General features: G+C 45.9%; 1 protein-coding gene across 1 annotated transcript; it reads right to left on the minus strand.

Annotated features, from left to right (window-relative positions):
• Positions 1-18259: 18259 nt before the first annotated feature.
• On the minus strand, positions 18260-50688 carry ATP1A1 (ATPase Na+/K+ transporting subunit alpha 1). The gene is made up of 23 exons (XM_005901993.3): positions 50392-50688; positions 39062-39166; positions 38382-38441; positions 36096-36299; positions 35315-35428; positions 34800-34934; positions 34573-34690; positions 33853-34121; positions 33127-33325; positions 32766-32875; positions 30708-30842; positions 29856-30048; positions 27469-27644; positions 26341-26477; positions 24944-25094; positions 24180-24348; positions 23911-24065; positions 23416-23539; positions 22123-22268; positions 21867-21997; positions 21276-21377; positions 19109-19200; positions 18260-18618 (listed from the first exon to the last, which is right to left on the minus strand). Exons 1-23 carry the CDS (start codon positions 50401-50403, stop codon positions 18590-18592), a joined length of 3066 nt encoding a protein of 1021 aa, XP_005902055.1. The 5' UTR covers positions 50404-50688; the 3' UTR covers positions 18260-18589.
• Positions 50689-71892: the final 21204 nt, after the last annotated feature.

The raw sequence follows: 71892 nt of genomic DNA on the forward strand, positions 1-71892 counted from the left end.
TTTGCTGCACCCATCAGTTCCCACACCTGTTCTCTGAGGCAGTGAGCACAAGGACAGCTTGTCCTGGTTGAGCACAGTGAGTACAGCACACATCAATGGCAGTAGCCCTCAAAGTCAGCAGGTGAAGGTCCCATAACCTCCAGGTCAGTGAGACCCTCCGGGTTAGCTTCTCGGAGGGAAGGGAAGGCCTGCCGTGATCAGTCGCTCCTCCTGTCTGCAGTAAATCAGAATTTATAGAGTACTAGAGAAGAGAAAGGGCTACTCAGGAGGCTTAGTGGTAAAGAATTCGTCTGCCAGTATAGGAGACACAAGAGACCCGGGTTCCATCCCTGGGCTAGGAAGATCCCATGGAAAAGGAAATGGCAACCCACTCCAGTATTCTTGCTAGGATAATCCCATGGACAGTGGAGCCTGGTGGGCTCCACTCCAGGAAGTCGCAAAGAGTCGGACATGACTGAGCCACTGAGCATGCGTGCAGAGAAGAGAAAATTGACATCTTCATTCCATTGTCCAAAGGAAAGGCATTTCAAGTGCTCTGTAATCTCATTTAATTCTTATAATCACTCTCACAATATTCTGTCCCTTTTACATATTGGAAAACTGAGACTCAGATTAAGATACTTGTCAAGGGTCACAGCTAGAAAGCAGCAGAGCCAGAATATGAAATAGGCTGATCTATAAACAGTGTGCTCTTCACAACTACTCTAAATATACGCCCATATCCTCTGCTTTAAATACAATGCTTTGTGTCCGCATTTTCTGGGGCTCTAATAAAGCCTTTTGCAGAACATGTTTTCTAGGTTCTCCTCCACCCCATGAAACCAATCTTCCTTCACTAACCTTTTATTCATTGTAAGCACATAATGCATTCATGCTGAATTGGTAAGCTCAGCACCACGCTTAGCAGACTTTGGTTAGGGAATTCAGTTGCAAACTTCCTGCCGCCCACCCAGGTCCTCAGAGCGAAATTCAGGGGCACGAGACCCCCTGGCTCTGGAGTTGCAATGACACCATGATACAGCCTCCCTGGATCCTGCCTCAGAGGCCTCGCCACCCTCTCGTTCTAGTGAATTCACTTCTCCCTTCTCACTCCAGTTATTGGGACAAAATGTCCTATGCATTCACCTTTACATGGCTCCAGATGTTAGATTTAATTTTTAAAAAATTCTGCAGCAGAAATGTGGTTGTGAGTCAGGGATGCGTACGTGTATGCTCGTTTGTGTGTGAAGCCAGTCTCTCGGCAGCAGCTAAAAATGTGAAGCAGCCAGTCTGTGCCGGGAATTGAGGACACCATACGCTTGCATTTCTAGGTCTTCTCAAGAGTTACATAACTGCCCCCGAAGCCAGGGGGCAGGAGCAGGGCCAGCCGTGGGAGATGTTTCCCAAGCGGAATGCAGAGGAAGGACTGGCCTTGAGAAGATGGGGAGCTGGCCAGGCCGTGGAATGCTCCCAGCCTCGGGGCTTAAACAAAAACTGTATTCAAAGGGTGAGGGCTCTGTTGAGAACAAACCCTGTCTGTCTCCCTGCTTTGTCTTGGGGGCTTATCAAGGTGAACCTTTACCCTGTGGGGCACTGGTTATTGAATTTAGAGCCGGGCACGACTGCCAGAACCAGGCCCTGGTAATCCTCCCAGCCATCTCTAATTAGCAGACTTTGGGGCATCCTGAGGGCCAGGCAGAGGTGAGATAAGAGCTCCAGCCTCATCTGCTCACAGTATCTTTGGGGGAGGAGAGTTGTGGGAGGGGCCACAGCTAATCAGTGAAAGCTTGCTAAGGGCTCACTCTGTGGTCATCCTTGGGGGAGGGAGGTATCTGATTGGTTCCTTCCCCTTGGGCACCTTGTAGCAGCTCTGTTTGCCACTCTCCCTGCCCACTATCTTACTTGTGTGCATGCTAAGTCGCTCAGTCGTGTCTGACTCTGATCCCATGGACTATAGCCTGCCCGGCTCCTCTGTCCAAGGGATTCTTCAAGCAAGAATACTGGAGTGGGTTGCCAAGCCCCTCTTCAGGGGATCTTTCCAACCTAGGGATGGAACCTGCTTCTCTCAAGTCTCTTGCATTCGCAAGCAGGTTCTTTACTACTAGCACCACTTGGGAAGCCCCCTGTCTTACTTGACTAATGCTTTCTTTGCCTTCACACCTTAACTTAGAGTACTGAGCCCTAGAGCAGCATTTTTCAAGCTGTAGGTCATGACCCATTAGTCGCTTGTCATGACACCATTAAATTTAGTAGGTCACACCCAGCATTAAAAGAAAGAAACCATCCAAATATATCTGATGTAATAAAGATACCTGTTGTTTCAGTTACCTGTATGAAATGAATTTATATTGGTGATTGTAGTGAAAGAGAAAGAAAGAAAATGGAAAGACTCTGGCTTAGAGGCTATATCTGGCTCAATCTAGTGTAGGCAAGAGGAATGTTTCTTATTTCACTTAAGAAATCCAGAAGTGGGGCAAGGCCTCAGGACACAGACTTCACTTGGATTCAGGCTCCTCTTTGCCACCAAGGACACCAAGCCTTCATGAGGGCTTTATCCTCAGGCTGGTAGCAAGATGAGTACAGAAGCTCCATGTCATAGCCAGAGAACATTGCAGAAAGGAGAGACTGGCTTTCATGACAGAATGGGCAAAGGTGCTTGTAATGTCGAAAACTGACATTGACTAATTTTTAGACTGTACAAGAAATTCCTACAAACCAGGAAAAAAGAGAGCAACCCTAAGAGAAAAATGGGCAGAAGATATGAACATGCAATTTATAGAAGAGGTAACACTAAAAGCTAAGAAACATATGACAAAATATTCAAAATCATTAAAGAATATAATGATTAATTATATTCTAAGTATATCATTAAAGAAATGAATTCAAGTGAGATTTGTGTGCTCGCATGCCCGGTTGCTTCTGTCGTGTCCGACTCTTTGCGACCCTATGGACTGAAACCTGCTAGGCTCCTCTGTCCTTGGAATTTTCTAGGTAAGAATGCTGGAGTGGGTTGCCATGCCCTCCTCCAGGGGATCTTCCCAACCCAGGGGTTGAACCGGTGTCTCCTGCATCTCCTGCATTGCAGGTGGATTCCTTATCCACTGAGCCACCTGGGAAGCCTGAGATTTTTTATATCCATTAGGTTAACAGAAAACTGGGGAATTCCAGTTGCTGACAGGATGTGGGGACATGGGAGCCCACACATGCTGCCTGTAGGCGTGAGGACTACTGTAGCTTTCCTGGAGGGCAGTTCTTGGTCAAATTATGTAAAGACAACATTACACCACGTGACCACCAATTCTCCCAAGCAAGTTCTCACAAAGGCCACAAGAGATGGGTGAGGATGTCCCCTGCAGCTTTACCTCTTCTGGAGGGGAGTTGTCCACAACCCCATGTCCATCACCGAGAGAAGGAAGAGGCCAAATGTGGGTGCACCAAAGGCCCTGACGGCAGTTAGAAGTGAAGAATCATAGGTACCCATGGTGACATGTGTGTATCTTAAAAACACTGTTTTTTGGAAGAAAAAAATCTACTTGGTGGTTGTGAGTTTTTTTAAAAGATCACTTTCTGCTGGAGATACATAGTGAAGTATTAATATTTCTGGGTGAAATGATAGGATGTCCAGAATTTACCTTAAAATACTCCTGAAGGAAAAAGTGAGCATGGAAGGTGGAAGGTAGAGGAAACAAAATTGGCAAAATATTGGTAGTTGTTGAAATGGGCCATGGCTATGTGGAGCTTTGTTGTATTATCTCTACTTTTGTGTACCTTAGAGATTTTTCATAATTGAAGTTTAAAGGAACACTCAAAAAACAATACCAGCATTATGGGAACATGCTGAAATAAAATTACACAGAAGTTGGAGAATAAAAGGAAAAAGAAAATAGAGGAAATATTTTCTGTTCCATCACGAAGGCCCTGAAAACTCGGGATGTCCCAGTGGAGCCTGGGATGCGTAAGAATAAGGCAGGGAGGGGACACGGAATGAATGTTTGCAGGCAAACAGTAGGATCTGTATGGTGCCCACATTGATTTCCTTCAGGAGCCTCCTTCCAACCCACCCCCGCCAAGGCTTGGTTAGGCTCCTTCTGTGAGTTTCTGCAGCATAGGAGTTGGGTGACAGGGGCATAGGAGCAGGCACAGGAGTGGGGAGAGTCCTATTCTGGCACCTACTTCAGAACATGTTAAGATCTGACTGCACAGTCTTTCTCCCGGACTGGGAGTTACAGGGTGGGGGACTGTGTGTTGTGGTTTGCACAACAGTGCATCCCCAGCACATGGTATAGAGTCTACCACACCAGGTGCAGTCTGTAAGCTCTGTTTATTAAACAATAGCCAAGGCTTGCTGAGTATTGTCTCATTTTATTCTCACAAAGAACCCTATGAAGTAGGAAATAGTACTTTCCCCATTTGCTGCTGTCTATGGGGTTGCACAGAGTTGGACATGACTGAAGCAACTTAGCAGCAGCAGCAGCAGCATTTGGTCAAGGAAATGGAGGCTCAGCGAGGTTAAGAAATGTGTCAAAAGTTACACAGCTAAAGCTCAGCAGGGCAGGGTCCAGTTGGACCGTCTGCCATTGGGACCAATATCCTCAATCACTGTATCATACTGTCTTGAGGGAGAGGGCAAGGCCACTGGTGTTATGAGGAGAACTGAACACGCCTGCAGCACTTTGAGAGCACCAGCTTGCTGTTGTTTAGCTGCTCACCATGTCTGAGTCTTGCTCGATCCCATGGACTGTAACCTGCCAGGCTCCTCTATCCATGTGATTTCCCAGGCAAGAATACTGGAGTGGGTTGTCATTTCCTTCTCCAGGGCATCTTCCCAACCAAGGGATGGAACCTGCAGAGACACTCCAAAACAGAGAGCTAAAGGTTGTGGTAAGACTCCGGGAGTACAGGTATCATTGAGAAAGAAAGGGCCTGATCAAGGAGATGGGAAACCAAGGGAGAGAGCTTGTTGAGGACAGTGGCAGGAGGCCAGCATGTGATTGCAACTGACTCCAACAGCATCTTCTCAAAATTGCTCTGGGGCTGAGATGGTATGCTGAGCACAGCACTCCTTGGCATGTCTCTTCCCTTCTAGGTCTCTTCTCTTCTAGGTAGTTCTTAATCAGTGCTTCTGAACTAGGAGTGGCTTTGCCCTCCAGAAGACACTTGGCAGTACCTGACTAATGGCATCTAGTGGGCAGAGGCCAGGGATATTGCCAAAGAAGCTAGAGTGCACAGGATAGCCCCCCAAACAAGAATGTGCTGACCCCAAATGTCAACAGTGCCAAGGTCGGGAAACTCTGCTCTGAATCTATCAATCACTCAATCTGTAAGAAAGTGTTGACCATTCATCCCCTCTGCTTCCTACAGCCCCCTATCTCTCAAGCCTCCAGAAGCTCTAAATACAAGGACTTGGCCAAGACAGAGTTTGTCCAGAGAAGTCTGAGGGCTGGCTGGGTCTAGGGAGCCTCACACATTGGTGGCGTTTCTTTTGATGCTTCATTACTGCTCAGGAAGGGTGCACCATGCTGCTGTCTTACCCTGGTACTTGGTCCTAACAATGTGCTGGTTAGTGTTTAACAGCTGGCTCTCTGGGAAAACAGGCCATGGTTTGCAGCATTTGACATTTTCCAAGGTGTAAATATTCTAGTCTCCTCCAGTGTCAAGCTACTGATGTGAAGTCGCCTGGCTTGAAAAATTTCCAAAAAATGGATCAATGAAGTGAGCTGATAGGAGCCAGCTCTCACACACCACTGCTTAGTCCCACCTTCAGCTCTTCCCTGTTGTCTTTTAAGCTCTGCAAACATTGACCTACCGGACCAGTGGCTTAACAAAATAAAAGTTTATTTCTCACTCATGCTCCAACATGGATATTCCTGATACAGCAGCTTGGGACCCAGGTTCCTGCTGTCTCGTGGCTTCCTTCCTCGAGGACAGTGGCTCTCAAACTTCAGCAGAACCAGATGCAGAGCTGAAAACATGATTCCCCAGAGTTCTGACTCAGCAGGTCTAGGGTGAGGCTGGAGGATGTGCATTTTCTTACACATTCCCAGGTGATGCTGATGCTGTTGGACATGCATACGCTGAGAACCACCACTCTAGGGCAACAGTTCTTCACCTTGGCTGCAAGGAGGAATCAGCAGGAGAACATTGACAACTCCCACTGGCTGGGTTCCACTTCCTGCGCTCCTGATTTAACTGGCCTAGGAAGCAGCCTGGCCTTGGAGATCATTAAAGCTCTCCAGCTGATTTCGTTTTGTGACGAAGGATGAGAACCACTGCTTTAGGGCCTTACTATCTCTTCCTATGGCTTCCCAGGTGGCTCAGTGGTAAAGAAATCTGCCTGCCAATACAAGAGACACAGGTTAGATCTCTGGGTTGGGAAGATCCCCTGGAGGAGGAAATGGCAATCCACTCCAGTATTCTGGCCTGGAGAAACTCATGAACCCTGGTGGGCTCCAGTCTCGGGGTTCACAAAGAGTTGAACATGACTGCAAATGAGCATGCACACATCTTTTCCTGTGGCTTCCCAGGTGGTCTAGCAGTAAAGAATCTGCCTGCCAGTGTAGGAGATGCGAATTTGATCCTTGGTCAGCAAGATCCATGACCAACTCACTCCAGTATTCTTGCCTGGGAAATCCCATGGACAGAGGAGCCTGGAAGGCTACAACATCAGTCTCTTCCTGCATTCCACAGGTGGATGTGGAAAGAGGGTGAGGACTCTCTCCGTTGAAGGGTGTATGGGCCAGGCCTGGAGGTGACCTGTAGGAGTGTAGCTGCAGCTTACAGGGTAGACTGGGAAGTGTGGTCTCACTGGGAGCTCAGGTGGAAAGGGAGCATCGTTCGCTGAAAAACTAGTGAGTTGCTACCATAACTCCATGCTGCTTTGGAACAAGCATACCTGGAGAGATAGATGCCCACAAGTGTGGATTCAGGAGTCTCTGTGAGCCAGTGTGAGGGTGCAGGAGTTCAAGGCTTTAGGGTGAGTAAGTCCGGGTAAAAGCTACCAGTGGTAAGCTGGGGTGCTTTTATGTCCCTGGAGGAAGGCATCTTGATATAGTTGAAAGATTCAAGGCTTATCGACCTGTGCTCCTTCCTCAACTACCTTTTATGAGCTACTAATCTCTCCAGCCCTCAGTTTTCCTTCTCTGTAAAGTGGGAACAATATCTACCTATTTGCTTCATAGGTAGCCCACCAGGCTCCTCTTTCCATGGGATTTCCCAGGCAAGAATACTAGAGTGGGTTGCCCTTTCCTTCTCCAGGGAAACTTCTCAACCCAGGGATCAAACCTGTGATTCCTGTAACTGGCAAGCACTGCCAGGCAGATTCTTTACCACTGAGCCACCTGGGAAGCCCCTAATATCTCCAAACCTCAGTTTCCCTCCTCTGTAAAGTGGGAACAATATCTACCTATCTCTATCTGCTTCGGAGGATTAAGTGAAATAAACCTAAAGCCCAAAGAGTGCTGAAGGCACATGGTACATGTTCAGGGAATGTTAGTTCCCTTTCCTTTAGAAAACACTGCCCAACTGGCACCAGAGACCCTTCCTTAGTTGCTCAGTCGTGTCCAACTCTTTGCGACCCCATGGACTGTAGCCCACCCAGGTCCTCTGTCCTGGGATTCTCCAGGCACCAGAGATAAAGGAACTGAAACAGGTGACCTGCCAAGACTCTGGGCTTCTACCCCTAGCTCATGCATATGCGATGAAACTCTGGCTGGGAGTGATTTGCTGTCTATTCTTTGGGAGAAAATACCCCACAGAACTCAAGGCTGAAACTCGATTTCTGGGATAATTTCTTTGGCAAGATGTCCTTGTGTGTCTGTCATTTTGGGAAGAAATTAAAAGCTTGCAACCAGTTTTGTGTGTGTTAGGCACCCAGCCATGTCCAGCTCTTTTCAACCCCATGGACTGTAGCCCACCAGGCTCCTCTGTCCATGGAATTCTCCAGGCAGGAGTACTAGAGTGGATTGCCATTCCCTTCTCCAGGGGATCTTCCCGATCCAAGGATTGAACCCGGGTCTCCCAAGTTGCAGGCAGATTCTTTACCATCTGAGCCATCAGGGAAGCCCCTTGCAACTAGTTTTAAAAGGAGCAGTTATTTATACTACAAAATATTCTTTGAGTTAATGAACAACCTCTTTAAGCAACTTTGCTTTCCTGTGCACAAATTAACTACACCGGGGCAGCCTGGAATGCTAGAAGGGAAGGGATCACTGCTTTCTACAGGAGGCAGAGCTGGGAAGGGCAATGTGAGCTCCTGACCACTGAGAAGCAATCATTAACACAGAACCTGAGAATGTAAGGGAACTTCTATCCTTCCACCCACAGTTCTGCAACATTGTGGGAAGCAGATCCACCACCAGCCTAATAGGAGAGGCAGCACAGAGCTGGCCTGAGGTTACAACCACCCGCCTTCATGCTCACTGCCCAGTTACGCAAACTGCAGGTTTAGTCACCCAGCAGCTCCTGAGGGCAAATCCATTTGAGTAACTGTGGAACACCATGTGCTTAACTTCCAAGAAACTTTCCATGATCTTATGTTTTAACACCAACTCTAACCTTTGTTTTTCATAAAAACTGCCCTTCTGCAGTTCTTGGCCCCAGCACTAGCTTTCTGCCACAATGTTGACACGTTCTTGCTGCTGCTGCTGCTAAGTCGCTTCAGTCGTGTCCGACTCTGTGTGACCCCGTAGACGGCAGCCCACCAGGCTCCTCCGTCCCTGGGATTCTCCAGGCAAGAACACTGGAGTGGGTTGCCATTTCCTTCTCCAACGCATGAAAGTGAAAAGTGAAAGTGAAGTCGCTCAGTCGTGTCCGACCCTCAGCCACCCCATGGACTGCAGACATGTTCTTAGTGCTTGCTAAATATGGGCCAGGTACAAAGTCTTAGGAGTCTGGGCTTCAAGACAGACTCGCCCATCTCTGTCACTCCTTAGCTGTGTGACTTCAGGCAAGTTACTCCACTTCTCTGAGCCTGTTTCCTCATTTATAAAATAGTTGTAGTATAGGCCATTGCCTGGCCCAAGTAGCTATTTCTCTTCTGGGAACACCACGTCTGCTCCCCTAGGTTTGTCTTCAGGGGGTACTTGAAGCCCAGTTACTGTGCAGATGTGCTGGTGGGCGAGTGTGGGAAGTGTTTCCCTTTAATGAAACCTGATGAAGACTCAGGTACTCCTCATGTAGTCTTCAGTTGCCTCCATTTTGCAGACAGAAAGAGGGTTATTTATTTGTTTTTAATTATTTATTTATTGTTTTGGGCTGTGCTGAGCCGTCGTTGCTACGGGGGCTTTTCTCTAGTTATGGTGAGGTGGGACTACTGTCTCGTTGTGGTGCCCAGGCTTCTCATTGCAGTCGCCTCTCCTGTCGCAGAGCACAGGCTCTAGGGCACTCAAGCTTTAGTAGTTGTGGCCCACGGGCTCGGTAGTTGCACTTCCTGGGTTCTAGAGCACAAGCTCAGTAGCTGTGGCACATGGGCTTAGTTGCTCCGTGGCACGTGGGATCTTCCGGTCCTGGGGGTTGAATGCGTGTCTCCTGCATTGGCAGGCGGATTCTTTACTGCTAAGCCACCAGGGAAGCCCAGAAGGAGATTTAGAGAAAGTCCGGGTCTTCGTCCAGATCTCCCACTTCACAAACTGAGGAAACAGACCTCCCGCACCACTGCTGAGACCGCTTCTCTCTAGGCACACAGGCTGAGAGGGACAAGGAACAAAAAGGAAACCCAGCACCTGAAACCATCTGAGCCCAGCCAGGAGGCTCTCTGGAGCTCTGCATGCCTGGGTCTGCCTCCAGGAGGACAGAGAGCAGGAGACCCACCAGCTAGGCCTTGCCTTTGCTTTCAGCTTCAGGATGCTATGGACAAGTCTCTGCCTCTTTTAATTATAATGTGTCTTGGTATGAGTCACTTTGGTTCCATCTTGTTTGAAACTCTCCGGGCTTCTAGCCTCAAGAAGATGTGTTTTTTGTTTCTGGTCTGATTGGGTAGGGTCCCCTGTCCGGTCTTTGCGTTCATAGATCCTTTTTTTCCTCCATCTAGTCTACTGTTGAGCTCTGCTAGTGCTTTGCTGTTGCTGTTAGTTCAGTTACCGTATTCTTCAGCTCTGTGACTTCTATTTGGTGCTTTCATATATCTCTTATATCTTCTTATTGACGTTCTCAGTGTGCTCATCCATTTTTCTCCCAATTAGGGTGTTACGATCGTTATTTTTAGTTCTTCAGATAAATCATTTATCTTTATTTCCTTAAGGGCCTTTTCTGGGATTTTGTCTTGTTCTTTCATTTGGAACATAATCCCCTATTTCATTTCCCTCAACTCTCTTTTGATTTGTATGCATTAGATGAAACAGCCGCCTCTCCAAGTCATGAAACGGGGACATTATGTAAGAGATGAACTTTATTGTTCACCTTGCCCTAGCTCTTGGTTGCCTCTCAAACCTTTGTGATTGTCTTAGCAGCCTATTTTTAGTGGTTAGGTCAATGCCAAAGAACATTCAAATTACTGTATGGTTGTGCTCATTTCACATGCTAGCAAAGTCATGCTCAAAATCCTTCAAGCTAGGTTTCAGCAGTACATGAACCAAGAACTTCCAGATGTACAAGCTGGAGTTAGAAAAGGCAGGGGAACCAGAAATCAAATACCAACATCTGTTGGATCATAGAGAAAGCAAGGGAATTCCAGAAAAACATCTCCTTCTGCTTCATTGACTACACCAAAGCCTTTTAGTGTGTGGATCACAACAAACCGTGGAAAGTTCTTAAAGAGATGGGAATACCAGACCACCTTACCTGTCTCCTGAGAAAACCTGTATGCAGGTCAAGAAGTAACCGTTAGAACTGGACATGGAACAACAGACTGGTTCCAAATTGGGAAAGGAGTACACTGAAGCTGTATATTGTCACCCTGCTTATTTAACTTATATGCAGAGTACATCATCCAAAATGCTGGCCTGGATGAATCACATGCTGGAATAAAGGTTGCCAGGAGCAATATCAATAACCTCAGATATGCAGACGATACCATTCTAATGGCAGAAAGTTAAGACGAACTAAAGAGCTACTTGATAAGGGTGAAAGAAGAGAGTGAAAAATCTGGTTAAAACTCAGCATTCAACAAAGATCATGGCATCTTGTCCCATCACTTCATGGCAAATAGATGGGTAAAAAGTGGAAACAGTGACAGGCTTTATTTTCTTGCGCTCCAAGATCACTAAAGATGGTGACTGTAGCCATGAAATTAAAAGACACTTGCTCCTTGGAAGAAAAGCTATGACAAACGTAGACAGTGTATTAAAAAGCAGAGACATCACTTTGTTGACATAAGTCCATATAGTTAAAGCAATGGTTTTTCCAGTAGTCATGTACAGATGTAAGAGTTGGACCATAAAGATGGCTGCGTGCTGAAGAATTGTTTTTGAACTGTGGTGCCAGAGGAGACCCTTGAGTCCCTTGAACGCAAGGAGATCAAACCAGTCAATCTTAAAGGAAATTAACCCTGAATATTCATTGAAAGGACTGATGCTGAAGCTGAAGCTCCAATCCTTTGGCCACTTGATGCAAAGAGCCGACTCATTTGAAAAAATCCTGATGCTGGGTAAGATCAAAGGTAGAAGAAAAGGGATGACATAGGATGGCATCACCGACTCAATGGATGTGAATTTGAGTAAACTCTGGGAGATGGTGAAGGACAGGGAAGCCTGGCATGCTGCAGTCCACGGGATGGCAAAGAATCAGACACAACTGAGCAACTGAACAACCACCACCACCACCCCATAGTTAAGGGTGTGCCAAGACTGTTCAGTGTCTCAGAAGAAAAGACCTTAGCACCTAGATTCAGACTGACTAGGACCCAGACCCTCAGGCAATAGATTTTAAAGTATGCAAATAGTATACAGTCCAGTGGGACTGTAAACATAAGTCCTACAGGCCATTAGAGCCAGATCATGGCATCCGGTCCCATCACTTCATGGGAAATAGATGGGGAAACAGTGGAAACAGTGGCAGACTATTTTTTTGGGCTCCCAAATCACTGCAGATGGTGATTGCAGCCATGAAATTAAAAGACACTTACTCCTTGGAAGGAAAGTTATGACCAACCTAGATAGCATATTCAAAAGCAGAGACATTACTTTGCCAACAAGGGTCTGTCTAGTCAAGGCTATGGTTTTTCCAGTGCTCATGTATGGATGTGAGAGTTGGACTGTGAAGAAAGCTGAGCACTGAAGAATTGATGCTTTTGAACTGTGGTGTTGGAGAAGACTCTTGAGAGTCCCTTGGAGTACAAGGAGATCCAACCAGTCCCTCCTAAAGGAAATCAGTCGTGGGTATTCATTGGAAGGACTGATGTTGAAGCTGAAGCTCCAATACTTTGGCCACCTGATGCGAAGGGCTGACTCATTTGAAAAGACCCTGATGCTAGGAAAGATTGAGGGCAGGAGGAGAAGGGGACGACAGAGGATGAGATGGCTGGATGGCATCACCGACTCCATGGACATGAGTTTGAGTAGACCCCAGGAGTTGGTGTTGAACAGGGAGGTCTGGTGTGCTGTGATTCATGGGCTCGCAAAGAGTCGGACATGACTGAGCGACTGAACTGAACTGAACTGAATGTGAATATGTCCTCTGGGTAGCTGTTGTAAAAAAAATGGGGTTGCTAGATGATGAAAGTTCCTTTTTGGAAACTTCAAGTTCTGGTTGCAGTTACCTGGAATGAGGCAGAAGGAGCGCACAGAGATGGCTTCTGTAATCCCTCAAGTGCACCTCAGTAGGGGCCTAGATGTGTACCAGACCAGAAGGCTACCCCTCAGCCTAGAACTTCAGGACAAGAAAGTAGGCCTCTTGCTCAGGAAGACTAGGGGTGTATTTCAATCTGCTGTTTGTGCTTTGCCCTGGGGTGGGATGGTCTATCTGTCACAGGCCTGTGGGACTCAGGGATGCAAGCCCCCCTGCCCACGAAAGCCAGGCAATCAGTGTCTCCTGGGTGCCAGACCAAAAACCTAGGGCACCAGGCATGTGCAAAAACTCCTCTCCAGGAAATGCTGATGCTCTCGAGTGAAGGGGGAGAGTACAAAGATAGAGCCCGCATTCCGAGGTCTCTGGAAAGGTTTCTGTAGAACCTTAGATGTGTGTCTGATTGGAACCCTCAGGTCTCACCTATGAAGATAGCTTATAGGCCTCTTTCATAGAAAGACTGGTCTCCTTGGAAACCATTGCCTCATGATGTATGCCTTGCAGGGGTGGGAGTTGGCTGTTTAAAACCTCTTTCTCCTTTGGTTACAGTTTTGTGGGATGCTTGAGCATAAAAGCCTCACTGGGCACCAGAGCTGGGTGATCTCAAGGTGTCCCTTGAGTGGCAGCCACAAAAATCAGGGTGTCAGAAGGGGGTTCAAGCTCCTTCCTGGGAGGTCCTAACAAGCTGGGGGCAAGGCGGAGTTGGGGTGCTTGATGGTGTCTGACAGTAGGCTTCATCCCTGGAAAGAACCCTGCAGGCCCTAGATGTGTGTTGAATTAGGTGTCTGCCCCTGGACTGATGCTATAAGATATGCAAGTAAGCCTATTTCATGTAAGGTCTGGGCACCTTTCAATTGGCTCCCTTTATATTGGTCTCTGGGATGAACCCAAACACGGGAGCCCTTTAAGAGCTGTTCCTCCATTCACTACAGCCTATGAGCCTTGTGGCTGTGAGGCCCATTGGTTTTCAACGCTAGAAGTCTGCAGGGGGCGGGGAGGGGGAGGTGGGGTGGGGGTGGTGGCCGCATGTCTCTTAAGTGCAGGTCTTAAAGTAGGGGTGCCTTTGTCCCCAGGAAGAAACTCTGGTTTTAGACTCCCCCCTGACTGTGGGTCATCGCACAGTGGGTAAAGTCTTCCAAGGGCTTTGCCTGATGTGGAGGAGTCGCTCAGCTAGTTTTTCAGAGGTTTTCGTTTTCAGAGGAAAATGTTCCATGTGTAGCTGTGGGTTCGGCACGTCCGTGGGAGGAGGTGAACTCAGGATCTTCCTACATTGTCATCTTGTGCCGGAACCCGCCCTTCTCTTTAAATAGAGTGTTGGCCACTCTGCTAAGTGCCAAAGTCTCTTTTTAAGGCGCTGAACTGAGCACCAGGGATAAAACAGAAAAGAACAGACCAGCTCCCAGACCTCATGGGGCTTATAGGTTCCCAAGCAAAAATAGATGTTAGATTCATTATTACATAATTGAGTAATACATAGTGAGAACAGAGAGTTCTATGAAGAAGCAGAGTACTGATCAACTACCTAAAAGGAGATTCTAACCTAATCAGGGAGTGGGAAGGGTTTCTCGTGAGATTATTTGAGGCCCAGGGATTTGAAAGCTCTGGAACTGAGGCAGGCCTGTCTTGGTGTCTCTGTGTACATCTCCTCTTCTCTATCTTCTTGTGTCACTTGCCATGGTCTGCCAGTCCATTTCTTGCCATCCTAGTTCCATCCATGACTCATTTTTAATAATCCCTAATTTCCAGTTTCAGAGTCTTGAGAAATGGGGAGAGGCCCTAACTCATAGATTTCTGGCAAGCCTGGGCATGGATTTCCTTTGGGGACCATCAGTTCTGATCCAAAAACAGACCCAAGATGAAGGTGAAATGTTAAAAATATGGCTGTTTTGGGTAGCAGGAAAAACGTCTGGTAACAAGCACGTGTTCATTCATTCAACAAGCACTGATCCTGTCTGATGTTAAGGAGGGTGTGGCCTGGTTCACTGCTCTAGGGAACTCTAGTTCCCTGGTGAGGGAATAAACCAATAAACAAAGGTCTGGGGGGTACAGCAAGGTGTGCATGAGGGAGGGGCCACTGAACCTTTCCCAGGGAGCAAAGGCCTGAAAGGCACCTGGAAAGGTCAGTCGATTAGCCAGGAGGACTGGCTAGGTTAGCAGGTTGATCCAGGGTGGATGATTGGAAGGAGGATGCCAAGGGGAGAGCCCATTAGGACCGCCCAGGAATTTGGATGGCTGAGCAGAGATGGGTTTATGTGCTGAGGTCAGGGTGAAGACAGGCCTGGTGAGAGGCAGCCAAGTAGAGCTTGGAGGATGGTGTAGAGCAATAGTTCTCAGATTTTGACACGCATCAGAATCACCTGTAAGGCTTATAAAAGAGACTGCGGTTCTCGTCCCTCTCTCTCCCAACCAGTTTCTGATTCAATAGTTTGAATTAGAATGCACTTTTCTAACAAGCTCCTAGGTGATACTGGTCTAGAGATGACCCTTTTTGAGAGCCACTGAACTAGAGGAAGGCAGAAAGTGGAGACCAGCCAGGACATCCAGATGTGAAGGGCGGTGACAACAGAGAAAAGGCTTTACCAGCCACTGTGCTAATCTCTTTATGTGTAATCTCACATAATCCTTTTAACAACTCAGAAAGCCACCCTTATTCTAGAGTAAATGAAGCGCAAAGAGACTAAATTCCATGCCCGTGGTCAGTTAGTGACAGGACCACTGTGTCCAGGCTGTAGAGACACAAAGCCCTTGCTCTCAGCCACCACACGGGAACCAGCAGTGGGTGGTGACTGGTGGGGTGGCGGGGCCACAGCAAGATCAGGGAGAGAAGCCTCAGGTGACTTCTAGGGTTCTGAAGTGGCCACAGGGTGACGGATGACTTTGCCCAGAGCACGTTCATTGTGAGGGACCTCAGTCAGATTCAGTTTTGTCACTGGGGTTAAGGCTCCACAGTGTGCTGTGCTTTCTGAATAGATGCTGAGAAAAATGGATTTATGGGTCTGGGGCTCAGGCTTCCCTGGTGGCTCAGACGGTAAAGAATCTGCCTGTGATGCGGGATACCTGAGTACAATCCCTGGGTCGGGAAGATCCCCTGGAGAAGGAAATGGCAACCCACTCCAGTATTCTTGCCTGGAGCATTCCAGGGACAGAGGAGCCTGGCAGGCTACAGTCCACGGGATCCGACACGACTGAGCGACTAACACACAGAGGAAGAATATAGGTGGGAAAGGGAGTGGGAACCTCCCCGAGGGAACTAGCAACAGAGGGGCAGGTGGAGATGAGGGCAGAAAGGTAAGGAGAGGGCAGAGGTGATGTCAGAAAGACAAGGCAGCTGGTTTCAGGAGACGTGTGATGGCGTCATAGATGCTGCAGAGGCCGAGGAAGTACCCAGTGGATTTGACACTCAAGAGGTCAGTGGCAGCCTCAGCTGGAACAATTCTGGTGGGCCAGAGTTAATGGCAGGCAGTGGAAGGAGGCAGGTGGGATGATGGCTGATAAGCCAATAGAGGGAAGACATGATGGGTACTCTCCTTAGAAGCCTGTCCATGAAAGGAAGGAGGGTGAGACCTAAAGAGAGAAGGAACCAGTAATGACACCAAAAAATGACTGGCAAGAGCTCAGATATTGATGTGGCCAAAGGGGCACGTGGTCAGAAGTGTCAAGAGGGCATTACCCCAGGGATGTTTAGGAGGCATTGCGGGGAAACGTGGCTGGGGGTCAGGAGGGCTCAGTTGCAGATTTGTAGGGGTAGACAGTAGCTGATGTCAGTGTTCAGGAGCCGTTTCTGTTGTTCTGGGGCAAATCATAGCTCTTACTGACAGGGCTAAAGTTAATGGGTGAGTGTTGGGTAGGACGAGGCCTGGGCTGCCTAAAGGAGACTTGGGAAGATCTGGCCCTCTAGGAGGCCTGGCTTTGATGCCAGCTTTGCCTACCCCTGTTATCTGAGGTCTCTAGATCAAATGTTTGGGTATAAAACTTTTTATGCAAGGGACTGTCAAACAGAACAAGGGCAGAGAGATTCTGGTGGAAAGAGGGCAGGAGGTTCCGGCCAGCCCTTGTGTTGCTCTGCCCCTGCTTCCCCATGCTCCTGGAAGTCCAGGCCTGCATAGAGCGCGAAGAGCCCCAGCAGAAAGCTATCTGTGGTCACCTACAAGTCTACAGTCTCAGGCTGCTTCAAATGCCTCTAAGTCAGGCAATAACCATGACCTTCATCAGGGTTATGTTCACTGGTCAGCTGTCCAGGGGTGCCACAAAACAGATGTATGGGGATTAGAGACAGCAAGCCTCTGGAAGTCCCTGCCGGTATAAGCACGTGGGCAGCCTCATTCCTGCCCTCAGAGCTGTATATTCTCAGGGGGGACACAGTGATCACTTGTCTGCCAGCCCTGAGCCTGAGATCTGTTAGTTCTTAGCTTTATCCTGTTTCCTTATGTTGGGCTGAACGAGTGGCTTTTTTAACAATGACTTGCCCACAGGCATAGACATGATCCTGGAGAAAGGAGGGAAGAACTGATGTGTTGGATGAGGGAGGCACAGGTCACCCTGCCCTCCCAGTTCCCCAGTGGGAGAGGCTGGGGATGATGCCCGGTTGGTACATGCGAGTCACTTATTCCCCTCCCATCTGCGTAGCTTGGAAGTGAGTAGAACAAGAGGCAGGAGCAATGAATCAAGCTTTTCAGAGAAAAACCACAAACTTGAACCCAAACTATCATCATTTGGCAGATAATGAGCACTAGTGCCAGAGATAAGGGCTCCCCGCTTGTTGCGTCTACTTGAAGCAAGGACAGCCTTGAAGCACAGCTAGTAAACAGCACTCAGGATGGATTACTGAATGATGGGACTTGAAGGGGTCTTTTACACTAACTTTATGAAAGCAGAAGGAATGCTTGATCTTGACCCTGCAGCAAACAAATCTTTCCACCTTTTTTCTTAAGTACCTTCTTGGCACATAGCCACTCTGAAATGGAGCTGTTCGATGCTAAATTAGGAACGAGTTATATGGAAGGGAAGCACCTGGTGATGTGCACATGTGTTCCAACCAGCTGTGTATAGGTAGCTTCCTACTTCTCAGATCTTGGTACACAGACACTTGAGGCCGGAGTGGTCCTGGTGATTGGAGACCACGGCTGCGGCTGCACCCAGGATGGGAAAGGGGTGGGGGGGGCCCTTCTCTGAGGGTCTGAAAATCTTTCTCCTGACAGGTATGTTCATCAAGAAACAGATGTGGAGGCAGCAGTGGGGGGTTTCAGCCATAGCCCCTGCAGTAGAGCCCATGGGGAACCCCGTTCGGGTGAGCTTGTCTCCTCAGACTACAAAAGCATGGGCAGGAAGTTTCCCTCAGCCTGTGGTTCTGAAACTTGAATGTGAATCAGCATCACCTGCAGACTTATTGAACAGATTGCTGGCTAGCGTCTTGTTCCATGGCCGTGGCTTCGCTGTGCTAACCAGTCCCCAGGTGATGCTGATGAGGCTGCCAGCCAGGGACGCGTGCGCTGGGAAGCACCGCTCCAGATGAATCTTGCGTGCACATCTGGACCACAGAACTGATGAAGGCTGTGAGGCGGACTCCATTATAATAGCCATCTTTATTTGTAAAAATCCGAATATAAAATGTATTCTTTCAGTCTTTCCGAGTTTTCCATTTTACAAAAACAAAAAGGCACATAAAAACCTTCCCCACAGTCGTTTCCACAGACGGATGTTTCTCGGGCACCCCTCCCCCCCCCCCCCCCCATAGAGCTACATGCTTCATTCCGGGACGTCTCCCTTCCCCACATGCTTCGGTGCTTTCCTACCAGGGTGGAATTCTGAATTCCAAGACTGAAGTACACAAAGAGGGGGTGGGTGGTGGGTGCAGAGTTTGTGGCATGATGCTCCACGGCGTGCAGGAGGGGGTCTAGTAGTAGGTCTCCTTCTCCACCCAACCTGCGGGTAGCAGACAGAGAGACAGAGGTCAGCGACTGTGAGCTTTGGGGAACTAAGTCTACGGGGCCCTCAACTGTATGTCGGAGAAAGCAATGGACCCCACTCCAGCACTCTTGCCTGGAAAATCCCATGGACGGAGGAGCCTGGTAGGCTGCAGTCCATGGGGTCGCTAAGAGTCGGACAGGACTGAAGTGACTTAGCAGCAACTGTATGTGTTTTTAAGAGTAATGTTTTAATTGGAAAGACAGTTTAGACTTCTGACCAAGTTTCTACCACATCCTATTCAGGTTGTATTTGATCAGTTCTACAACCTCAGTTGAGATCTCCATGGGCTGTGGATGGGCTGTGACTGGAGTTAGTTAGCGTCCCGTGGACTTAGCTAATCAGGCTGATTGTGGAGGAGCCCAGACACTTCGAAAGAAACAGAGCAAGAGCCAGAACTAGGCAGCCCTCCCCAGCCCCAGTTCTAACTGAAAACGCCTGTACTCACCGCCAGGACGTCGCCTGATGATGAGCTTCCGGACTTCGTCATACACGAAGATGAGAAGAGAGTAGGGGAAGGCACAGAACCACCAGGTAGGTCTGGAAGCAGAACCAGGTGGCAATTTACATGTGGACACCACTCAGAGGCAGGCAGAGACTGCACGTCAGCAAAGGGACAGCGGAACACATCAGCCCCAAAGGAGAAGCCAGGCACAGTCCTGGCTAACTGCTGAGCACTCACACAGAACTCATGATGAAAACACCCCACTTCTGCACGCTCAGAGCCTAGAGGCGCAGAAGAAAGCAGACTGCCACCTTCAGCTGGGTTTCCATGAGAACCAGTTGGTACTGTAGGTCAGCTTTGATTTTTTTTTTGTTGACAATTCCAGAGCCAACAGGATATTTCCTTTTTTCCTTTTCTAAAATATTTAAGAAACTCAAGTACATTTGGCTCATGTCCTGGCATTTGAAGATAAAAGAACTGCCAGTGTGGGTCATGACTGGTTTAATCATCCCCTGAATCTGGTCTCTGACAGTAGAGTTTAGAAGAGTCAGGAGTGTGTTGAGTCCCAGACCCGGGGAGTAAGCAGCTGAGTCCTAGCAGAGATCCGAGGCCTTTGGGGACCCAGGGGCTGCTGCCACAGTCCCCAGCCTGGAGACAGGCACCCTGGGCAGCCTCTAGAGGAGGCTGACACTTTGACTCCCAACTTCCCAGGGCAACCACAGGAGGAAGGCCGTCCCAGGGCAGAGCTCTGGCATCTCCCCCTCTTCCTGTCTGGTGTGTCCTCCACAGCTGCTAAAAGACGACTTCGCTTGACTTGGGGACCTTTGTAACTAAGCCACCTTCCACACTGGGTAGAACCCACTGGGAACAAGTTCTCTCTCAAGTCACAGCAAAAGATGCTCAGAGGCATCAGTTTGTTGTGAGACTTTTCATTTTGGCCTTTTTAGAGAGCTCTGATTCTCCTGGCCTTCTCTTAAAACAATGGCCCAAGATGATAGAATTCAGCTTGGGCAAGGCTTGCCCTTGTTGTCTGCAGACTCTGTGGGGCGCTGGGAATACAAAGCCAAAAAATGATACTGTGGTCCTTGCTTTTAAGATTATCATCTACGGAGTGCACAAGCAACAACAATGGCAAAGGAGGGGTGCAGCTGCGTGGGCCCAGGAAGCCAAGAGCAAGGGAAGCCCCAAGGGAAGCAACCTGGAAACCATCAGGGCTGACGGAGTGGGGAGGAACGGCCTCCCTAACATGAATGCAGAGGAGGAGTGCTCAATCCACCTCAAGTAAGCCTGGATGGGTACAAGGCTAGGAAGACCGTCTGGCACAGTAACGAGACCCTGGATGCCAGTCTACCCTTACACCGCCGACAGGAAGACAGGGACCCCACGAGGTCTGGTTACTTCTGGGATGAGAACAGGGAGAAGTGCTGAGGGCAACAGGCTACTTGAGAGAGAGTCCAGATGGGTTTGAACAAGGACGGGGAGACTGATGTTCAGATCACAAGTCGCAGTTTCTGTGGCTTAGCATATTCTAACGAGGATGCAGCTGCCTAACCTGAACCAGTTGGCAGATACCACAAACACACTCAATCCTTCAAAACACTCTTGGGAGTTTGTGGCAAATTCTGCATGTGAAAATTCAATCTATCAAAGGTGTTGTCTTTCACCATGTTCAAGGCCAGTTGGGTTCTGACTGAAGACAAGTGGCTGGCTTCCTACCTATGCATGATCTCCTGACACTACCAGTGCTCGACTATAAAGACCTTAGATTTGCGGCTCCACCATCCTCCTCTGAAAGCAGAGGAGTCAGAGGCCCCAGAGATGAGGGGCTTGCGATAGGATGCACTTCACTCACTGGGTGAGCAAATCAAGATTTGGACTTGTGACCCCAACTTCACAGCTGAGGATGCCCCCAGCTGGCCTCAAGACAACTGGGCTTTGGTGCTCAGCTCAGCTGGCTGGTGAGCAAGCCCAAGGGTCAGAGCCTGGGTGGCCCTAGCAATGCTGATTCCTGGTCTGCATCACTGAGTCAGCCTTTGTTTCCCAGTTCAGAGGAATTCTTGTACCTATCACCCAACAGCTCTGAAAAAAACAGCTACTAACATGTGCCATGGGAGGAACAAGCCATGCTGGTTATTTCCAACTTTTTGGACCTAAAAGAAGAAGGACTTACTTGAGGGGATACATCCTCAGGGCAACACCCATTCCAGGGCAGTAGGAAAGAAAAGCAGCAAGGGCTGTCTCTTCAAAGAGGCCAAATATTAAGATCTTGTTCCTAAAAACAAGAAGGGGAGAGAGGTTAAAAAACTGCAAATAAAAGTATATCTTCTAACATTGTTTTTTATTATTTTTTTTAACGTGGACGATTTTTAAAGCCTTTATTGAATTTGTTACAACATTGCTTCTGCTTCATGTTTTGGTCTTTTTTGCCCATGAGGCATGTAGCTCCCTGACCAGGGTTCGAACCCATGTCCCCTGAATTGGAAGGTGAAATCTTAACCACTGGAGTGCCAGGGGAATCCCTACTATGTTTCACATGGCAGGTTGATGTCTTCATAGGTCTTTATGTATTTGTACTTAGGAACCTGAGTTCAGATGAAAAAACCTAGAAAATGACATTTTGCTGCATGAATTAGCTCCCCAGACAAGGTTCTAGAACTTCCGTCCAATGTGTCAGGTGCTGGGCTTTTTATTTAGCGCAGGGGTTAGACATCCATCACCAGACCCGTCTTTGAGCTGAGACCCCTGACTGTGGCCTACTCACTTCATCCCCTGCTGGAAGACAGAATTCCTCCTGGTCTTGCAGATGACCAGGTCAGCCCACTGCACCACCACGATACTGACAAAGAAGGCCGTGTGGCAGGTGAACTCCACAATCTTCCTCTGTTCATAGGTCTGAAACGCACAAGGCAGACGGATGAGCCTGGCTCTTGGCCCTTGTGTCCAGAGGCCGTGAGGCCCTGTCCTTTGGTGCTAGAGGAGCTCTGTCTGGCACTGGCGGGCGGGCAGCCCTCACTCACCCACTGCTGCCCATAGCTGTCCTCCACATCGTTGATCCAACGGTCATCCCAGGTCACTCGGATGCCCAGCAGGTGATTTGGGAGGAAGCCGTTCTCAGCCATGATAACAAAGTAAGTGAAGAAGCCTCCCAGGGCCTGGATCATACCTGAGAAGTTGAAAAGAACTTGAATGCCAGAGCCTGGTACAAATCATCTGCGGGCACACTCTTCACCCACACCTGTTCCACTTTGAGTCACTTTTTAGAGCTTAAAAGAGGGACCTGGCCCTTGTTCTTAAAAACACCCACCTCTATTCCTTGGTCATCTGCTTCTATCAGGACATGACCCTTAGGGGTAAAAATCCACATCCCCATTTTTTAATTCCTGAAAAAAAATTACGACTCCTGTTCCATCTCTCAAAATTTTTTACACATGGCCTTTTTGCCAGCCACTGTGGAAATCACGAATGTGGCACTTTCTGACCTGATCCTCCACTTCCCCCACTTCCAGGATCCTTCTCTCTGGGATCCAATCCAACTATACTGCCTTCAACTCTTTGGGGTGGGATTTCATCCTATACTCTGGACCATTTTCCTACTTCAAAATTAGGCCTTTCTAGCCATCAGCCAATTGCTTTGTTGTCAGAAATGGTTAAATCAAGCTTTGCCATGTTTCCAAAACATACTTGATTTGTTGCATTTTTACCCAAGTGTTCACAGTGATGCAATTAGTCTAGAAGAACAAGTTGCTGCTGGTGGCTTTATGAAGTTCTGCTAAAGGCAGTGTTTAGGATCAAAGGGCATTTTCACTGTCCACCATCTAGACTACCTGTTAGCTGGTTCTGCTCCATGAGTGGAACCAAAATCAAGCACTGGGGGTGGGGAGAGTGAGGGTGCAGAGTTGCCATGTGATGGTGACCAGTCAGCCAAACCTCCAAACTCCACTGGGTGCAGAGTTCAGAGTTTGCTGAGTCCAATCAGTGGTAGGACTTTATTTCCCCAGAAAAGCTGCCTTTGAGTTAATACTGCAGCTCTTAGGAGCAGTGCCTGGCATTCAAAAGGCTCCATGAGCAGGGGCCTTTCTTTGTTCTAAAGCAGATGAGCTCAGTTGCAACTGCCCAATCTAAAGAACTAAGGTTTCTGAGAAGATGGCAAAAGATATCTTCTCACTTGGAAGGGAATCTAAAAAAAATCCCCAGCCTTACCCTAGATCCTGGCTCATCTTAGATTTGGAAGTTACCCAACTTCTGAAGCCTCAGAAACCCTGTCTGAGGCAGACAGCACCCCTACAGATACTTGAAATCTGCTGGCTCACCAATCTGTCCATAGGCCATGCTGATCAGCCGCTCGTTCACGAGTTTGTCCGTCTGGGGGTTTCTGGGCTGCCTCTTCATGATGTCGCTCTCAGCCTGCTCATAAGCCAAGGAGATAGCAGGGACCTGAAGGAGGGGCGAGAAGTCATCAGAAACTGGCAAGCTCATGTTGTGACCCTTTTGTTTGTTCTCAAATTCTTGCTCTCCCTTAAAAAAACTGTTTTCCATAATGAGATATTACAAGTCCCCCGTCTTTTTTTAAAAAAAGGGCAAAATGATACAAAAGGGAAGATTTCTATCGGATAAATAGGTATTGACACCTGTCTTAAAGAATGATTAACACTGAATCTTTGATGCTGAGGCTGCCACACACAGGCCAAGAAATTCTCGGTAGTGATATTTCCAAATGCTGGCCACGGGGACCCAGAGAACACAGTAGTGAGTGCTAATGCCACACCTTAGCACTGTGATGTGTGGAATGTGTGCCAGTCACTTACCATGTCCGTTCCCAAGTCGATGCAGAGGATGGTGACGGTCCCCAGAGGGAGTGGAATGTTTGCAATAATAAATATCAGGAAGGGGGTAATCTCAGGAATGTTACTGGTGAGGGTATAAGCAATGGATTTCTTCAAGTTATCAAAGATCAGACGACCTGGGAAAGCAAGATTGTTTTTAATGTAGAGCTTAATGAAAAGGACCGGAAATGACGTGCAGAAATGGATACTGCTCAGCAGCATCTGGACCAGGTTTCACGCAGCACTCTCACCTTCCTCTACTCCAGTCACAATTGAGGCAAAGTTGTCATCTAGGAGAATCATGTCAGCAGCTTGCTTAGACACGTCTGAGCCTGCAATCCCCATGGCAACCCCAATGTCTGCCTTCTTCAAAGCCGGGGAGTCATTGACACCGTCTCCAGTTACAGCCACGATGGCACCCTGCCAGGAAAAGGAGTGGAATTGCGTGGTTGGGCGTAAGTGAGGTGCAGCCTCTTATTTGCTTCTCATTACAGACACTGCTCCTTTCCCATTGAGACTCCGTCTAGACTTAGAACTATCTCAGCCAAGAATGCACACAGCTAGTATCAAACACCAGGATCCAGGAGACACCTGCACCTTGTTCACAAGGTCTACGTGAAGTCGTGACTCGGGTGAGTGTCACTCAGGAAAGCCCCGCTCCTTTATGCACCATCACCCCCAGGTCCCTCCCAACTACGGGATGAACCTCCTGGGCATTCACATCTCCGGTGTGGACATCAGGACCCTGCACTGCTCTTCTGGTGCTGAGTGCTGAAGCTCTGACTCTGGGCCACAGCGAAGACCAGTACAGTAGAGTATGTGTCTTGGCTAAACCATGATCCAGTCACCATCCTCTGTACGCCTGGAGCTTCTTACTGGCCCATGTATTCTGAGACAGAGAGGAGCTAGCTGGCTAAGGTTTCCAGCACTGTTGCCTTGTTTTTTTGTTTTTCCTGGAACTGCAATCACTGAGGTCAGCAGCGCCTGAAAGAGCCCGCCCCAGCTGTGTGCCAACCTGTCTCTGGCAGCCTTCCACAATGATGAGCTTCTGCTGCGGAGAGGTCCTGGCGAACACAATCTCTGTGTGGTACTTCAAGATGTCATCCAGCTGCTCGGGAGTCATGTCCTTCAGATCACTTCCATGCACCACGCAGGCCCGGGCATCCCTTCGATCAGGACCAAAAAAAAAAAAAAAAAAACCCCCACAAATAAAGGTCACCTGTCTGTCCCTTTTCACTGAGAACAGAAGTTCTCTCACCATGCAGTGTTGCGTTGGTTGCTCAGTCATGTCCAACTCTCTGCGACCCCATAGGCTGTAGCCCACCAGGCTCCTCTGTCCATGGGATTCTCCAGGCAAGAATACTGGAGCGGGTTGCTATTTCCTCCTCCAGGGGATCTTCCCAACCCAGGGATCAAACCCAGGTCTCTGGCATTGCAGGTGGATTTTTCACCGTCTGAGCCACCAGGGAAGCGTAACACCATAAAGCCACGGGGAACTGTCCCATTAAGTAAAAGGTCTTACCTGTGCAGTGTCTTACAGGTTACAAAGCATACTCATGTATATTATCTCATTCAAGATTCACGACCACCAAGAGGCAGGCCTGTCTCTCACCTTCCTTACCCCATGTTTACAGGATGCATCGAAACAACATAACTAAGTTTTAGACAGTGGCAGAGCTGATGAAAGACCAAACCCAAAGTAGGGTTTGCTGGGGGTGGCCCCTAAGCCTTAACAAAACATTAAAAAAGCAAAACTAATTTGTCTCAAGTTATCTATTTCACTGTATCGCCAAAATTCTTGCTGGCCTGAGTCATAGGCCTTGCCCACTTTGTTAGTGTGGACCTGAAAATGACAAGGTGCTAGGTGCTGGGCAGTAAGGAGAAGGGGAACAGCATGAACTCAGAAGCCGGACTGCTGAGTGTACCGCGTGACTCGGCCTCAGCTTCCCTGCTCTGCAAGCTGGGAGCGCTACCGACCTCTGTAGGTTTCCATGGCAAATGCTTAGAACAGTAAGCACCATCTAAGTGTTGCTTACAATGATTGCTCTTATTGAAAACCTTCCCTGGGGTGTTCAGGGCTGGTGCACTGGGATGACCCTGAGGGATGGGATGGGCAGGGAGGCAGGAAGGAGGGTCAGGATGGGGAACACATGTACACCCATGGCTGATTCATGTGAATGTACGGCAAAAACCACCACAATATTGTCAAGTCATCAGCCTCCAATTAAAATAAATTTTAAAAAAAGAAAAAAAAAAAAAACCCTCCCTGGGAACAAGGCTGCTTTCTGCCACTGAAGGGGCCTCCCTACCCAGAGTAACCCTAGAAGGAAACCACATAGAACCAAGCTGAAGATGCCCGACTACCAGCATCTGCACATTCCAGGCAGCAGTGCTCTGACCTTCCCGCCTTACCTGGGGTTCACCTGGCTCACTGGGATGTTGAGGCGGGCAGCAATGTCTTCTACAGTCTCATTACCTTCTGAGATGATCCCCACACCTTTGGCAATGGCTTTGGCAGTGATGGGATGGTCTCCGGTGACCATGATGACCTGTGGCAGAAAAGAGGACAATCTGCTGAATGCAGCTGCCAAGCAAATGACCTTGAGAAGTCTTACAAGTGGGCAAGAATAAATATCAAGGATGACTCAGCTTGCAATATCAAAGGGAAAGAAATGCAAACAGAACACTGATAAACACGAACTAGCCCAAAACACAAATACGAGTTCACAGAAGACAACAAGCAAAACCCAGATTTTATCTTGGCACACAATCACACAGGATAAACAGTTATCTTTTTACACCATCAAACAAAGATACTCAAATTTACTAAACCCAACAACAACAACAAAGGGTGAAAATCTCATGCTGGTGCGTAATAGGGCCCACACATTGCTGGTCAGCATCCTGAAACTGGCCCAATTTGGAGGGAAAGCAGTAAGTAACAAGAATTCAAATCAATTACTGTTCTTTTTGACCCTATGATTACATTAAGAATACAATCAAAGTGGTAGGAGAAGAATTTTTTACAAAGCTTTTCAGAGCAGTATTACTCATGAGACTGAGAAGCTGGAAATAAGCCAAACAACCAGTAACACGGCAGACTGTATAAAGCACAATGAATCGGCGCACCTGAACACTCTGCAACTTAAGACAGACACAGAGTGGTGCACCGAACATTCCCTTCACAACCAACTATCTGAAAACACAAGACAGGCCATTCATTGCATGAGGAGTATTAATTTAGAATAAGGCAGTATTTCAAAATTTAAAACCTTACCAAGTCTTCAGCACTTTTTAATTTGCTCAGTTACATTTCTCTTACGGGTTTTTTTTTATTTTTAACTTTTCGATCCCTCATCTGCAGCTTACACCAACATTTTAATACCATTTGGCTTTCTCCGGGGGTAACTAAAAAGCTTTGGAGATGAGAAATCAATACTCCAGGTGAGAAACACCAGCGATCACGTGGACCCTGAGGGGCACTAAGCAGGGCGCCCAGAACTGCTAAGAGGTGATGCCACGGCGGGGTGGGAGCAGTACCTTGATTCCAGCACTTCGGCATTTGCCCACAGCATCTGGGACAGCAGCCCGTGGTGGGTCAATCATGGAGATGAGTCCCACGAAGCAGAGATTATCAACAGGGAAGTTCACATCGTCAGTGTCAAACTGGAAGCCTTCAGGAAACTGCTCATCTGGCAGCAGCAAGTGGCAAAAACCTGCAGGAGGGCAGGGAGTCTGTGAGGACTTCCAGTGACAGAGGAAGTTGCAGGAGCCCAGCTTGTTGTGTAGCAGTTTGTTAGTTTGGAAAGCTTTTTTAAAAAAATTCTACTTTTATAACCAAATGAGTTTCACTGAACATTTATGAATGATACAGAGTCCTTGGAAACCACGCAACAGACAAGAATCCATCACCAAGCCTCTGAGGATGAGGCTCTGTTTAATGTGAAGAAATGGGAGTCTGAGCACCATGGTTTCAGTCTCAAATAGGAAAAGGAGTACGTCAAGGCTGTATATTGTCACCCTGCTTATTTAACTTATATGCAGAGTACATCATCAGAAACGCCGGGCTGGATGAAGCACAAACTGGAATTAAGATTGCCGGGAGAAATATCAATAACCTCAGATACACAGACGACACCACCCTTATGGCAGAAAGCGAAGAGGAACTAAAGAGCCTCTTGATGAGTGTGAAAGAGGAAAGTGAAAAAGCTGGCTTAAAACTCAACATTCAAAAACTAAGATCATGGCATCTGGTCCCATTACTTCATGACAAATAGATGGGGAAACAATGGAAACAGTGACAGACTTTATTTTGGGGGGCTCCAAAATCACTGCAGATGGTGACTGCAGCCATGAAATTAAAAGACCCTTGCTCCTTGGAAGAAAAGCTAAGACAAACCTAGACAGCATATTAAAAAGCAGAGACATTACTTTACTGACAAAGGTCCATATAGTCAAAGCTATGATTTTTCCATCATGCACAGATGTGAGAGTTGGACTATAAAGAAGGCTGAGTGCCAAAGAATTGATGCTTTTGAACTGTGGTGCTGGAGAAGATGCTTGAGAGTCCCCTGGACAGCAAGGAGATCCAACCAGTCCATCCTAAAGGAGATCAGTCATAAATATTCATTGGAAGAACTGATGCTGAAGCTGAAGCTCCAATCCTCTGGCTACCTGATATGAAGAACTGACTCACTGGAAAAGAGCCTGATCCTGAGAAAGACTGAAGGCGGGAGGAGAAGGGGATGACAGAGGATGAGATGGTTGGATGGCATGACCGACTCGACGGACAGGAGTTAGAGCAAGCTCCAGGAGTTGGTGATGGGCAGGGAAGCCTGGAGTGCTGCAGTCCATGGGGTCACAGAGTCAGAAATGACTGAGCGATTGAATGCAAGTGAACTGAGACCCCGTCTCCTCAGTTACTTGGACTTTGGCACATCATGTGATTAATTGTCTCTACTCTCCTCTCTGGAGAAAAAAACCAAGGCCATGGCTCTGCTCACTGTTCATCTAACCAAAACATATACTGCTGAGCAGCTGTGTAGAAGAAGGAAGCCAAGCTTCTTTGAGGATAAATGCAGATCAGACACACTCTGCCCAAGGGGTTCATCATCTAGTATTATTGTTGTTAATATAAGAATCATGATACTTAAGACATTTCTTTCGATGTTGTATGGAGGTTACAATGTCCTTTAAAGTGGTATCAGGTGTTTTGTGGATTCATAGGAGAGACTGCTTCTACTGTGGGGTGGTGGAGGTGCAGAAACAGAAAAAAAAACAAAAACAAACACTTAAGAATGACCTTTCAGTTGAATAGAGACCTAAGACACCTCAAGTTAGACTGAAGAGCAGGTAAGAACAAGAGTATGGGGACCAGGTAATCAGTTCTAAGTTACCCAGCTAAGGAGAACAGAGGAATTACATTACTGATGTAATTCAGTTTTTATCTGTACAAAAGATGACAGATGCCACTTTCCCTATGACACAGTGGGTGAACGTGCTTCTTGTCTGCAGTGGCTGACACAGAACAGAAGGCATCCGAGGCTCCAAATTCACCATTCACCTAATCTGTGAGCTGGTGACAAAGTGCCCAGGTAAATTCACAGCCATTCTGTGGCAGCTGGGAAGCGGCTTTATTCTAGATGCCCTAGGAATGAATGAATTTTCATTTCATGAAGCTTACAGATCATGGACATAGCAACAAAAGCCAGACAACTACTCTTTCCCTCTCCTTTTCTGAGCAAACAGAACTGACCAGCATGAGATTAAAGGTCTAAGTCAGAATCAGAGGCAAACCGGCAGGATTTTGTTGCCCTGTGTCTTCAGCGCTTATTGTTTTCAAAACAAAGGGGGCAAATAAAGGGAAGTTAACAAGAAGCAGAGGTTAAGGTGGTAACTTGCAATTGTTTCCCGGACTATCAGCGTACCCAGCACACGCTCTCCGAGGCCACCCAGCTCCAGGTAGGCATTCTGAAAAGCGTCCTTCAGCTCCTCGTCCAGGGGCTGCTCCTTGCCATGGATGAGGATGGAGCTGCAGCGGTCCAAGATCCTTTCTGGGGCACCTTTCATCACCAGTAGGTGCCGGGGCTCACCTGCATTGGCGTTCTTGTGGATGGATAACTGAAGAATGGAAAGGATGCAAACATTAGACAGCTGGGCCTGACAGCCCAGGGAGGGAGATTTTTTTTTTTTTTTGGCTGCGACATGTGGCTTGTGGGATCTTAGTTCCCTGACTAGGGGATTGAACCCAGGCCCGTGGCAGTGAAAAAGACATCCTAACCAGTGGAGCACTAGGTAACTCCCTAGTATCTGTTCTGAAAGATACAAGAGCCCTTATTCCTAAATTTAGTTGTCTTACACCCTGTAGCACACTTTGAATGCTACAGAGGAAACGAGCGTGGCAAGGTACTCACGCATCCCTGACACATGTTCATGTACACAATTTTCCCAAAGAAAATTCAGAACAGGGACCCACAGCCCTGCCCAGCCCTCTCCCCCATCCCCACACCCACTCCAACCCACAAAGGAGAACTCAAAAGGGCCTGGACAACACGTTAGAAAGAAGAGGCTCCATTTATCCTACTAATGTTCAAATAAATGAGAATTTTCTACACGGACACAGAGTCAGATGTCAAATTCAAGCACTCACAAAGAGTGTGACTAATTCGTTTTTAGAAAGCATTTAAACCTGGAAAATTCCAAAAGGGTGGATGGATCTTTTTCCAGCCTATGTCCTTCCTTTCTGTGCCCCCTGGCAACGAGACCCCAGATCCTCAGACCTGGTACTTGTTGGTGGAGTTGAATGGGATCTCGACGATCTTGGTGTATCTCTCTCTCATCTCCTTCACAGAACCGCAGCACACCTCAATGCACTTCAGGAGCGCAGACTCTGAGGCATCACCCGCTACAGCCCGCTGTGAACAGATGTCTCCATTAGTCACCCTGAAAGCGCTTCACCCTGTAGCACTTCAGCACCACACCACTGAAACCCAGGAGAAAGCCTGGACTGTCTTCCCATCTGTCAGGAGGAGAGGGAAGGTGGGCGAGGAAGAACACCGTTCTGGGGTGTGACCACCCATCACAGTCCTTTATCTCAAATTCCAAACTCTTCCTGGCCGCCTGCCCTCCTCACCCTACCCAAACTGGTGCAAGGTGTCACTGACCCTTGGGAGAGGCATGATACACTCTTCCAACCCACTCCAGCCTTTTATTTTTTTTAACCTTCCCTGGGCCTGCTGAGAAGTCTCAAAGACAGTATTATTCCCAACCACCTATTTCTAGTTATGAATCAGAAAATACAGAGTGAGACTGTAAATAGTTACAGTCCCCTTCACTGCCCTGCAATTTAAGAAGAAAATGCCCTGGGTTCTCAGGATGGAGGGCAAATGGTCTGTGTCAAGGACTAAGCAGGACTTTACATTCTAAACATAATTTAATTGTGCAGGATTATCTGGGCCTGAATGATGTGAACTTGAAGTTATTTTTAGTTCCAACACTGATGTCATCAGCTACCATTTTAAAGCCCACACTTCAGGTAACACACATTTTGTGTGCTATATACTGTGATACATTTTGACACACTAAAAAGCACTTTCGGCTATACTCAACTTTCACACAGAAGAGTATTTTACAACTTTGGCACACCAGACCACACGTGCAGATGGGCAAATGAATGCTCCCTTATAAATACAGGAGTTCTTTTTAATAAGAAATGTGGCCAGGTTTCGTAAGAAGCAGGAAGTAAGTGGGAAGTAGGATCACTTTAATAAAAGACAATTATCAAAGCAGAATAGGGCTGTAGGCCCCTCTTTTTTTTTTTTTTTTGATAATGTCATTAACATAACATGGCCCCAGACCCCTGAAATAACTTAGAAATAACAGCTCATGCTACCTTTCTGGAGCTTTGAAATGAGAAAAGGTTGGATACTTATGAGTCCCTGTGTTCAAAGCCTAGAAAATTTCCACTTTGAGGTAAGGAAAACGATGAAGCAGACATCTCAAGCTTTATCCCAAGATGAACAACATCCCCAAATCAACATCATTTCAATGCCAAGAAACTCCTTTCAAGAATAAAGGACCCCCATCCTCACAACAGAGGTCATCTCAGTTCCATCTGAGCCACATTCTCTTGGACAACACAGTTTCTACCCAGATCCACCACAGGCAGCTTTGGGGAGAGTGAGCCGCCCCAAGGGATCCACACAGCTCCTCTCGGCCTCAAGGACCTTGTATAGCTCATGATCTTTCTGGGACCAAGTCTTTACTGGGTCACACAGTAATATCTTAGTCATTGCAAATTTCATGCGAATTCCAAGAGGCTGAGCTTAATTAGCTTATTTTTGCATCATTAGTAAGCAAGCTAAGAACAAATAAGATAAGAGAAATAGCTGAGCTATTTTAAGAAAATAAATGGCTTAAGGGATTGACTGGAATCTGCTGTATCATAATATGCAAATACGATTATCGAGTCACAAAAGTAGCCCTCACTGTCCACTAGGTGAGGTGATTAGGATATAAAGTCAAGAGGAGTCAAGCCGGATTTTACAAGTTAGGTGGACTGCCTGCCCCCTCCTACTTAAGTCAGTTTTTTTCCCATACATTCCCCCTTTACTGATCTTTATTGACCACAGGGTATTGTAAATACTTGGGGATCTACAGGCAATACAACTCAGGTTACACACAGCAAAGAGTTACACACCATTCCAAGTGTCTTACAATAGACAACGACTTTACAACACCCAAAGGTCACGTGCTTTTTAAAGCGAACCCTCAGGTGGTGGTTCCTGTGTGGCATGAGTACAACCTGGAGGCAATCGTAACAGAACTGCTGAGAGTACCTTCAGGATAGGCAGGTTATCCTGGTTAGCCTGAAACACGGCCCTGTTACAAAGACCTGCAATTCTGGACAGAGCGAGCCACGTGGCTGAAGTCTTGTCAAATGAAACACCTGGTGGAGGCAAAAAGAGACAAGAACAAAGTGCTTAGCTGTGTACTGAAGTCCCAGAAAGATGTGAAATGACACATCTCCTTTCCCCATAAACTAGTCAGGGTTTAGGCATTTTCCCAACCATGCTTGAATTGACATGCAAAAAAACAAAAAACAAAACAAAACCCCCAAACCAGAAACATTGAAAACCCATGACGCTCTACCCAACTTCAAGCAGGGGAGGCTGAACTGTGGGGGCGGGCCGGCCTTACCGCTCTGATTCTCTGTCGTGTCCGCCTCGTGGATTTGGTTGTCGAACCACATGTGGGCCACTGTCATTCGGTTCTGGGTCAGAGTTCCAGTTTTGTCTGAGCAGATGGTGGACGTGGATCCCAAGGTCTCCACAGCCTCCAGGTTCTTCACTAAGCAGTTTTTCCTGGCCATGCGCTTCGCAGTCAGCGTCAGGCACACCTGAAGCATTGGGAACAGATTATTAATACTTCAAATGGCCAGGCAGCCGTTCTATAGGAACTCTGGCTACCCCTGCCCCCATAGACGTCTTTCTTAAAACTAAATCTCTCTAACCTTCCTCTGAAGTCGGAAGAAATAATAATGGCCACGTGTATATGGGGCTCCTTCCACCCCTCCAAAAAGGCTATCAAGCAAAGTGAAAATAGTCAGGATTTACCATATTCTGTTTTTCCCACTCAGCCCTAAGTTCTTCTCCTTTCTGGACTACACTGTTCTGGATCATGTGATAATTCAAGGGGAAAAAAACGTATGCTTCTGGTTTACTATCTTCCACATAAAAATGTGCTGAGGTCTTCTCACTGTCTTAACCCTCCCCAGCTGGCTCTGAAGAAAACCCACATATAAACACATGCAAGAAAAAAACCACAAAAAACCAAGTCGGCAGCCCCCGAGGAGAGGACAGTGGATGAACCTCACCCTGAGGCAGGCCTTCAGAATGGGCAAGCATCACCTTCCCCGCCTCTTACCGTGACGGTGGCCAGCAAACCCTCTGGCACGTTGGCTACAATGATGCCGATGAGGAAGATGACAGCCTCCAGCCAGGTGTACTCAAGGATCAGAGAAAGGATGAAGAAAGACACGCCCAGGAACACAGCCACACCCGTGATGATGTGGATAAAATGTTCAATTTCCGCAGCGATGGGAGTCTGGCCCCCCTCCAGCCCAGAAGCCAGCGTGGCAATTCTGCCCATCACGGTTCGATCCCCAGTATACACGACAATGCCACGTGCAGTGCCTTAAAAAAGAGTACGGGAAATTGTACCCGATTTTATCAGTGAAGCTGCAGAATTTGCACAACTACACAGCACGGTTGAAAAAAGAGAAGAAACACCCATAATTTTAAGGGCCACATCTTTGGTGGTATATGCTGTTTGTTTTAAACTATATGGACTCTGGGATTTCACTCCATTAGCAGGACCGCAGCTCCAAACCTTACTTGAGCTTAGTGTTGCCAACACAAGAGGGACATGTGAGGCAGAGGGAACAGGGAAAAAACAGCCACGAGATTTACTGTGTCTTCCTGCCAGCATGTCAACTGCTTCTGCCGTGTTTGACTGAGGTGGTCAGAAATGGGACCCACAAAACAAAGAGAAATTGTGGCCGTGGGGTTATTTTTTTTGGTGGTTGTCATTAAAGCCCAAGATAAATGCCACGCTATGCTGAAGAGTACTTCAAAACGGTCCTACCTTCAACACAGTTAGTTGAAAAAAAGGCAATGTTCCGTGTCTCCAGGGGATTTTCATTGGTGAAATCCGGAGACCTGGTCTGTGGCTCTGACTCTCCCGTGAGTGAGGAGTTATCCACCTGCCCGTGAATAAAGTCAAACATGTCACATGAGCGACACGAGCCTCATCTGGGGCTGCGGGACCACTCCACTCCCTCTGCCCCAAGCGTGGAGGCTGTTTAAACCTACCTTGCAGCCATTCGCAGAAATGATCCTGAGATCGGCAGGAATTCGATCCCCTCCTTTCACTTCCACCAGATCTCCGACGACAACCTCTTCCGCATTTATGCTCATTTTCTCACCATTTCGAATCACGAGGGCTTGCTTTTGGAAGGGGACACGTTTACACCATTCCGTCAGGTAAAAATGGATACCACCGGGAAGGCAGTGTCCAAATCACAAAACCATCTGTGATCTTAACTATCTGCATTACAACCAAGACTTAGCTTTTTATTTACACGAGTTAACGAAAGCTTGCTCAGGCTACCTAAGAGGCAGTCTTCACACTGCCATCGTGTGGTACGCTCAGAGGGAAGACGCTCCCTTTCCGGGGTGTAAGAAAAACAGATGTGGTCTTAGGTGGGGGAGGTGTCCCTCTCTCTCTGGTGGAGCCACTGAATACTCGGAAGGCCTTAACCTCACATTGGTTCACACTCTTGGCACTTCAAGTTACCAGATGGGGAAGGACAAAAAGCAGCAGGTACCTGAGGAACCATGTTTTTGAAGGACTCCATGATCTTTGAGCTTTTAGCTTCTTGATAGTAGGAGAAACACCCGGTTATGATGACGACAGCAGACAGCACCACACCAAGGTACAGCTGTGACAGAACAGACAAGTTAGGGCGGCACAGCTCTCAGTAAAGGACTGGGGACATTCAGTTAATTTTTGACTGAATAAAAAACACTTAAAAAAAAAGACAGCGAGAGATTAAGGCTTCAGAAATACAAAACTCATGCCTTCATGCTTCTTCCTAGAGACAGTGTCCAAGCAAGTCAGAAACGGAGTCACACTGATACTTGGTCACTAGCTTGGGGAAGTGTTCCAGATGAATCAGTTTCTCCTGCTTTGTTAAACGTATTTCAAGACAACTTATGACTTGAAGAATGGCTACCAAACATTTCTGGATGTGTGTAATGTTTCAAAACTATGCCCTCCACTCAGTGGCAAAGGACCTGCATAGGGCCTGAGCAGAGCTGCCCGTTCATGGCAGCAGCGTGCAGGGCAGATGCCCAGCTTGGAAGAACATCTAAACACAGGGAGGGGACAGAGAGAGAACCGGAAGTGAAGAAGGAAGACGTACGGGCCCTGAAGGCAATTGATGCTGATGTTACTTTTCCCAGAGTTTAAAACCATCAAGTAAAAAAAATAAAATAAAATAAAACCATCAAGTAACCCATAGTGACTGAAAATAAATAGCTGGCAGAGGGTGGACTGTTAAGCACTTACACATACCTAACAATCCACACTAGAACTATGGTACTCACATTATCATTTTGAGGTTCCTCTTCTGTAGCAGCTTGGATACCATAGGCCAGGAAGCAAAGAACTGCTCCAATCCACAGTAACATTGAGAACCCCCCAAACAGCTGTCGACAGAACTTGACCCATTCAGGGGTCGTGGGAGGGGGCGTGAGGGCGTTGGGTCCATCTCTGGCTAGGATCTCGGCAGCTCGAGCAGTTGTTAAGCCCTGAAAAACAGAGGGATATAAGGAAGACCAACTGCTCCAGGGCTCACAAGCTAACACAGCTACCTGACAGCTGAGAAGGAAGCAGAGAGAAACTAAATGTCCCAGGCCAAAGCAGAAGCTAGAAAATCCTGATGACCACCCTATGGTTCAGGCCAACAAGAGCCCAAGTGTCCTGAAGAACCTACAACACTCAGACTGAAATTCTTTTAAAACTGATCCATGGACAGACTGGAATCTGGTATGGTCTCTTCTGAGTTTTACAGAAGGAATTCATGCCAAACTGCATTTACCAAAAAGACATCCCACCTTAACTAACTGATTCAGTTTTGCAAATTAAGAGCTTAAGAGTTTCCTGTGTATTGAATCTGTCAAGGAAGTGGAAAACGAAAAAAACACTATTCATATCAAAGGAGGAAAAAAAATCTGTCAGAATCCACCCTGTTACTGGGTTAACTGCCAAGTTTCAGTATAGAACTTCATTCCTTGGATGGCAATTAAAACACCTGTCTGGTGGGGAAGGGGTCACACTTGTGTAATATCTGAGCTAATAACCCCAGGACACCCATCAGTTAAGAAGTATTCAATGGGGGCGTTCTCTGGTGGTCCAGTGATTTAAGATGTGGGCTTTCACTGCCAAGGGCCTAGGTCTGATCCCTGGTTAGGGAACTAAGACCCTATGAGCCACTTGGGGTGGCCAAAAAATTAACAAATAAAATCTTAAAAAAAAGTATTCACTGGAAGAAAAGCCCACTGGACTGAGGCCCTGCTGTTTCCTAATGGGCCTTAAATCTGAGATGCACTGACAGCAGATAAGAGACACACAGCTCCCACCATGAGGGGAAAATGTGGCTACTTTCACAAAAGACATAAAAGACATGTTTGCCTGAAGCATGTATATATATATTTTGTTCTCAAGTTATCTTTAATATTGGAATTAACCAGAGAATATGGGGAAAGGGACAAGAATACCTACGGGGTCCACATGGACTTATTTCAGGACCTTCCTCTGCCTCAAGTTCATGACACAATCCCTGGACAGAATGACCACCACCGACACCAGCCATCTGAGCTGTCTCTGCAGCTCAGAGACACTGAGCTGCATTGAATCCAGTACTTCCAGTATCGGGCACTGAATCCAGTACTTCCAGTATCAGGCACTGAATCCAGTACTTCCAGTTAACTTTAATTCTCACCACAACCTTTACCCTACCCTTTCATTAATCCCATTTTACAAGACAACAGCCCCACAGCATTTGAGTAAGTGACCTAGGTTGCCGAGAACACACGTCATAGGAACCTAGAGTAAACTTCAGTGAGATAACCCACATGAGGTGCTCAGAGAACAACTGCCTGCTGGGTCTTAGTGCCAGGCCTCCTCTCAGAGCCTAAGGCCCCAAACTTCTCAGAGCTTGTTGGTAATTTACTGAAAAAACAGCTCCATCGTAGCTGGCACTCAAGTCATTCCTTGGACTTATTAGTGACTGTCCAGAAAAGAACGAACTCCCCCCCGCCCCGATTTTACTTTTATATTGTTTGCGGCAAACAATTAACACATCAAAATCCACTAGATAACAAGGATATACAGTACATATTTTACTGAAGTTTCTTTGAACTGTGTAAAAAAAAGTTCCTAATAAATGATAGAATAAACTAAGGTTCTGACCTACTATACCATGAGCTAGCTGATAAAAATACAGAAATCTGAATTGTTCAAGATTCAACTAGTTGAAATTTTCAACTCAATTTAACAATGTCAAAGAATAAATGGAACATCTGTGTTCACAAGGTCAGGTGGTGAGCATGACCTTGGATCTGTTCGGTTTCAAATCCTGGAGCTCCTACTTGTTGCCTGTCACTTGCTACAAGATGGGGAAAATAATGACTATTTTCAGAAAGTTTCAGGGGAAACAAAATAGTAAAACAGCATATAAGAGCCCAAGTTCTGTGCATGTCACATAGCAGACATGATATGGATGGTGGCTATCAATATTCTGGAGTCGCCAAGGTTAGGCCTGTGATACCAGGGGAAAATGTGAGGGGAAAGATCAGAATTCTATGCAACAAATGAAAATTAGAACATACTCGGCTCAAGTCTGTTCCATATTTGCGATGAAGTTCATCAAGGCTAAGTTTATGATCATCCTAAGGGAAAACAAAAGGAAAAGGATTAAACATTTTATCACTAAAAAAAGAATTAAAAAACCATCAGTGTCATCCCTCACTATCATTAGGCTCAGAATACAAGTTAGTATATGTACTCTCACCATTGCCAATGGCTTGGTGACCACACAGCTCCTTCTGAGTGGTCTTCACTAGCGAATGGCTCAAGCTGTATAATGGGGGCCTTCACAGCCTGACCAGGCAGATTCTAGACAGGTTGCATCCATGGAGGCCTCCACCGCCTGAAGAGGTTGGAAGTTCCCTACATGCAGTATGATTCAGAAACACAGAAGCAAAGGCCCATGATATCAACCACTCCTCTGTGGACCTTTGGTTGAATACTGAGTATTGAATATTAAATACAGAGTACTGAATACAGAGTATTAAATAACTTGTCCAACCCACTGACAGCTTTTACAATGAAAATTTTCCATACCAACCTCTACGATTCAGTAACATTTGTAGGACTGCTATAATCTCTTAACTTTGAAAATGAAGCAAATCTGATTGAAGAATGGCTGGGGGAAGGGCACCACACACTCAAGGATGTAAGATACAATTCCTATTTAAGAACAGAAAGCACCCTTCCTGCTGGTACTTACCATAGAAACTTCTTTCTTCAGCTCGTCCATATCCCTCTCTTTCTTGGCTTTTTTCTTGTCCCCATGCTCTGAAACAGCTGCCGGTTCATATTTATCACGTCCAACCTATAGAGGAACGAGGGAAAGGTGTGACTGTGAATTAGGAACAGCACCTCAAAATTCAAGGTGGTAGAGAAAGGGATTTTCAGCAGTTTTAGGTGAGCATCTTGAAGAGTTATTGGGCTAATATCCATGGAAATATATGTGCTGATGATGCATACTCGACAACAGTCCAGTATTATCCAGAATACTGCCATCTCTAGCTCAAGACAGGCCATCTGCACCCTAGGGCACTAAGGCCACTGGGAAGGCCTTGTCAGGACTCAGAATGGCCCTACCAGCTGCTTCCATCTGGGGTGGGGGGCAGGGGAGAGGGTTGTACTGTCAACATTTCCATACCATGGCCCTTCATCTTCCCCACTGAAAGATGAAACTATCTTCACATCACTAACTTAGAGTATAATACACTATACTTATGCACTTGTACTCTGAATCAGACATCAAATCCTGGGCTCCACCACTTAACAGCTGTGTGTCCTTGGGCAAATCACTGATTCTGAAATTGCACTATTCTCTTCCCCAGCATGGAGATAATGGTGCCCATTCCCTTAGATGTTTGAGAGGACTAAATGATATACACCTAAATGCTAATGACTTTATTATCATGTTTAATTCTTATCTTTGCAAAGAAGTCATTACATACCAACTTTAAATATAATACCCTTTAGGGCTTGCCTAAGAGTACGAACTTTTTTAGCTTATTTAAAAAAAGAAGTCAGCCCAAGAGTCCTTCAAATTCTTTAAGTGAAAAACAAAAAAGGGAGTCCCCACCCCAATCTGCAGCCTGAGAATAAAGCCCCCAAATGAAAAGTCCCTGGAAATGTTTTGACAGAGGCAGGATATAGGAGAAGCATGTGCATTATCACACAATTCACAGGATCCACCTACGCCTCTTGAAAACTGGAACAATTTTTACAGAAAACTTTGATTCCATAGTTTAAATTTAGATTGTTCCACTCCCCCACCTCCTGTTGAAAATGCTTGCGCTCAGCTACACAAAGCCAGAACTTAGTGCTCCTAAGGGCGGTCCCCAGAACAGAAGAGACCCCTCACTCCAGAGGCCCCCAGCCCACAATCTGCTTGCAACCACCACCATCTCCTAAGAAGGGCAAAGAAAGGCGATCTTAACAATTTTCTTACAATGGGTGCTCTGTGGTGCAATTTCTGTTCATTCACGGCTCTCCCTTATTCATTTCTAATTTTCAGGAGTACACCAGCTACTAAAGCAGTAAGTAGAAAAACACTGTCTAGATTAAAATTATACTGTGTTGCAAATAAAAAAATCAAAACATATCGATATAGCAGGTATGGTTGTAAATACAATAATCACTTGAATTTGAAAAAATGCCCTAAGACTCTAAAGAGATTGTAACTTCAAGTTCGTGCTGCCAAGACATAAGGACATATACAGTATTCACACTGCTCAACTTGTGTGGTTACATATACAGTGTTCCCTGCAGATTAATTTTTTCAGAGTGTCCTTTAGCTTCTGTATCTTATCTGTTAAGAATGAAGCAGAGCTAAAGATAGTCAACATTCTCAACATTCCCTCCACTATGGAGCAACCACACTGGTGACAGCCTCTCTGGTAGAGCCCTGGTGCCAGAGTTAAAATGGAAAATCATCACACACACTGGAAGCAAATAGACAACACAAACCAAAAAAAAAAAAAAAAAGGCCGCCCCCACCGCCCTCCTCACCACAGACCACTGCATTTCCTTCATATATTTAATGAGGAAGCACAACCCTGAAACTTTATATTAAACACATTGACTAGGGAGCTCTCAAAGACTCACGTGGCCAGTTTGTATTGATTTTTAAAATCCAGTCCACAAATTCTCTAAGCAAAGTTGAATATCATTAAAAGATATTTAATTTAAATATATGAAAATCAGAGTTAAAATCCCTCTGCCTCACCATCTGTAGGCTTTATTTTCTGGCTTTCAACATTTTACATTCTGAAAAAGGGGGAGAGAGTTATTAGAGCAGCTAAAACTTGGATATGTTCCAAAGTTCTATCCCCATTTACAAAAACAGACCCCTTGCCTGAAGCTTCACAGTTCTCAATGCTTAAGGTAGCTGGAAATAGAGGCTCCCTAATAACCCTCCCCTTTCTCCATCAATTCATGGCACACTAAGAGGGGGTAAGTTTAAAACAGGAGATTTGTGAAAGAGACAGGGGAAGTACTAACAAGAGGTATTTCTTTTCCTTCAAGATTTTAATTGCTTCATCAGGCACTGTTTGTCCAGAAGACCAGGCTGCTTACGCAATTCAGTTCTTTCCTAGGAAGCTTCCTCGATGGCCCAGAGGTTAAAGCGTCTGCCTCCACTGCTGGAGACCCAGGTTTGATCCCTGGGTCGGGAAGATCCCCTGGAGAAGGCAATGGTAACCCACTCCTGTATTCTTGCCTGGAGAATCCCATGGACGGAGAAGCCTGGTAGGCTACAGACCATGGGGTTGCAAAGAGTCAGACACGACTGAGTTACTTCGCTTTTTCGCTTTCTTTCCTACAAGTAAAACAATAATACTAGCTCATCTTGATGGGAACCAAACATTACTCCAGTCCCTACCAATCTCAATTACCAGTTTCAAAGCAGGGGGAAAAAAAATCTGTGTGTGTGGAAGGGTGGAATGCAGGGTGGAACAGGGAACAACTTAAAATTGGGTAGATAACATTTTATTATTTCTTTGAAAAGCATTTGGGAAAAACAAAGGTCATGGAAAGGGGAATGATAACATGGCCTCCCCAATCTACTCCTATAACCTTCCCACTCCTCCAGGTATACAAGTCAATTTTTCAATTAGGAAGTGCCCGGAGGCCAGGCAGGTACCACGCTCTGTGCGCAGGACCCTTGGGGCACCACTGTGCTGTCTCCCTAGGATAAGTACAATGGAGGCTCAAGGTTACTGTTACACCCTCTCCAAAAGGGCCATTTGTGAACCTTCCCCCAGCCCCGCCCCCCGTCATTCTAATTTAGGAAGTGGGAGGTCACAACAAGGGCAGGGGCTTGCCCAGTGTGACACAGCCTCAAATCAAAAGTGTCATTACTTCACCCCGTGCTTCCAGGGGATTTCATTTTCTCAAAGGTTCACTGAGTTCTGCCACCACTTGATCTGGGTAGAGGGAAAGGGTGCTCAGGATGTGGGGAGAGAAAATTCCTAACCAAAGGAGCCAAGGCTGAAACTTGGAGCAAGGTTCATTTATTTAGTATTTATTTTAAATTGTTTCAAATTAGTTTATTTAGGGGTTTCATTTTCACTTATCAATAGATTATGTATTTTCCAGTTGCTTCTTCATCTGAATTAGCTCATCTAGTTCTGAATGGTTACTGAGTGTCATCTTGATTAGCCAACCATCTTCACAACAAAATGCGAGGACAAGCCCTGGATTTTTGGCAAGAGCTTCAGTGACTTCTCCTGATAGAAGAGAACAGAGTTCACTTGCAGCTTTCCCCACAGCCCCAAGCACCAAACTCCTTTTGTTTGTTCAATTCTGTCCCAACCGCAGGCAGACAACAGTAAACAACATCTTCCAAAGCTTCCTGTGCAAAGCTGCTGATTCCCACTGGCTTGATCCCTGGGTTGGGAAGATCCTCTGGAGAAGGAAATGGCAACCCACTCCAGTATCCTTGCCTGGAAAATCCCATGGACAAAGGAGCCTGGTAGGCTAGAGTCCATGGGGTCGCAGAGAGTCAGACACGACTGAGCGACTTCACTTCACTGCTCTAACAGCATTTTCTGTTGTCATCTATTCATGTTTGTGAATTTACGCACAGAGCAGAACGGGGCTGGTATGCAGCACAGGCGAGGTGCCCACCCTCAGCACTCCAGCCCCCAGGCCGAGGCCCCAGCCTTCACTTCTTTAAAAGCACAGACTGAATCCTTACAATGAAATGACCTGTTGGGGCTGGCGAGACACCTTCCTCCTCTTCAGTAACTGACAATTTAAAGGGGGAGGAGTGGGAAGCAGATATGACAGGTACAGAGAATTATCCATATGAAAGTGAAAGTCATTCAGTCATGTCCGATGCTGTGACCCCATGTACTATACAGTCCATAGAATTCTCCAGGCTGGAGTGGGTTGCCATTTCCTTCTCCAGGGGATCTTCCTGACCCAGGGATTGAACCAGGGTCTCCTGCATTGCAGGCGGATTCCTTATCAGCTGAGCCACAAGGGAAGCCAAGAATTATCCCTAAATTTTTTAAAAAGGCAAACAAGGTACAATGAGTTTAGGAGAGAAGCTTCTATCCCAGAGGTTGAGTCACTGGAGGTCTGAATAAGCTAAAGTTGCCCTGAGGCCCTCAGATCCATCTCTACAAGCCCTCAGGAAGGCAGGCCTTGGAAACGTCCTCAATTGAGCAGAGTGGACATCTGACCACAGTTCCCACCCTATCAGCACAATCCCCTGTGGCCAATAGGGAAGTCAGAGGCCTTTCAAACTTCAGAAGTTGCTGTTGACGAAGTCTGGAGGGTACTTGGGAGCAGAGACATCCATACCCTTGGGATAAGACTACGGATGGTGCTTTTAAGTCAGCCCCAGGTCATTCTAGCTCTGCCATATGCCAGCAAGACAATCCTGAACAGTCAGCCTGTTTCCTCCTGGCCTAAAATGGAAATAACACTTGGGGATAACGACTGAAGACTCTAGATGGCATTCCAATAGTCGGATGAATCAAGGGGCCACCGTCAAATCCAAAAACAAAACACCTAAAACCAGCACTGTTTCTAAAACTGACAAAGCAAGCTTTGGACTATCAAGAGGGGCCAGAAGAAGGGTAACAGTAACTGCCCCAAATGCAGCCCATTTAAAAGCCTGCCAAGAGGGCTATAGAAAGGGTACCTCTGATTCCAGTCAGGCAGGGAAGTCGAAGGGATGATCTCTCTCTGATCCTGCTGGTTGCCTAGGAGTACTGCCTAGAGTGGACTACATCTTTCTTTTATATATAAAGGGGCAGGGGGTGGGGGGGAGGGCGCGGATCTTCCTGATGTATTATGACATCATTATCAAACCTAATAGTGTATGTGAAGATACTCTGCAAAGCACTACATAAAAGTTATTATAACTTGGTTTTAATTAACTTATATCACTGCCGTTCCTCATTGACTATGCAAAGTCATAACCTTAAAAAAAGAAACCTCATTTTGGGCATTTTTTAATTTTATCATCAACTAAAACAAGGAAAACAGAAAATATTACCACACCACGTTCATTACAGCTCTGATCACTCCCAAATGACTAAGTAGTTTATGTACAAAGAATTTTCTCTTGCCAGGGATCTGAGGCTGGAGATGGGAGAGGGCAGGCACTGCTGTGATTCTACAGCCACGCTGCAGCCCAGAGCAGCATTTAAGGCGGTGAGGAAGAGGAGGTGACCCAAGGGACAACCCTACCTTCACATTCCTTGTCTCCCTCACCTAAACCGAGGTGGAGCTGGGGAATACCAAGCAGCCAGGCCATAGCAGGGGGTCTCTTTGTGAACTCAGCTCAGTCCCTCCAAACTTGGGCTGCAGTCCATCAGCCAGCAGAGTGCAAAGAAAACAGCTTCAGCTCTAGCTGGCGGGTTCCCTCAGCCCAAAATGAACAAGGCTTAACCTCCCTCCCCAATCTACCTGCATGTGAAATTTAAGGAGCCTGACAGCCCAACCTACCTGCAATAGTTAGTATACATTCATGATCATTCAAAAAAAAAATCTAAAGCATCTAAATAATCAATATACTTTAGATTTACTACCTCTTTAAAAATGTGCTTTTTCAGTTGTTTTAAAAATGGGGTGATACTTTCTACCTCTACACTAGGTACCTGGGTTGTGAAGAGTTAAAATATTCTGCCTATTCCCCCCATTTGCTGCCCTCCTCATCTCTTTTCTCATTTTGTCAGACCACTCTGGCTAGTGCTACTCAAACGAAGTTGTTGGTTTGAGAGACCATGGACTAACAACTGGCACAAGCATTAAAAGCAGACTGAATTAATTTCCAAAGTCCTGATCACTCCCCTCAATTGGTACCCCGAAGCCTAGGGTGGGAAGTAATATAGCTGTAGGGCTGAAAAGAACAAAGGCAGTGATAACCTGGAGAAATGCCCCGTGAGTTGAAACAAAACCAATATGGCACCATAGAAGCATCATATGGAGGATAAAAGAAAAATGCAAGATGATAACACTCCAAAGTGCATGAGGCTCTGCCCTCACCATACGGACAAACGGGAAAGACAAACTAAGAACCAAGTCCCCCTGATCCATGAAACCTGAACGCTGAAAACAAGGCAGGTCCCAAAGACCAAAGCACAAGCATCCAGGATCCACTTTTCAGATCACCAACAGAAAAAAATCTACTAGCTGTTACTAAACAGGGTTTGAATAAAACCAGATACAGAACTAATTAACGTTCAGATATAATTCACTGTCAAGTCACAACGGAACTAAGGAATGGGGTCTACTGGCCAAAATTCCCTTGGCTCAGGATCCATATGAAACCAGAGAGAAAAACTGCAGGGTGGGTTGGGGGGTAGAGTGGGGTGCTTCTATTCTCTCTGACAGAATCTGCTATCTCAAACATCAGTCAAATAAATGAAGAACTTCTTGTGGATTCCTGATGACAGATTTAAGCACAACTAAGGAGGTGACTCATATGCAGAGGAATAGTCTCCCTCCGACTCCAGCCAAAGAATACACTTCCTCTCACACACACACTCGATTCATAGCAACGTGAGAAAGTTCAAGCCTGATTTGGTTACGTCTCCTTTTCCAAAAATACATAAACGAAGATGAGTTTAAGAAAACAGTTAGTGGATTTTGAAAGTCTCTGTCCTTCACATTATCACTTACTGGACCTATAATTTCAGCGGAATCCAGAACTGGACAGCTCTGGCAGGGCCGGGGAAACATTCTGCCCAGCGCTGTGCTGGCCAAAAGCAGCCACTCTGATTACTGTGAGGCCATCTGATCTGACGCTCGTGTTTCTTCTTCTGGCTTGCTGGCTGGCAGAGGGCCCTGGGCAGCTAGGAGGAGGCACCACGGCACAAATGTTCGTCCTCCCACCCCTCACAGAGGGCTGAAAAGCCCATTTCATTTCATACGACCTTGACCAAGACTCTGAAAGTGTAAAGCCTTTTACCTGAAAAGTGAAAGTAGAAGAGAACTTAAAAAGCCATCACCCCAGCAGAGTCCACTGACACTTTCACCTGGCCTCCCCGGAGAGGGTAATTCATAATACTTTCCATTCTTTCCAACCCTCAGTATTTTTCTTTTTTTCAGGTGAAAGAAAAACTGTTTTCTAGTTTTGAAAAGGCTTAAGACTAACTGGTGAACAGCACAAACCCATACTTGATACATGTTTGATCTCTCAATGCCCAAAGCCCAACAATAACAGGTGCCACTCTCACTTGCCCTGCACTCTAAACCGAACAGAGTTGATGTCACTTGGGTGAGTACTCTAGCTAAGGGTCAGATGAGAAACTGACGCTTCGGGGCTTTAAAAACCTTTTTTGTTTTAAATAAAGAAACTAGTTTTACTTTTCCACACAATCTCCTTTCAAGAAAATTATCTTTAAACCCACCGTCATTCTTAAATTTGGATATATTCTGTTAAAGAACACAGCCTGACTGAACAGAGAGTCACTAATCTATTCATTTGTTGCTAAAATAACCAGGAATCAATGCTCTAAAAGGGTTCTGGGGTGCAGAATGGATGGGCTATGTAAGGTTGAATCCACTTTTTTCTTTTTAAAATGCAACTTAAGATTAACACTTGGGCAGAGGGTGTGGGCTGGATATTTTAAGTTTTACTCTTCACCTGCCTAAACATTTTACTAGGTTTTTAAAAATTCCTCCCCCTCCTTTTGGGGGGGGGGGTTGTCAGGCCAAGCCTACTCTCAATCTTCTCAGATTTATGATGCAGACCTCCCCTTTCCTACCCTCCCACCCAAAGGTGAGTCACCAGAGTGTTACAAACTTACTGGCAGAGAAAACTACAAATTAACTAACAGTAAGTTTCCCAAAGAGAATACACCCTCAGAGCAGCAGCAGGGTACAGAAAGCGGGGGTGGGGGGGGGAGGTGGCAGGGGGAAAAAAAAAATCACACTCATATACACTGAACACTTGACAGGCAAAGGGTCTGATGCAACCCCAACCTTCTTCTCTGGCTGGGCCCAGGCAACTTTCCATCCTGAGAACTCTGCCTTATGATGTTTTCAGTCCAAAGTACTGGCTTTACAGCAGCCATAGGAGATTCAGTCACTTTCAAGTTGAGCTCCAAAAGGGCAGCTGACAGTGTGACCCTGCAACCAGGGTTTCTGCTGACACGTGTATACCTTGTTTAACCTCCACCTGCACCTTCTCCCCAGCTCCTCTTTACATCTCTACCCATAAGCTATAAGCTATGGTTTCTTTTCCAGGTAACTAAGTTAATACTCTAACAATGGAGAACTGCGGTGAAAGGCCTGGTGACATCCCTCCTCCCCACCCTGGTCTTCTGTAAACTTGAGAAAAAGAAAGTTTCTTGTGTATCTTTGGTTGGCTAAAGAATTGTGGGTGGTAGGCCGAGCTGCGGATTTAAGCCAAGTCACTGGCAAAAGCAGCCAGTATGAAAAAAAAAAAAAGGACAAAATCCTATTTCATCCAAGAATGATTCAGCAGGAGCTGGTTCTTTCATTTCATTACCCAAAGCTTAGGAGATCGATTTTTTAAGGAGAACTAAAATCACCTGAAATACAGTCAAAACCTGGGCCCCCAACAGTAGTGGGAAGAGGAGGGGAAGAAATGAACAATGACCTTAAAAATTAGCTGCCAGCACAGGCTTCCTGGTTAACCAATTATCAGCAGGGCTTTAGTCACCACTCCACCCACATGTTAATCCCCATGTGGAAAAATCCCAACATTTCAGCATAAAATATCCTTCTGAACATTTGGACTATCAGAGTAAGTCACTAGGGACAAAAGCAGTTATTTTATCCCAGGAGAATTACCACCACCACCACCACCACCACCAGAACACACACACACACACACACACACACACACACACACACACACCCCACCACCACCACAACACAAACACACACCCCCTCCCTAATGTTCAATTCATCAGAGTACTCAAAATACTAATGACAACCCAGCAGATAAGCAGCAATATCAGCCTGTGTTAACCAGTTACAATTCCAGCTTTGGGTTTGCTAGCCCCTAGACATGTTATTAGAATCCATAAGACATAAAGGTTGAACCTCCACAGCCCAGGTACGCTGTTATCTTTACCACTACTGTGCAAGTGTGTGGTTACCCAAGGGACATACAGGTCTATGGACATAATTTACTGAAACATCTTTCACTAATCCAACATAACAAACACCCCAGTTTCATCTGAAAAATAACTTTAGAGTTCTGCATATAAGTCATTGTTAAGGAGCATTAAGCTTGGACACTACAGGCTGTTCACGAATCAGGGACATCTGGTGTGTCACGAACCAACCATTTGACCTTGAGCAAATCCCTTCACCTTCCTACGCCAAGCTCGGGTACATATCTAGGAGGCTCTACAGTCCTGCAATAAGTAACGTGCGGCTCCAGAAATCAACTCTTTTTCTGAAGAAGAGACATAGAAATGAGCTTTTAAGAGCCTGTTTACTGGAATGACCTAGGGTTTGACGGTGTGTACCAGCACAGGCCACTAACCCAGTCTGCACCCCCGAGGACAGAGGCTGGCGCTCAGTTCTCTTCAGCTACTTGACCTGAGCCAGCAGCCCTCCACATCTTATGCTTTTTAAAGATTCAAGCTGTGCATTCCCACTTCTCCTTCCCTTCTCCACCAGGTCCAAACCTTTCAATGACCTCCTTCAAAATCCATTTAGAGTCCCCAAAGAATGAACCCTCCCTCTTCCCCCATCACTCACTCCACACGGAGGAGCCCTCAGACCCTTCAAAGTCCTACTAAGCGCCGGACAGCGTGCAAGCCCTGGACACAATGGAGGGGATGCTCTCCTACCGGTATTCTCACGACCTGGTCATTTTATCCCATCAATTGATACTTCTGATCGTCATTTTGTATAAACTTTTCTCGACTGGACTTTGGCCTCGGGCCTATAAGTTAACTGAGTTACAAAAATGCAGGAACCAGCTGTCGTTCTGGTAATCCCACAGTGCTACTCTCTCCTGCCCGGGGAGGAGATTCGTTCCTTCTAGAATCTCTCTTCCGTGCGTAGACACTCCTAACCTGTACTGTCCTCGCTTCCCTTCCTTTTTTCGTATTTATAGTATCCGGAGACACTGGTGGATCAGCCCGTGCTCCTTCCAGGCTATTCCAAAAAAATCTACATTCACCCTCCCCACCATCAAGATGACCACTCCTGTTGCTCAAGCTGCCCCGAGTGCATCCCGTGTTTATGGAAAGTGGCCCATCAAAGCTCTCAAAAGTATACCTTCAAGGCCATCCTAGAGCGAAGGCACACCCTTTCTGGCACCAGCCCGCCCGACCGGCTCCACACTAAGGGGAAGCCAGTTTTTGTTTTTTTTTACCCTTTGGGGGAGGGCGGCCGCCTCTGCGGACAACTGGATAAACCCTGGGGCCTCCAGGAGGAGCCTAGGACCCCAAGGCCGGCCCCGCATAGCAAGCCCCCTAGGGCCCGGGCCGGAGCCGCGGCGGGAACCGCAGCCCGGGAACCGGCCGGGCAGAGCGCCCACAGGGGAAGGGGAGGAGCACGCCTTTCCTCCCGGCGAGAAGGGCGGAGGGAGAAAGGAAGGCGAGAGACGCGAGGTGAGGGCGGGCGGAAGGAGGGAGGGAAGGAGCGGGCTGGGGATGCCGCCGGCGGCCCGCTCCCGGCGAGGGCCGCCCGGCTGCCGTGCTCCCTCCTTCTCCTCCAGAGCCGGCGGCTCCCAAGCGCCGCCTCCAGGAGCCTCAGACCCCGGGCGCGCTCGGCCTCGGGGGCCCGCAGACCCTCAGGGTCTGCGCTCCGCCCGGGGCTGCCGCGCTCCGCCCGGGGCTGCCGCGCTCCGCCCGGGGCTGCCGCGCTCCGGCCCCTCGGCGCTCTCTTTCCCCGTCCGCCCCTCATTACCGCACTCCCTCCATTTCCAAAGTGCGTCGCCTTTTAAGCCTCGCCGCTCTGCCAACCCGTTCCGCGCTGCGCCGCTTCCTCCTCCTCCGCCTCCCGCCGGCTGCGGTCGCCCTCCAGACTTCCTCCCATTCCTCCGCCTCCCGACCAGGGCTCCCCGCGCCCCCCCCTGGCTCGCCCGACACTCACCCCCTTCCCCATAGCTGAGGTGGTGTGCGCCCCGAGCCGGGTCCTTCTGTTCAGAGAATGAGAGAGAAAAGAAGAGAGCGGCTCCCGGCCAAGCAAGCGCGGCCGGGGGAGCGAAGAGGAAGGAGCTAGGGCTGCCGCAAGGCGGGAAGGAGGGAAGACGGCAGGCGGCTCGGGCCGATGCCTTCTGCCGCCGCCGCCGCCGGGGCTGCTTCTGCTGCTGCTGCCACGTGTCCGCCTCCTCCCGCCGCTGCTCTGAGCCCCAGACCCCGCCGCAGCTCAAGCCCGCGCCTCCTCCTCACTTCCTAAAATATGCAACCTGCGTGCTAGCCCCGCCCACGCCAGGCACGTCACCGTTACCGGAGCAACCTGACACCGACCACGGGCCTGGCTCCGCCCCCCGCCCCAACCCCACCCCCAGGCCGGGGCCGTGCCGGCTGCGACCGGCCAGGGCTCCAGGCAGGAGGGCGCCGGGGCGTGGGGCGCGCGTGCCCACGTCCCGGGCGGCCGAGACCGTGCCTCTGCTGGGCGCCCCGGCTGGCTGGGCAGCGGGGATTCGGCGGCCATGCAGCTCCCGCGTCCCTCGTGACCGGCCCGCTTTGGAGCGCGCGCAAGGTCCGCAGTGGGTGCGGGGATGTTCCTGGAATTGGGCCCCCGAATCTCCGAGGACCCGGGACAGAATCGTCGCGCGGAGGGGCTTTTCTGGGAATCAGGGAGCTCCTCTGGGGCTAAAGGAAACACCAGGTTGAGATGGGGAGTCCGGAGAGGCTGTAGCCAGCGCTTGAAGGAGGGACTGCGCGTCCCTGCAGACCCCAGGCCCTGCGCCTACCTGCGGATGGCTTCCCCGACCAGGCTCTAGGGCCAGCCTCTCGGTGCTCTCACGAATGCCTCCTATGGTCTTGGGATCTCCGTTGTCTATATCCCACAGGGCCTGGGCTGGCGTTGCCAGAGGTCCCAAGCGCCCCCCCCGCTCCTTTGCTTCAACACCCCCAAATAATAATCCTGAGGGCCTGCGATTAATTCATTCATGTTGCTGTGTGAATATAAACTGTTTGTCCTGTTTGGGGATTCACTTTAACGGGGGGAGGGACACCTGAAACCTAAGGGAATGCATATCTTTAGCAAAAGGGACTCCGCGGAGGGGAAGATGTTTGAGGGTCTGTCTCCTGGCCTTCCACCTGGCACAGCAGGGCCTCTCTCACCTCAGCCTTTGCTTCTCTGAGGGATCTGGGCCCAGAGTGTGGTGAGGAGCCCAGAAACTCCCCAGAGGGTCCTGGCCTGGCTGCGCTGTGTGGCATTCCTCCCATTACAGCTTCTGCAGAGGCTGCAATGGATGAAGGTTTCCTGGAGTTAAAAAGCAAGGTTTTATTAACAATGTTTTCAGGAAGTCAAGCATGCTCTGGGAAAGCACAAGGTTTGCAGGAGAGAGTCACTCCATGTCTTTGGGAATTCTGACAACAGGGAAAACATTAACTTCCTAAGCAAGCTAAAACTGGCCCTGTTAATTTCAACTATTAATTTAACATGAAAAAATAAAGAGGTGAAGCCTTGAAAGAAACTGGGAAGAAGGGAGGGAAGGAAGAAAATCGAAGGGGGAAAAAACTAGCATCTGTGTTAGTTGTTAGGCCATTAGAGTAAGTCTTGTTCCTTCTTAGAAGAAACTGTTTCTTTCCTCTTTTCCAAGAATGCATTGTTCAGGACTGGTGCCTTCTCCAGCGACCTTCAGGCTTGGTTAAATCAGCGCAGGTCATGAAGAGCAGAGGAACTGTAAATTCAAATTCATGCCTGCTGGGGAAAGAACCCCCAAATCCAGAACAGAGTTCCCAATGCTGCTAATTCAACAGAAGGAATTTATCAAGTGTTATCAGGGCTCTGCCTCTAAAGGTCTAGAAAATGATTTATTTTCATGCACTATATCCCCCATTACTGCTAACCTGTAGGAGGATTTTGCTTACTAAAGATCTCTCAGCTTGTTTGAGATTAATTATCCCTTGGGCCCTGCTCGGAGCGGAAAAAGCACAGCAGGAACAACAAAATGTAGAAAGCAAAATTCTAAACAATGTAGGTTTCTCCTGCTGGTGGATCACCTTTTCCACCCTAACTAACTAAAATTATCACTTTTTAAATTTTAATTCAACAACATAACCCTGAAAGATCAGACATTTATTTAAAAATCCCTTGGCCTTTTCAGCAGTTTATTTGGCAGCTGAAGATTGCTGAAGGTCCTTTCAAGAGGACCTCAAAGTTCTAGCTATATTCTAGACTGGGGAAAAGGCATAAAAGGAAGAAGTATTAAAATCTGAAATTTACTTTTGCTCCACTTTATAGCACTTTTACATATAAAATCCTCCCTGGGATTCTCACAAGTCTGGAAGGCAAAGGGCTTTAGCTGCATTTTACAGAGTGGGAAACAGGAGGTTTGAGGATTTTCTCAAAACAAGGCCACTCAGCAAGTGATGGAGGAGCCTGGTCTCAAAATTGCAAGATGGGAACCGTCTTCCTACTTGTAAAATTTGGTCTCTGAGCATGGCACCAGGAAATTTTTGGTGGAAGGATACTACTTGCTTTCAACAGGGCTGTCCTCACAAGAACAGAGGGTTTCCATGTGCTTCTCCTCTTTTATAACCAAGAAGACCCCAGCGAAAGCCTTCTTTTGCCTATTTCTACTCTTCATCAGTCTACTGTGTGAATCATTGAGTCTGAGAACATTTTATAAAAATGTTTGCTATAGATCAACAAACACTCCCTCACCCCTGTTTTCACCCACCTAATCCCACTTCTCAAGGTGTATCCCATTCCATTTTCAAGTCATTTGATAATCCATTTTTTAATTCCAGTCCTGTTGAAAGACACATAATTTGACAAAAACATTTCAGAATATCAGACAAGTTATGTTGTTGCTACTGTTCCTCTAATGTTGATGTTTCTATAAGTGCTCAGCCAAGTGTTACGGTCCAGGCACTTCTGGGCAATTCTCAGGAGTGTTTTTAGGGATAAAGTTTATCGTCAGGTGTTGAGGACAAATCTTAAGAGGTGAAGGGAAAAAAATATGGTAAGGAAGCTGGAGCTGAAAACTTTTTATGGGAAAGAGTGATGAAAAGAATCCCTGCTGGATTGTACAATGGAGCCCTGAGCATGCCTATAAAATTAAGACAAAGAGACACTGTGGACAAAACTGAGGTGCAGAAGTCACAGATGCCTTGGGACATGGGTGACCAAAGAGGGAAATACCATTTTGGGGGACAGGCCTCTTTCCCCTCTTGGGAGAGCTTTCTGAATGGAACCTTGGAAAGCAAACATTCCTCTCATTTTATGTGAAAAAACTGAGGATCAGGGAGTGATTGGAACTGGACAGTCCCTGAACATTGGCAGAACTATTGGGCATCTTTTCAAACTCCCAGAGCAGTGCTGAGGATAAAGAAACTTCCAGAAGAGAATGTGGGGACAAATTCTGTCTCTCTATTCTATCTACCTCTTATACTATCAGTTCTAATTAAGCTTCTAGCTTGGGAAACAATTAAACTGATGGAACCAGAGACTCAGCATTTACAGCCCCCAAGGCTGCCAAATGTGGATGGCTTCGAGGAGGATTTGACACAACCACAGAGTGTTGGCCCAGTCATTGTGAGTAGTCAGGAGACGTCTGAAAAACATGATGCAAGTCAGTATTTTGAGCCAAGAGTGCTAGCACTTTGAGTAAGTACTTGCTGAAATGAATAAACATGCCATTGCAATTAAGGGCTTTAGAAAAAGAGTTGGAACCTACAACAAAGTTAGCATTTTCCATTGGAAGCAAACACTTGGGAGATCAATGAGCTCGGAAACTGGAAAGATAGAAGTCTTTGGTCCAGCTTGCACTAGAGTTATCATGGAAACAATCTTAGGCATGCATCTTTATTTTTAACCATTTCCTTGGTACTCCAGGAAGCCACTTAGCTGCCACTGTTACTGCAATAAAAGTTACCATATTTACTGCATTAAAGCCAGTTCTTCTCACAATTTCAAAGTTTCTCCTAGCCAATATCTATCCCACCACTGCAAATCTGCTTGTCCCCATCTAGCAGCAGATGTAATACCCATTGCTTTAAAAGCACAGTTCTGGGGACTTCCCTGGTGGTCCAGTGGCTAAGTCTCCATGCTCCTAATGTAGAGGGCCTGGGTTTGATCCCTGCTTAGGGAACTAGGAACCAGGCTCCCCCGTCCCTGGGATTCTCCAGGCAAGAATACTGGAGTGGGTTGCCAGTCCCTTCCCCAGGGGATCTTCCCGACCTAGGTATCAAACCCCGGTCTCCTGCGTTGCAGGTAGATTCTTTACCATCTGAGCCACCTAGGAAGCCCTCCTTTATTACAACTGCCACTTAAACAATTTGCTCTTATTAATAGCTGTCTTTGTAAAGAAAACAATTATAAAGGACTCTTTAGTTGTCCCCCCCCCAAGTGTTTTACACCGTGTCCTCAATTCAGAGTCAGCTCGGTCTTCTTTTCTAGCACTTTCCAACACACTGCTACTCCCTTCACCCCGGGGATTATTATTGTGATAATAGTATCAAAACAGTATTAAATGTTACAATATCCTGGCATGTAAAAATGCATATTTTGTTCTCTACAAATCAACCACCATGGGGCATTGCAAACAAAAATTAAATGGCAACAAACAAAGGGTCTGTAACTAAAAGTATTCTACTGCCAAAGTCCTATCTGCGTCCAGGCAGCATAGACATGGCTTCAGGCAGGCTTACAAGCCAGCACGGGCAAGCTGGAGGCACAAGGAGAGGCAGCAGGAGCAAACTGTCGTGGAACCCTCCTTGTTCTCAGGGGAAAACAGCCATGAGCACTGAGGAAATGAGGGCTGCCATTGGGGTGGATAGATCTGCTATTCTTGGCCTTAAAATCTTCCATGGAAAAACAATTGAGAAAGTTCTGTGAAGGCTGGTTCCACTGAGAACAGCACTCTTCCTTAGATCCCTTTGCACTAAAATGGGGTTTCAGGGACTTTGCAGATTTTCCCTTCACTGAAGTGAGAAATCACCATAATAGGAGAGAATACAGAATCATCAAAAAGTGGTTTGGTCCATTTACAAAAGTCTGGGAGTTTTTGAAGAAAGTAACCCCAAAGTAGGTCAGGTACAAAAATAGTAACCAGCTCAATTCATTTTTAACAGCTTAGGTTTTACTCTGGAGACTGCCATTTGGTTGATGGGTAACCTCTACATGTGGACTCTTACTGATAAGCCCGCTAGAGAAGTTCCCTCTCTTTCATCCCTTCTCCCACCCCTACCTCTGGCACTCTCCATTGTTTAACAGAAGTAAGAGCTAACTCATGCCAAAACAAACAAACAAACAAAAATTAAATTTAAAACCCCCAAACAAACAAACCCAAAAACCCAAAATAGCCATTACTGGGGATCTACTCTGAGCCTAACATCATGCTTGATGCTGGCATATAACGACAACTAAGACATATTTTCTACCCTCAAATAGTTCACCATCTGGCATAAAGTAAGGCATGTAAAGAGAGATTAGTAACACAGTGAGAGGTGTTGTATCTATGTAGCATATCATGGGGACATGAAGGAAGAAGTAGTCAGTTCTGCCTGTGGAGCTGAAAGGGCTTCCCTGGCTGGATCTTGAAAGACAGATGGGAGTTCATGAAGTGGAGCCTCTTGTGAGTGCACGTGAGTGCGTGTGTGTGTGTGTGTGTGTGTGTGTGTGTGTGTGTGCGCGCGCATGTGTACTCGTGTGTGTGCTTGTGTACTGTGGGGTGGTTGTAAGCAAAAGCAGCTGCATGAGTAAGACCCTTGGCACCTAAATAAACTTAATCTATTGGGGGGGACTGGCCAGGAGTTTAAAATCACAAGAGCATAGGTTGTGTGTGTGTGTGAGAGAGAAAGAACACAGCAGGAAATAAGCCTGGAGAGGTGAGCAGGGTCGATTGTGGAGGACTTCGGTACTATTCTAAGGGCTTGGACTTTATCCTGTAGGCCATAGGGAGACACTGCAGGGTTTTAAGCAGGGAGGTGTCATGATCAGATTTGTGCTTTGGAAAGATTTCCGTGGTAGTATTTGCTTGCTCCTTGGAAAAGCTACGAGAAAGCTAGACAGTATATTAAAAAACATAGACATCATTTTGCTGACAAATGTCCATTAAAAAAACAGTAGTCAAAGCTATGGTTTTTCCAGGAGTCATGTACGGATGTGAGAGTTGGACCACAAAGAAGGCTGAGTGCTGAAGAACAGATGCTTTTAAATTGTGGTCCTAGAGAAGATTCTTGAGAGTCCCTTGGACAGCAAGGAGATCAAACCAGTCAATCCTAAAGGAAATCATACCTGAATATTCATTGGAAGGACTGATGTTGAAGCTGAAGCTCCAATACCTTGGCTGACTCACTGGAAAAGACCCTGATCCTGGGAAAGATTGAAGGCAGGAGGAGAAGGGGATGACAGAGGATGAGATGGTTGGATGGCATCACCAACTCATTAGACATGAGTTTGAGCAAGCTTCAGGAGATAGTGAAGGACAGGGAAGCCTTGTATGCTGCAGTCCATGGGGTCATAAAGAGTCAGACACAACTTAGCAACTGAACAACAACAACAACCAGAGCTCTGGGATAAGCTTTCAGAATCAGTGCATTTACCAAAGCTCTTCTGATCATATTATTGGATTCAGTATCTCAGGACATCCATGTTTAGCTCTGAGATGGCATGTTACTTTTTTTCTTCCTTTTTTGTGCATTTACATGCATGTCTTGATCCTCATCATGATCCCGATTATCTACTCCTTCCCCCAAACAGAGGCTTTCAAGTTGCTAGATATGGTGGAAAATTGGGATTTGGACATAATTTTAGCAATCTGTTAGGATACAAATCCCTGACCTTAAAATGTGGCTCAATATGAGTCTTCCTTCCTCAAATGTAACTTTGGAGCCTATTTTATCTATTTTACCAGGGCTGCTGCTGTGAGAATCAGTTGAGGTGATACTCTTAAGGAAACATTGCCTGTCACATTGTAACTGTTCAAACAGTGTAAGGAATGATCTTGTTGATTTCAAATTCCTACTCAGCCTGCAAGAAACAAGGTTCAAAGAAGGATGGACATCCACAAAAATTTGTCTAGAGGACAAGGGAGTGAGAACAGAACCGGCTTTGTGCTGGTTTTCCTCTTGCCCCAGCAACCTCCCGTATCCAACAGCGGGCCTGTCTAGGGATATGCAGCCAGCTTGTAGCAGAAACCACAGTACAGAATGCAGGAGCTTGGTGAGAAAGGGTTGGGTAATGCTCCACCTGTCTGAACTGGTCTAGTTATCACCAAACTGCAGGTGAGGACTAGGGAAATAAACTCTGCGCTGAAACACAACAGCACTGGCCTCACTGAGAAATTGTCATCTTCGGAATAAGAAGCTTGACTATCCATGTTCTGGACTGCAGGGGCTGATACAGGGTAACCTCTCTGGTTGAGGGTGTGGGGTGTGGGCAGGGGACCGGGAAGGGGAGAGAGAGAAAGCATTGGGGAGAGAGAGAAAGCATTGTGTCCAAGTGTAACTTAAAACCATTACAGGTTTTTTTTTTTTCCCCCTTTTTACATCCTCCCTCCCCCTTCACACACAGAAAGAGAGAAAGAGAGAGAGGAAGAGAAAGAGAGGAAGGAAGATAATACCTGCTAAGGTAGTCTCTAATTGGCAAGCCAGAGTTCTTTCTCTTCCTAAGAATGACCCAAGAGAATGCTGGGTTTCAGGCCCATCACTCCCATTCCTGGTAAAAGTCTGCCAGACAAGGTGCTGCAGGCTAGAGCTGCAGGGAGCTTGGGGCTGGGGAGTGAGGGGATAGGGAGAGGGGGTGTGGGGGGTGGCGGGGGCAAGAATCCACTTCCCTGTCATGCCTTTAAACTTATCAACCAGAAGTGCTCAAACTCAATGTATTCTCTTCCCCCTTTGGTTTTTTCATAATGGGGAAAAAAAGGCGATGTTAAAGTTTTGAATAAAGAAACAGCTGCCATCTAGGTAATTGAATTCTGCTTAAAGCAGGCCACCTGGTTTCCATCAGCAGCTCCTGGCAGGTATGGAAGTGTCAGTCGAGGTCTTGCATTGACTTCTAAATGCAGGCTGGCGTTCCACGCACAGTACAGAAACCTTAATTTCTGAGGAGTGAAAGCGGTGTTCTATCAGGTTACCTCAAGGCATGGTAGATTTCTCAGACTGCAGACATTTAGAATTAAAGCAGTTGTGTTGGTCTCATCCATTCCTGGTCACATGCTGCCTTAAAAAAAAAAAACAAAAACTGAAAAGCTGGTTTTCTTTGGCTTCCTGTTTGGACATCCATGTCATAGAAATATGTGTGAGTGAAATCACCTTGCTTTCTTAGAGGTTTCTGGAGGCTGAGTGTTTCCAGTTCCTTGGATGGTGGAAAGAGGGGTGGGCAGCCTGGGAGGAATATCAGGTGTCTATGGGCTGGATGCCATGCTCTGCCTTTCTTAGCAGCCTTCTCAGTTGCCGCCCCTGTGCCTCAAAGGGAGGCACCATCAAGCAGCTTGAATGGGGTTGCAGTCCTGTTTCCTGACCTGAGACGCCCACACACCAGGAAAAATCAGTACCATTTATGCAACTCGTAACCCCGCCTCCTGTTTACATGCACAGCAGAGCTGGTGTCAAGCAGGAGGGTTGGTGAGGACAGAGATATACCCGTGGTGGATTCATGTTGATGTATGGCAAAACCAATACAATATTGTAAAGTAATTAGCCTCCAATTAAAATAAATAAATATATATATATAAAAAAGAAATATAGGCTAATCGAAAAAAAAAGAAACAGAATGCTGGGAACTTGGGTGGTCTTGAGCAAGTCCTTACACTTTCTTCAAGTCTGTTTCCCTGTATCTGAAATGTCTATAACAGAACTGAGTACAATCAGGAGCCGTGTTCAGGCAACATGGGATACTAGAGCTGGGAGTAGAGCTCTGCACTGGACAGAAATCTTACTCACAGGCAGTTAAGCTTTACAAGGGACATTGAGCTTATGGAATGAGACTTCTACACCACAGATAACCTGGTCTGCTCTCCTCCTTTACAGAGGAATCAGGTCTGCATATGCTTTTCCTAGTATGACCGACCACCTGCTTAATGTCAAAATGAGACCCCAGTCACTTATCTTTCCAGCACGCTATGCTGTTTCCTTTGCTTTAGGACCACTTGAAAACATCTACTCAAGGACAGAGCTGTTTTGCTTCCAAACCAAAAACTGAGGGTTATCCAAAACATTCAATTTAAAGAGCCAGCTTTTTGAAAATAGAATTTTCCATGATGCACTGGGTACTCATACAGGTTCATCTTAAAAATCTTGACCTCTTTTCACATCAAGGGAGCTATATCTGCACACACACATAAAGATACACACACATAAACAAAACTATTATTTTGAATTTGAGAGAATTCAAGGAAGTCTTGGGCTTCCCTGGTGGCTCAGATAGTAAAGCGTCCGCCTGCAATGCGGGAGACCCGGGTTCAATCTCTGGGTTGGGAAGATCCCCTGGAGAAGGAAATGGCAACCCACTCCAGTATTCTTGCCTGAAGAATCCCACGGACAGAGGACCTTGATAGGCTACAGTCCATGGGGTCGCAAGAGTCGGACACGACTGAGTGACTTCACTTCACTTCACTTCAAGGAAGCCTTGGATGGTGTCAGTGTAAAATTCAATTAAAATTTCTTGCAGGGGTCCCAGGCTTTGGACAAGGCTCCTTCACTTCTTTCCTGGGAAGCCTGCTGTCTGTTCAGTGACAGTCTCCTGGACCTGGCATCACACCTGTGTGGGGTTTCCTCAAGCTGCTAGGTGACAATGCCCAGCTCCATTCCATGGGCATCTTGGCTCCAACATCCTCAAATTTCTCTTCCTTCTGCCAGCCGATGGAGGAGCATTCGAAAAAGAACACAGAGGGCAGTAGCGTGGGGGCCGGGGACTGGAAGCAGAGCTGGAGTGAGGCTTGGGCAGGTAACAGGGGTGGAGGGGTGGTGGGGGGAGGTGGGGGGTGGGGAGTCTGAGGCAGTTTGGAGTAGCCTCCAGTTGCCTGGTCCAACTCCCAGCAGGCTCTCTTCTGCTCCCTCAGCCTGGCTCAGATCTCGTTTCTTAATCCAATAAAGAGGCACTTGCCTAAATTTGAAAAGGTGCCATAAAATTATTTTATCCACCGTATCCTGTCCTGAAGCAGTTAAGTTCCAATTTCCTCTTCAAAACAAGTTTCTGTCTGATAGGGCTCTTTCAATATTGATCTACAATCAGTAATATATTATAGCCTCTGAAGCATTACTGTCTCATTACTCTCCTCTTTCTTGCCAAATGGACAGTGTCTCAAATCTCCTTGTTCCTTCGCCCACTCTTGTTTCTCCCTCTGCTGCCACAACATCCATCTATCCACAGCCATGCTTTAACACAGAGCAGCCTCTCCTGGCTCCTCTGAAAATTCTAATCAGAAAAACTCCATCTGGCCAAGTCTGGATCATGTTTAATGTACAGAAAATCAGATCCCCACACTTTGGAATAGTGGTGGTGGGCAGTGTAGTACTGATTCTAGATCCTTTTGCTGGGGGTCGGGGTGGGGGGACCGATTAACCCCAGTGCCCTCGAGGTAAGAGCTTCTGGGTTAGTGGCAAAATTCCTACCTTTTTCAACACAGGGATCAGAGATTTCTTTGGTAACCTCGTTTTCCTTTTTAAGGCTGCCCCTCTTACCATAAATCATACCCCACTGGTAATAAAATGTTGCCTTTTTGGGGGAGAACTACATTGTGATTTTCCCTGGGTGTTGCTTGCAGCCTCCAAAAACATGAAGAAAACAAATCTGGTGAAATATTGATCATTTTCACCCTAAAGTTGGAAATGAGTGATTGTTACCCATTACCACCACTTCTACACCAACACAGAAGTCCTGAGACCAGCTGTTCAGCCCATGCCTCTAGCAGCTTCCTCCTCCTTCCTACAACTCAACAGTGGTCCACACCCTCCTGTTTCTCCATCACTAGTGGACTGCATGTTTCTATGGCAGCCACACCTCCAAAGAAGTCTGAATCTCCATTCCCTTTCAGTGGGTTCTTTAAAGTTTCCATGCATCTGGGATTCCCTCTGTGGTCCAGTGGTTAAGAATCAGCCTGCCAATGCAGGAGACTCAAGCTCAATCTCCGGTCCAGGATGACACAGGGCAACTAAACCTGTGCACAACTGCTGAGCCCATGTGCCACAATTACTGAAGCCTATGCACCCTGGAGCATATGCTCTTCAACAAGAGAAGCCACTGCAGTGAGAAGCCCACATACCACAGCTAGAGAGTGAGCCACCACTCTCCGCGACTAGAGAAAGCTTGCACGCAGCAACAAAGACCCAGCCCAGCCAAAAATAAACACATAAATAAAATAAAAAATAAAAAGTTTCCAAGTACCTTCACATTTACTATTCCTCTGCCCCAGAGGTCATAGGTCCTTTCTACAGTGGCTCCTTCTGTACCCCTTAGAGGCATATCCAAGATTCTGAATAGTCACCTTTTTACTCGTTGTAAAAATAATTTTATATTAGAATTTTTCCATTCAAAGTCTGGTCTGGTTTTTATCTCTCCATTGAACCCTGACTGATACCAGAACTAAATAAATGCAAGAATAAATAATGTTCATGGACTGGGAAGACTCACTATTGCAAAGAAGTCATTCTCTCTAAACTGAGCTATAGATTTAAGAAAACAGGCCTCTCCTAATTGGCATTAGACAACTATAAAATATCCAAAAATAGTTGATTGTTGCTGCAGTATGTTTCTGGAAACCATGTGGAAAATCCTAAATCTAATTTTACCCATGGGATCTGTGTTTTAATTGGAGGTTGCCTTTTTTTAAAGTATTTTTATTTAGTTTTATTTTTTTATTAGCCACACAGTGGGCCTGAGGGATCTTAGTTCTCCAACCAGGGATCAAACCCATCCCCCCTGAAATGGAAACAGAGTCTCAACAACTAGACCACCAAGGAAGTCCTGCATGTTACATTCTTGACCAAAGACTTGACCTCAGATAAATCAGAGATGCTAAATATGTCATAGAAGCAAAGATTCAGAGGTTAAATCAGTTGCTCTCAATCCTGGCTGAGCATTAGAATTAGCAAACAAGATTAAAAAAAAAATAAGCAAATCAGTGCCTGGGTCTCACTGGTAACCAGTTAAAGCCATCAGATGAGATCAGATCAGTCGCTCAGTCGTGTCCGACTCTTTGCGACCCCATGAATCGCAGCACGCCAGGCCTCCCTGTCCATCACCAACTCCCGGAGTTCACTCAGACTCACCTCCATCGAGTCAGTGATGCCATCCAGCCATCTCATCCTCTGTCCTCCCCTTCTCCTCCTGTCCCCAATCCCTCCCAGCATCAGGGTCTTTTCCAATGAATCAACTCTTCGCATGAGGTGGCCAAAGTACTGGAGTTTCAGCTTTAGCATCATTCCTTCCAAAGAAATCCCAGAGCTGATCTCCTTCAGAATGGACTGGTTGGATCTCCTTGCAGTCCAAGGGACTCTCAAGAGTCTTCTCCAACACCACAGTTCAAAAGCATCAATTCTTTGGCTCTCAACTTTCTTCACAGTCCAACTCTCACATCCATACATGACCACAGGAAAAACCATAGCCTTGACTAGACAGACCTTTGTTGGCAAAGTAATGTCTCCGCTTTTGAATATGCTATCTAGGTTGGTCATAACTTTCCTTCCAAGGAGTGAGCGTCTTTTAATTTCATGGCTGCAGTCACCATCTGTAGTGATTTTGGAGCCCAGAAAAATAAAGTCTGACACTGTTTCCTCAGCTATTTCCCATGAAGTGATGGGACCGGATGCCATGATCTTCGTTTTCTGAATGTTGAGCTTTAAGCCAACTTTTTCACTCTCCACTTTCACTTTCATCAAGAGGCTTTTGAGTTCCTCTTCACTTTCTGCCATAAGGGTGGTGTCATCTGCATATCTGAGGTGATTGATATTTCTCCCAGCAATCTTGATTCCAGCTTGTGTTTCTTCCAGTCCAGCGTTTCTCATGATGTACTCTGCATAGAAGTTAAATAAACAGGGTGACAATATACAGCCTTGACGTACTCCTTTTCCTATTTGGAACCAGTCTGTTGTTCCATGTCCAGTTGTAACTGTTGCTTCCTGACCTAGAGCCCATGCTCTGCAACAAGCAAAGCCACTGCAATGAGAAGCCTGCATCCACAACTAGAGAAAGCCCAATAATGAAGACCCCGTACAGCCATGAATGCGTTTATTTTTAAAAATGTATATGTGTATATATATATATATATGGCATTTTTACATTTTAAAAAATAAATGCATTTATGGCTGTACTGGGTCTTCATTATTGGGCTTTCTCTAGTTGTGGATGCAGGCTTCTCATTGCAGTGGCTTTGCTTGTTGCAGAGCATGGGCTCTAGGGCTTGGGCTTCAGTAGTTGCAGCACTCAGGCTCTAGAGTACGTGGGGCTTCATTCCTTACGGTGAGTGGGCTCAGTAGTTGTGGCCCAAGGACTCTAGAGCGCAGGCTCAGTAGTTGTGGCTCATAGGCTTAGTTGCCCCTTGGGATGTGGAATCTTCCCTGACCGGGGATAGAACCTGTTTCCCCTGCATTGGCAGGTGGATTCTTAACCATTGGACTACCAGGTAAGTCCAAAGCCAAGTCTTCATAGGTGAACTCAGGTAATTATCATTACTATTTTTTAATCAAGAACTATGACAAAAAGAAAGAAATAGCTGTCATTTGGGACTTAAAAAAAAAATTAAAAGAACCAAGAACCACTTGAAAAGCAAATCATAAGATTTATTGCATCTCCAAGTGGAAATTCAGAGATCCTACAGGGATGAATGAGTCATCTCACATGGTAATAAGACAATGCATACTGCATCTACTGTCCACAAAGTCTGAATATGAACTAGTGCCTTCAAGGTACAATGTCCTAAGGCAGATGGTTGATGAGTTAATGAGTACTATATCTCTGTATGAGGAATTTGCCTTGGAGCCTCTGGAAAAGAATTTACACAGTACCTGTTCTTGAGAGGTGTTCAAGGTAAAAAGAGCACAATGACTCTAGAATTAGACATCCAGTAATTTAAAACGTGGAATATGGGCCTTTGCTGGTGCTAGCATTTGTAGCTAAGGTGATCTCAACGAGAAGATCCAGTTATTTGGAAATTGTGGTAATCCAGAGATACATTTAAGGGTTTTTCCCTTCCCTTGGCAAAAGGCTGGTGAGGGCTGTGACTCAGGGAGGTGAAGCCTTGCCTTGGCCTCAGGGTCTCCTCCAGGTGCAGTGAGGAAGCTGGTCCCTGAGAGTACAGCCACCAAAAGGCTCCAAGGAGAGACCAGCCCTGGAGTTTATACAACTCCAAGAGGTTGGCTTCTCTTTTAAATTCCAATTCTCTGTCATGAGTTATGAGATTAGAAGCAGGCACTTCATGACACTTCGCATGTCCATTTTATCCATTTTAAAATAGAAAAATTATATCTATTCCCTATATACCTCTAAAGATACTTTAAGACAAATTAAATTCCATTGAAAAGATATCTGAGCATTTTAATATTTTTTCTGATTATAAGAGTGACATTTATTGAACTGAATATGGAAATTACAGAGAGATAGTTATATAATAAAGAAAATAAAACTCAACCATAATATCACTTATAACCTCACAATCATTTTAAACAAAACACAAATCAAGAACATTCTCTGTATGCAGTTTTCTATCCTTTTTTTAATAGATTTCATAATGCACATTACCATTTTATCTTAAAGTTTCCTTAAAAAATACTATTTAATGGCTATATAGTGTTCCATTTTATGGCAATTTCATGATTTGTTATTCATGGTGAGATATACAATATGAATATTTTTAAAATATAAGAAAAAGTTAATAATCCAAGAAATTTTGGTTATTATTATTTATAGCAGTATATTTCAAGATGTAAAAAATATACATGGGGAAGGAAATGGCAACTCACTCTTATATTCTTGCCTGGGAAATCCCATGGACAGAGGAGCCTGGCAGGCTACAGTCCATGGAGTTGCAAAGAGTAGGACATGACCAAGCAACTAATACTTTCACTTTAAAAAATAAAAAATATACAGATAACAATTGTAAGCAATCTCAGAATCATGGAAAACAAGATTTAAAAAATACAGTCGAGAACAATTTTATTTTTAAAGGTCACCTCGCTCACAAAGAACAAAGAGAACATGCAATAATTGCCTCTAACTACATTTCCATTGACTTCTGAGTGGTAATTTTATCTTTAATACCCCCTACTCGTTTGACTTAAGGTTTCAGTGTTACCATTTCCTTTTAGAAAAAAAAAATTGTGATTTAATTAGAAATCTGCCACCTCTCCAGTGCTATCCTCTTCATTCTTTCTCTTGAAAAATAAAGTGAGAAGGGTAGGAGCAAAGGAAAAACAGAACAAATGATTATTATTTTATATTAACCCTCCTCCCTCCCCATGTTACCCACCATATGCAATGAATAGAAGCTGGAAAAGCCCAAAAGAATATGGAAATATCCTCAAACTTTCTTTTAGGAACTTTGTAATTTGTTGCATTATTCATTTATTCAAGACCATTGCCATGGGCTCTATGTCTCAGATTACTTAGTTTATCTGAAAGATAAACTCAGGAATGTGTGGATTCACTGGAACTAAGGGGTTAAGTCAGGTCAGGCCCAACAATTGTGTTCATCCTTCTTAACACTGGAATTCCAGGCAGATCAATTCAAAGTGCTCTTTGAGATAGCACTTAACTGAGTAGTTGCTTATTATAGCAAGTTCCATCTAGCAAGTCCACTTCCGCCACAAAGGTCAGCTGATGCCCAAGTGTGATGTGAGGAAACAAAAGGATCTGTCACTCCTTTTCTGATAGATCTGGGCTCCCTTCATTCACTCAAAAAGTGTTCATTGAGAGTCCACTCTGCGCATAGCACTGGTCTATGCACACAAACGAGATAGATCAAGTCCCAGCTGTTGTGCAGTTTCTAGCCTAATGGAAAAGATGAACAATAGCAAAGCAAAAGAGGGATGCCTATTCAACTATGCTTTAAACACATGTAACATCTCCCCGGTAGCTCAGGCAGTAAAGAATCTGCCTACAATGCAAGAGACCCCAGTTCAATTCCTGGGTTGGGAAGATCCCCTGGAGAAGGGATAGGCTACCCACCCCAGTATTCATGGGCTTCTCTGGTGGCTCAGATGGTAAAGAATCTGCCTGAAATGTGGAAGACCTGGGTTCGATCCCTGGGTTGGGAAGAATCTCTGGAGGAGGGCACGGCAACCCACTCCAATATTCTTACTTGGAGAATCCCCATGGACAGAGGAGCCTGGAGGGCTACAGTCCATGGGGTCGCAAAGAACTGGACATGACTGAGTGACTAAGCACAGCACACACAGCACAACTACAGGTATTTGGGATTCTGCTCAAACTATCTCTTTGCAGAAGAGTATCTCATCACCTACAGCAGCTTCCTCCTAGACTCTGAAGACCAGATGTTCAGAGTTAATGTTTCCTGGACTGCTTTTGAAAGCCCAAGGCCAGTGGTGGTCTTCATGGGGTGGGAGCTTCTCCTTTTGGCCACAGATTTTAAAACCTTTGATGAAAGCATTTGGTTTCTGGAGACATGATTATAAATCATGTCTTTGATGTCCTTGTCTGGCATAAATGTGGTAGGAATTTTTAATCATTGGTAAAGTTTTTAGGGAGAAGGCAATGGCACCCCACTCCAGTACTCTTGCTTGGAAAATCCCATGGATGGAGAAGCCTGGTAGGCTGCAATCCGTGGGGTCCCTAAGAGTCAGACACAACTGAGCGACTTCACTTTCACTTTTCCCTTTCATGCATTGGAGAAGGAAATGGCAACCCACTCCATGTTCTTGCCTGGAGAATCCCAGGGATGGCGGAGCCTGGTGGGCTGCCGTCTATGGGGTCGGAGGGAGTCGGACATGACTGAAGCGACTTAGCAGCAGCAGCAGCAGCAAGTTCATCGAAAAAGACAAAAAACATACAAACTCTAGGAACACAAAACATTAAAATACTAAAATAAAAAAAAATAACAAATAAAACATAGACAAAAATCTCCCAGATTCCATCATCTAGAATAACCATGATCAACACTTGGGGAATATCATTCTAAATATCTATGCACATTGACAACTAGAGGAAGAGAGTGTTAGGCAATGGGAGAAAAATAATTTTGCACATGGCACCATAAAATTTTTTTGGCTAAATTTAAGTAGGATATTTTGCACTCATCTCACACGCTAGTAAAGTAATGCTCAAAATTCTCCAAGCCAGGCTTCAGCAATACGTGAACCGTGAACTTCCAGATGTTCAAGCTGGTTTTAGAAAAGGCAGAGGAACCAGAGATCAAATTGCCAGCATCTGCTGGATCATGGAAAAAGCAAGAGAGTTCCAGAAAAACATCTATTTCTGCTTTCTTGACTATGGCAAAGCTTTTGACTGTGTGGATCACAATAAACTGTGGAAAATTCTGAAAGAGTTGGGAATACCAGACCACCTGACCTGCCTCTTGAGAAACCTATATGCAGGTCAGGAAGCAACAGTTAGAACTGGACATGGAACAATAGACTGGTTCCAAATAGGAAAAGGAGTACATCAAGGCTGTATATTATCACCCTGCTTATTTAACTTCTATGCAGAGTACATCATGAGAAACGCTGGGCTGGAAGAAACACAAGCTGGAATCAAGATTGCCGGGAGAAATATCAATCACCTCAGATATGTAGATGACACCACCCTTATGGCAGAAAGTGAAGAGGAACTCAAAAGCCTCTTGATGAAAGTGAAAGAGGAGAGTGAAAAAGTTGGCTTAAAGCTCAACATTCAGAAAACGAAGATCATGGCATCCGGTCCCATCACTTCATGGGAAATAGATGGGGAAACAGTGTGAGACTTTATTTTTCTGGGCTCCAAAATCACTGCAGATGGTGACTGCAGCCATGAAATTAAAAGACGCTTACTCCTTGGAAGGAAAGTTATGACCAACCTAGATAGCATATTGAAAAGCAGAGACATTACTTTGCCAACAAAGGTCCGTATAGTCAAGGCTATGGTTTTTCCAGTAGTCATGTATGGATGTGAGAGTTGGACTGTGAAGAAGGCTGATTACCAAAGAATTGATGCTTTTGAACTGTGGTGTTGGAGAAGACTCTTGAGAGTCCCTTGGACTGCAAGGAGATCCAACCAGTCCATCATAAAGGAGATCAGTCCTGGGTGTTCATTGGAAGGACTGATGCTGAAGCTGAAACTCCAGTACTTTGGCCACCTCATGGGAAGAGCTGACTCATTGCAAAAGACCCTGATGCTGGGAGAGATTAGGGGCAGGAGGAGAAGGGGAGGACAGAGGATGAGATGGCTGGATGGCATCACCAACTCAATGGACACGAGTTTGATTGAACTCCAGGAGTTGGTGATGGACAGGGAGGCCTGGAGTGCTGTGATTCATGGGGTTTCAAAGAGTCAGACACGACTGAGTGACTGAACTGAACTGAACTGAAGTAGGATATTGTTTGAATTTTATGGAATTAGTGCAAGTTACAAATAAAAAGATAGAAAAAAAGGGCAATGGATATGCATGTGTCCCATGAGAGGAATCCTGAGACACTAATAACAATATGAGGAGAGAAATGTTCAACCTGACCATCAATCAGAGAAGAATCAGATATTTAAAGCATCACTGAGATGTTACTTCACATCATCAGACTGGCAAAAACTCTAAAGTCTGACAGTACCAAGTGGTGATAAGCATGGCTTGAAACAAATTTAACAGATTTCTAAAAAGCACACCATCCAGCAAAACACAGAATACATATTCTTCCCAAGTGCACATGGAATATTTTCCATGATAACCATATGCTAAGCCATAAGACAAGCCACAATAAATTTAGAAGGACTGACATTATACAAAATATGTGCTCTATCCACAATCGAATGAAATTAGAAAGCAGTAAACAGCAATTTGGGAAATTCTTAAACACGTGGAAATTAAACAACAAACTCCTAAATAAACACTAGGTCAAAGGTGGGGAGGGAGGTGGGATGGGGGTTCAGGATGAGGGGGACACATGTATATCCATGGCCGATTCATGTTGATGTATGGCAAAAACCATCACAATATTGTAAAGTAATTTTCCTCCACTTAAAATAAATTAACTAATTAAAAAAAAAACTTACCAAGGAATTTAAAAATACTTTGAGGTGAATGAAAATAAAAATACAACATACCAAAAGCTAAGGATGCAACTACGGTAGTATTTAGAGGGAAATTAATAAATGTAAAAATGAAGATCTCAAATCAATACCCTATTTGCTGCTGCTGTTCAGTTGCTAAGTCGTGTCCAACTCTCTGCAACCTCAGACTGTAGCCCTCCAGGCTCCTCTGTCCATGGGATTTCCCAGGCAAGAATACTGGAGTGGGTTGCTATTTCCCTCTCTAGGGGATCTTCTGGATCCAGGAATCAAACCCATGTTTCCTGCATTGGCAGGCAATTTTCTTACCACTGAGCCACAAGGGAAGCTCTATCTTTTCACTTTGGAAACTTCAAAAAGAAGAGAAAACTAAACCCAAAGGAAACAAAAGGAGGGGGGAAAAAAAGGAAATAGAGAAAAGAAATAGAAAGACAGAGTGGACAATAATAAAATAGAAAAGGATTACAGAAAATAAAATAAAACAAAATTTTTTTTTAAAGAGCAAGAAAATTAGGAAACTTTAGTTAGACTGTTCAAGGCAGGGAAAAGAGAGAACACTTAAATTACTAAAATGAAAATGAAAGAGGGAAAATCATTACCAACCTTACAGAAGTATAAAGGATTAGAAAGAAATACAATGAACAATTGTATGTCAAATAGTTAGATAGTCTAAATGAGATGCACAAATTTCCAGAAAGACACAAATTACCAAAACTAACTCATAAAGAATTAGAAAAGCTGAATAGACCTATAGCAAGAGATTGAATTAGTTAAAAAACAAAACAAAACAAAAAAACCCTACAACACAACTAAAACACCCCAATAATTACTTACAAAGAAAAACCCTGGCCTAAATTAGCTTCAACGGCAAATTATACCAAGGTTTTAAAGAATACTTAACATGAATCATTTATACAGTCTTTCTAAAAGTAGAGGAGAAAGTAACATTTTCAACTCATTCTATGAGGGTCAGTATTTCACTGATGTGGAAACCAAAGACAATACGAGAAAGAAAGAAAAAAGGGAGGAAATAGCAGATCAGTATATCTTATAAAAGTCATCAATAAAATATTAGCAAACCAAATCCAACAACTTAAAAGGGATCATTCCCAAGTGTGATCTATCCCAGGAATGTAAGCTTGATTTAACACTTGAAAACAAATTAATTCATAGACTACATGAATAGGATAAAGGACATAAGCTACATGATCATCTCAATAGATGCTGAAAAAGCATTTGACAAAATCCAACACATTCCATGGCAAAAACAGTCAACATACGAGGGTAGAAGCAGTATTTAGTATTTCAACCTGAAAAAGATATCTATGCAACACTCAGAGCTAACATTATACTTAATGGCAAAAAAAAAAAAAGAAAACTTTCTCTAAGATCAAGAGCAAGACAAAGATGTTTATTCTTATCACTTCTCTTCAACATGAAGTTTTAAGCAAGGGTAGTTAGGCAAGAAAAGGAAATAAAAAGTATTCAGATTGGAAGGAAGAAATAATACTCTATTTACCAATGTTGTAATATTGTATATAGAAAACCCAAGGAACCCACAAAAATACTATAGAACTAATAAATGACATTGCAGGTATAACTCTAATATATATATACATATACAAATTGTATGTCTATATTGAATTGTATTTCTCTACAGTAACAATGATCAATGTAAAAAATAAAATTAAGAAAATAATTCCACTTATTATAGCATCAAGAAGGATAAAATACTTAGGAATAAATTTAACAAAAGGAGTATAGATTTAAATAGATAGAAAGACATCCTGGGTTCATTGATTGGAAGATTTTTTACTTTTAAGATGGCAATACTCCCAAAATTGATCTACAGATTCATCACAATCCTAAGATCTCAGATGCCCTTGTGGTTTTTTTGTTTTGTTTTGATTTTCATTTTTGAAGATATGAACAGAGCTTCCCTGGTGGCTCAGTAGTAAAGAATCCACCTGCCAATACAGGAGACACAGATTTGATCCCTGGTCTGGAAGATCCCACCTGTGGTGGAGCAAATAAGCCTGTGGGCCACAGCTACCGAGACTGTGCTTCAGAGCTCGGGAGCCACAGCTACTGAGCCCACGTGCCACAACTACGGAAGCCCCAAGCCCGAGAGCCCATGCTCCACAGCAAGAGAAGCCACTGCAACGAGAGGCCCGCCAACCAGAGTAGCCCTCACTTACTGCAACTAGAGAAAAGCCTGCACAGCAACAAGGCCCCAGCACAGCCAAAAATAACTAAATCAATAAA

Source organism: Bos mutus, chromosome 3 (assembly GCF_027580195.1).
Source record: "Bos mutus isolate GX-2022 chromosome 3, NWIPB_WYAK_1.1, whole genome shotgun sequence".
In the NCBI taxonomy this organism is placed as follows: Eukaryota; Metazoa; Chordata; class Mammalia; order Artiodactyla; family Bovidae; genus Bos; species Bos mutus.

Excerpts from the sequence above, each read along its gene's own strand:
- ATP1A1 (XM_005901993.3), bottom strand. Across the intron at positions 34,122-34,572 it reads TTCAACTAACTGTGTTGAAG|GCACTGCACGTGGCATTGTC; the intron begins GTAGGACCGTTT and ends CTCTTTTTTAAG. Across the intron at positions 24,349-24,943 it reads TGGAAGGCTGCCAGAGACAG|GGTGCCATCGTGGCTGTAAC; the intron begins GTTGGCACACAG and ends TTTTCCTGGCAG.